Raw genomic sequence first — 69,868 nt, 5'->3', positions numbered from 1 at the left:
GGAGCAGATAAGCTTTCCAATTCCACTCTGCTATGGACAGATACATAGAGGTAGTTGGTCAAAGCAACATGTTCTAACTGTTCTTTTTTGTTGTTTTTAATCCTCACCTGAGGATATTTTTTTCATTGAATTTTAGAGAGAATGGAAGGGGGAGAGAGAGAGAGAGAAAGAGAGAGAGAGAGAGAGAGAGAGAGAGAGAGAGAGAGAGAGAAACATCGGTATGATCGATGTGAGTGGGACACATCGATTGGTTGCCTCCCGCAGTCTCCCCAACCAGGGTCAGGGATCAAACCTGTACCCAGGTATGTGCTCTTAACTGGGAATTGAAGCTGAGACCCTTGGGTGTGTGGGCTGATGCTCTAACCACTGAGCAAGCAGCGCCAGCCAGGGCTGATCTAACTGCTCTTACTATTGAGACAGCTCCGTGAGGTTTCTCTGTACTGACCTGCCTATCTCTGTGTGTGTGACCACCTGGTCTTAGTGGCCACTCCTGCTCTGTGTGTGGCAGGACGGAGCAAAGGTAGCAGGAGCCCAGATTGCCCAAGGTTATGTAATAAATGGTGAGTCAGTGTTTGAACCTACCTGGTACCAAAGTTGGTGTTCTTTGCTATACGGCCCATTCATTTTCAACAGATATTCTTCTGGAATTTACATACTGGAGCATTCAACCCTGGTAGTGTGGCATGTATTTGCTTCACTGCTGATTGCTGCTGAAGCAAGCAAATCGTTCCATTGTACATAAGCAAAAGACGCATTTTTCTAACAGCACTGACACACACTTAAACAGAATGTCTTGTGGTAGTTTGTTCCTCCCGCATCCTTCACCAATTGCATACTACAATGATGTGAAGCCAGAAATAGTTTTCAACCAAACTGTGTTTTCTCACATGAAAATGTGTATCATCTCAATCAATTAAAATGTTTGAGTAGCCGAAGCCGGTTTGGCTCAGTGGATAGAGCGTCGGCCTGCGGACTGAAAGGTCCCAGGTTCGATTCCAGTCAAGGGCATGTACCTGGGTTGCGGGCACATCCCCCGTGGGAGATGTGCAGGAGGCAGCTGATCGATGTTTCTCTCTCATCGATGTTTCTAACTCTATCTCTCTCCCTTCCTCTCTGTAAAAAATCAATAAAATATATTTTTAAAAAAATGTTTGAGTAAAAGAATATCCATTTTGAAGAGTTTTATATCGAAAGCCTTTCTTTGAATGATGAGTATGGTATAGATCACCCACTCCCAACTTCTGGATTGAGCTTCCTTGCCTCCTCTGAAAGCAGGCATCGCCATGTGACTTGCTTTGGCCAAAAGAAAGCAAGTAGGAGTGACATGTGTAACTCCAGGGCAGAATCTTTAAGACACAGTGCCTGTACATGTACACGGTGGAATACTACTCAGTCATAAAAAAGAAGAAAATTTTACCCGTTGCAACAGCAAGGATGGACTGCCTGCCCTGCCAGCAAACCAAAGCTGTGCTCTCCTCTCTCCTCATGGACTGTTTTGAGGGATAAGCAATGCCATCGTGTCTGACACAGAGGCCGCCCATCTGAGCTTGCCCTCCCTTTCCTGTCCCCAGTGTTTCACGTCTACCCGACAGCGTTTCCCAGGTGCTCACAGCGCTTCTCAGATCCGACTGCCTGATGTTGTAGAGGGACGCAGCCGGCACCTCACACACTCAGAGCAACAGTTTGTAAAACCAGACTCTGGCCGAGGTTCCTTCTCTTTCCTTCCTTCCTTCCTCTCCCTCTCACCGCACGCCTTAGTTTTCATTTTCTCTCCAAGACTAAGGCACAAAGCCCAGAACCAGCGCCATGGCGCAGGGAGGGCAGCCTGGAGAGGCCGCAGACCTTCCCCCCAGCGCTGCTGGTTCAGTGTCTCTCGCAGGCCAGGCCCGCTGGCTTCCCCTGCTCAGCACGCAGGGCTCCCCAAGGCTGGCACCGCCCCAGCCTCCAGCTGGGGAACAGGGTCCATGGTGCTCCTAAGCAGGCCACGGGGTTGTTCTAGCAGCAGATTCCTCCCTCTGCAGCGGGATTGGTGCCCGAGCTTTATCATTCTCCCAGAGTGCGGGCAGAATGAGAGAGTGATGCGTAGGGAAGCGCTCTGACATTATCTCAATGCGTACGGAAGCGCTCTAACGTTACCTCAATGCATACAGAAGTGCTCTAACATTACCTCAATGCGTACGGAAGTGCTCTGATGTTACATGGTGGCCCCATTGTCCTGCGTGTCCAGAGGCTGGAAGGAGGGGGCACACCACGGAGCCGGCAGCTACCCAGAGGCCTGCCAGTCAGCTCCAGCAGCCACGCCATCCATCTCCACTCCTACGCCAACCTCCCCTGGGGCTTCTGTCCGGGCCGGTCTGTGCCTTCAGGTGGGCTCACCTTCCGCAGTGCTGGCTGGGCAGCTCCCTGCCCCGAAGCCTCCAGCGCTGTCTCCAGCAGAACGAGCCCCGTGAGCTGCAGAGCGCTGCACCGCCAGACGCGGGAACCTGCCCATCTGGGTACCGTCCTCTCCGCTCTGCCCCCAGGATGGCCTGGGACACCTGCAGCCAGTTCCCTGCCCACCCAGCCGCTCACCTCGGTGCCTGTGCCCACGCAGATCCCCCATCCCCTGCCTCTTCTCTGGCTGATAAAGCCCAGCTGATTCTTAGAAACTCAGCTCAGAGAACCCCTCCCCTTGGAGAAACCTTCTCTGCCCCCGCCATGGAGTCATAACTCTCCTCTTTTCATGCCATGTTCATTCTTTGAAAGGATCTCTGTTACTCCTGCCCAGACAGCCCTGTGGTTAGTGCTTGTGTCTCCCAGCTAGAGCCTGGGTTCTCCAGGGTGTGGACTGTAATGGGTTAATCCCTGAACCTCCAGGGCTGATGGATAGCAGCGCATAGTAGGACCACGATCAAGGCTGGCTGGCTGGTGGCTGAGGGGCACCATTTGGAAAAGCCACCAAAGGAAGGACAGCCAGTGGGGCTGCATCCCCAGCTGGAGAAGAAAGGAGAGCAGACGGCCGCTCCAGAATGTGAGTGACACCACGCTCACAGCTGCCAAGCTCTCCTGCAGGAGCTCCCAAACTTGTCTCTGGGCGGAGGTGTGGGTTTGCACTGAGAGACAAAGGGGCCACACTGGACACTTTGGATGCACGTGCAGAGCCACCTCCCCCATGTCCACTCCCTGCCATTCAGGGCTGGGGTGGCGATGGAATTCTGTCTGTGCAGCGGGGTGGCTCTATGGGGCCTTAAGTGTATCATCCGATATAATAAAAGCCTAATATGCTAAGTGTCGGTCATCCAGTTGGCCGTTCAACCAATCAAAGCATAATATGCTAATGATATGCTAAGGCCACTCAACCACTCACTATGACATGCACTGACCACCCGGGGGCAGACACTCCAACTGGTAGGTTAGCTTGCTGCTGCATTCCAGCTGATCAGGACTGAGCAAGATGGGCCAGACATACCCTGGAGCCCTCCCACAGTCTCTCCCCAGCTGGCCAACCTCTCGTGTCCCTCCCTGGCCCCGACCATGCACCAGTGGGATCCCTTGGCCTGGCCTGCACCCTCTCACAATCCAGGACCCCTCAGGGGGATGTTGGAGAGCTGATTTCGGCCCGATTCCACAAGCCAGGCCGAGGGACCCCCCCCCACTGGTGCATGAATTTGTGCACCGGGCCTCTAGTTAGAGAATACTCTGTCTGCAGACTCAGGGGCCACAAAGGCTCTGTGAGTGGCAGAGGGAGAAGCAGTTTTTATTCATGGCCCTGCAGTTCTCACGTCCTCCCCTTGCCGCAGCCCCAATGGACACACAGGCTCCAGTGGGCTCCCGGAGGATTCCTTGTGGCCAAGCAGCCAGCCATCGGAGGCGGCCTGGTGAAGGGCAGACAGCGTGTTAGCTGGGGGTAGACTCTTTATTCTGTTCACTGTGTAGGCATCAAGCCCAAGAGATGGGCAGGCTCCCTGGAATGAGCCATGCCTTCCTGAGAAGTAGCCTTTTGCTCTCTGTGTTTTTGTGGCTGAGACAGGACACGCCTTTGCTGTGGTCCCAACCAGAACTCAGATATTTGAGACCGGCTGCCAAAGAGCCTTCTTCTCAGCGGGTCATTCGACCGAAATACCGTGGCCACTTGTTCTGGTTACTGTAAACACGTAACAAATTACCCCAAACTCAGAAGCTCCAAAACACTCATTATTTGAATACTCCCAGGTTCTAGGTCCAGAATTTAAGAAAAGACACAAGGCTGCCTGGGCCTCAGCTTAGGCAGATGGAGCTGCAGACCTGGGTGCATGGTCACGCTCACACGGGCCCCTCCGAGTGTCCCGAGTGTCCTCATGGTGTGGTGGCTTCAGCAGTGGACTTCTCACCCGGGAGCTCGGGCCTCGGAATGAGTGTCCTGTGAACGCCACACTGCGTTCCTCTTCATGCCCTCACTTCAGAAGCCTCGCGTCCACTGTCGGCGCCTGCTGGTCATGAGGGTCACAGCCCCCCGCAATCTGAGGGCACCGAACCCCTCCCCACAGGAGGAGGATCCAGGGGCCAGCCCACCGGTTGTGAAAGGGGCTGAACCAGAGCAAGGAGGAGGGCCTTGGAGGCAGAGAGTCATGGTTTCCATTCCAGCTCCACCCCCGGCCAGACCATTCACCCCTCCCCGAGCCTGTGACCTGGAGACGGTGCCTCTTGTAACTGAGCCGTTGTGAGCATTCAGGATGTTATGCCTACAAAGTGCTTATTAACAATGTTCATGCTCAGAAAATAATAGTTCTCTCCAACCCAAATGAAATCAAAGACCTTACCTCATCATAACGTAGGCTGCAGAAATATCTACAGGGTACAATTTTGAAGTCAGATTTTTAAGAAAAGTAGGAAGTATCTTGAAAAAAAAATAAAACACCACACACAAACAGCCAAAAATACTAGGAGGCAAGAAGTGTGCTTTTATGCCTCAACCGGTTTGGCTCAGTGGATAGAGCGTCGGCCTGTGGACTCAAGGGTCCCAGGTTCGATTCCAGTCAAGGGCTTGTACCTTGGTTGCGGGCACATCCCCAGTGGGGAGTGTGCAGGAGGCGGCTGATCGATGTTTCTCTCTCATCGGTGTTTCTAACTCTCTATCCCTCTCCCTTCCTCTCTGTAAAAAATCAATAAAATGAAAATTTATATAAAGAAGTGTGCTTTATATGTGGAAGGTGGAGAGAGAAGAGTAAAGAAAAGCATCATGTGCCAACCAAAGCTCTGGGCACGAGACCCGGAGGAGCCGCCCCCTCCCCGCCCTCCCCCTCCACCCAGGGTGTGGCCCAGCTCGAAAGAGAACCAGGGCTCATCCCACACAGGCAAGAGCCCAACTCTTGGCAGAAATGCCTTTTTAATATTAAAGTTTTCTGAATAGAAAACATAATGTCTAAGCTTAGCACATGTTAAAAGAGGATAAAAGAGGTTCTATATTAGACCTTAAGAGTTTAACTTTAGGATAAAGAAGAATTTGACATTCTCCCACATGCCCCTTCCCCCCCCCCCACCAAAAAAAGCCACCTGTCTGAGACAGCCGGGAGGCCCGCTGCCCTGCAGGAAGCCTGGCTGGCACCCTGACTGCTCTCTCCAATCTTGGTCACTGTGCAGTGGTGCCGTTGGGCCATGAATATCAGCTTGGCACTGAGCATCTTCATGAGCCTGGGAAGGACAGGCACAAGGCGATGGCCGCCGGCAGCAAGGACAACGGTGATGCGTCCAGTGGAACAAGACCCCTCTGCCTCCTGCGGTCAGACAGCAACCTCCTGCTCCGAGGCCTCGCACGACCGTTAGGCAGCCCAGGGACACCCACCAGCTCAGAAGGGCACTGTCACTAAGTACTAATATTTAAATAATTTAAAAGATACAGGGTTTTCCCACTCTTAACCCATCTTCATTACATGTGTTTTTATTCTTTTTTTTTGTGTGTGCTATAACTGGCATATGCCATTGTGAATGTGAGGTGTAGAGTGTGCGATTTAGTACATTTATATATTGCAATATGATTGCCACCATAGTGTTAGCTAACCCCTCTATCACATCATATAGTAATCATTTTGGGGGGGTGGTGCGAACATTTAAGATCTAGTCTCTTAGCAACATTACAAACTTGTGGTTAGAAGATGAGTGAGTTCTGAGCGCTAATGAAAGCACAGCATTGCTACTGGTCACCAATCCTGTGTCAGAAACTTCAAAAAGAGTTACGACAATTTCCCCAGTTACTTCAGTTAGCTTGTTAGGTCATTAGCCAAGGAGCATGAGGTCAATGTGATGGATTCACTCTGCTTTCATAGCCTTTTCTTTTCTTTTCTTTTTTTTTAAATATATTTTATTGATTTTTTACAGAGAAGAAGGAAGAGGGACAGAGAGTTAGAAACATCAATGAGAGAGATCGATCAGCTGCCTCCTGCACGCCCCCTACTGGGGATGTGCCCGCAACCAAGGTACATGCCCTTGACCGGAATCGAACCTGGGACCCTTGAGTCCTCAGGCCGACGCTCTATCCACTGAGCCAAACCGGTTCGGCCATAGCCTTTTCTGAGTGTAAAACAGTTACTGTACCTACTATCGTTGGCCCCTGAGATTTAATCAACAGTTGGTGTTCTCATTGCTAATCCCTCTCCTTTAACTCCTATTCCGTTGACCCTTCCTTACCATCAATTGCTATAGGAGTCAATCAACAACCATTTGCTATTGCAGTGCCTCCTATGACGCCTAAAAAGCCATCACAACAAACTCTAGGGCGGTGGTCGGCAAACTGAGAATTGAAGAGTCCTTAACGGAAGTAAAGGGACTTGAACTTGGACTGTGGTGGTCCAACTGACTAGCTGAGTTAAGTGAGACAAATACCTACCTCTCTGTGTCCACACACTGACACAGCCATTGGTAAAATGAAAGGACTTGATCTTCTGAATGTTAAAATGAAATATATTCTGGAAATCAGGACCCGATTATGATATAATCTATAGATTATTGACTAACGATGGTATATTTTTTAGCTTTTGTTGTTTGCTTCCTTGCTCAGACACTGCCCATAGGGACACATGAAGTATGTATATTTGGAGAGCTTCAGGGGGGAGATGTAGGAGCATGTCCAGAGTGGGACAATCTCAGAACGGCAGACAGTGGGGGCTGTGACGAAGGCCTCAGCAGAGCCAGGAACAGAGCGAGGCACCGTCACTGGGAAGGGAGAGAGGTCAACTTGCTGAAGACCGGCCAGTATCTCCATAGAGCAGTGGTTCTCAACCTTCTGGCCCTTTAAATACAGTTCCTCATGTTGTGACCCAACCATAAAATTATTTTCATTGCTACTTCATAACTGTAATATTGCTACTGTTATGAATCGTCATGTAAATATCTGATATGCAGGATGGTCTTAGGTGACCCCTGTGAAAGGGTCGTTCGACTGCCAAAGGGGTCGCGACTCACAGGTTGAGAACCGCTGCCATAGAGGCTGGTAAACACAACCAACCACCACCAGTGTCCTGAGTCATCATTTCCGTAAAGACCACGAGGCCGATGTAATGACGTTAGAGTAAGGGGAAACTGTTGGCAAGCGTTCATTTTGGACAGGTCTGAGACAGGTCTGTTTACTCCTGTAGCAGATCCCTAACCTACGGTTAGAACCCACAGGGAGTGTTGGAGTTGGCTGCCTTTGGAGCTCTGTGAAATATAACATTAAGTTTCAGGGCAATCCACTGACCCGGACTCAAAGGCTTGCGCTTTCAGATCACGCAGAACACGCGTTTCTACTCTGTGATGAGCTGTCATGCGGAAAGGAGTCCCTGTAACAGAAACCCTCTTCTTCCACCACCGGCATGGAGAAGTCCAAGGCTGTTAGGTCCACGGCCGGGAGTAACATCGTTATGGGAGAGCATCCTCGTGGCTGGCGTGGGGAATCCTGGCGTGGGCATTGCCGTGGAGCTCAGTCACGCAGCAAAGCAGGTCTGTCTCCTGGAAACCGCCATTTCCGAGAGAAGCCCCCGCCTGTTGGGCGGCTGCCCGCCGTGAAGGCCGAGGGCCCTGGCCTCAATGTGTTTAAATTTGTGGGAGCAGAGGATAAATGTAAAGCAAACGCCTCATATTCACGGTGGAAAACTTGCAAACAAACTCTAACACCCTCGTAATGAAGTGAAACATTAGCTAAAATGAAGCGGCAGGTAGAGAATCTGACTTTTCTTGCTGCCACAGTAGCTCCTGGTTCCTGAAACGGACTTCAAACAGTGGTAAAGACGGGAAACTGGGAGTCTGTCCTGGATCAGCCGATTTTGTGGCAGGATTTCGGGACCTTAGAGGAGGATCAATAGAGATGACCCTGGCTGGTCTCCTTAGCGGGAGGACTGGGATGCAGCCAGCAACGGAGGCAGGTGGGAGGGGGACATTCTGCTTTATGCATATTTCATGTCACACAGAGCAATTAAACCAACAACTTCACTTACGACGGATTATCCAGTATTCTTTCTTCCACTGGAAAATTAACAATGCTCTGAGTTCAGAAGAAAATGAATTACCTTTTTAATTCAACCTTATTACCTACACTGAGTGGCCAGATTATTATGATCACCCCATCAGTACAATGAAGTGAATTAGTTATGCAAATAATAATATGATAATCCAATCTAATAATAGAGAAACATGGTAATTAACCATAACTTCACTACACTTCCCATTGGCTAATCAGGGCAATATGCAAATTAACTGCCAGCCAAGATGGCGGTTAACCGCCAACAAAGATGGCGGTTAATTTGCATATGTAGGCACAATGCTGGGAGGCGAAAGGGGAAGGAGGGAAGAAGCCGCGTGCCACTGACTGCAATCGGAAACCCAGGTGGCAGCCAAGAGCCAGAGAACCGAGCTGCCTTTGCTCGGAGAAGCCAGGCCGCCTTTGCTGGCTTCTGTGATAGGAGAACCTGGCCGCCTTTGCTGGCCCTGGGCCAGTAATCTGAGAAGCTGGGTGGGGCAGGGAAGAGGCGGATGTCTGCCTCTTCCCTGCCCCGCCTGGCTTCTCAGATCACTGATCACCAGTGATGGGAGAACACCCAGAGGCAGGGCCAGAGGCCGGGCTGCATAGCTGCCTGGGGACACCATCTGGACCCCAGTGGTGACGCAGCCAGGCCCCAGCAGGAGACCCAGAAGGCTACCCAGGCGCCGGGGCTGCGTTGCCGCTGGGGCACACGATCCGGTGCCTGGGCTGAGGAGACCCAGAAGGAGACCCAGGGGCCTCTCAAGAAGAGAGTCTCCGTGGTCAGAGGGCATGGTGTTGGGACAGGAATAAAGACCTGAGGTGACTCAGATGCCTGGCCGCAGGGTCAGACCAGCCAGCAGGACCTTTTAGTTGGGACTCGGGGTGGGGGTGGGGCGAGGGAGGCGAGCCGGAAATAGAGAACTACAACTCCCAGGAGGCTTAGCGGCCGAGGCCTGGGTGCCTGTCTGTGAAATCGGATGGGCCCTGTTGTTTTGCAAGCCACTTTAAACTAGAGGCTTGCAAGGTTGGAAGTTTTGCGCCGGGAGCCAGGGAGAAATGGAGCTGGAGCAGAGAGAGGGGACCATGGCAGCCGTGGGCTTTGAGGAGTTCTCAGCACCTCCCGCTGGGAGCTGGCACTGCCTCCGCTGTTCCGTGGTCACATCCTGGAGAGAGAGCTTGAGACCGAAGTGGAGTTCGTGTCTGGGGGTCTGGGCAGCTCCAGCCTCCAGGAGCGAGAGGAAGAGGAGGAGGCAGCCCGAGGCCGGCAACGGCGGCGCCAACGGGAACTCAATCACAGGAAGTACCAGGCACTGGGTTGGCGCTGCAGGGAGATCGAGCAGGTGAACGAGCGGGTCCTGAACAGGCTCTATCAGATACAGAGGATAACACGGAGACTCCAGCAGGAGCGGAGGTTCCTCATGAAGGTGCTGGACTCCTACGGCGACGACTATCAGTTCACCATCTTACTGGAGGAGGAGGGCAGCCAGGGCACAGACTCCCCCAGCCCAGGCAACGCTGAGAACGAGCCTCCAGAGAAAGAGGGGCTGTCCCCGCCCAGGAGGATGTCAGCACCCACAGAAGCCAGCAGCCCGGCCCCTGGCAAGGGGCCCAGCAGGCGGAAGAGGCGGTGAGTGCCACCGGAAGGGGGCCGGGAGGGAGTCCCGCTGACTTCGGAGCTGGCCCCCCGTGCAGATAAAGGTGGAGGAAGACTTTGGCTTCAAAGTGGTCGAGGCTCTGGACTCAAGTTGGGTTTCTCGGGGGCCAGACAAGTTGCTGCCCTACCCCACCCTAGCCAGCTCCCCCTTTTACTGACCCCCCAATAAACGGACCCCATGCTCTCCTCAGCAAAAAAAAAGCTTATAGAGGCATGCTTATCGGATCAAATAGTATAAATATAGATGTAACAGGACAATAAAAAGAGAACCTGGCTATGATGATTACCTGAACGCTGTCTCTGTGTCATTCCTTCTTCGCCGACTCCGTCCACACCTTTGGGAACCCCTGGACCTGCTGGGACAAGACCCCAACATTCCTCTTCTTATAAGGACTTCAGTGAACTGGGCTAAGGGTCCCACTGGAACTGCCTCAATTTAATGTAATCCCCTCTTTAAAGATCTTATCTCCATATACAGGTACATTCTGAGGCTCTGGGGATTAGGATTTTAACATACATTTTGTTGATTACCCAAATCAGCCCTCAACAACCAACATGTTTCAGAAAGTAGATTCCTACAGGGTTATTTACCAAGCATTCAGAAGTATTTTTAAAAGAGCTAAGCCCCTCGCCCACTGCGCAGGCCCCTCCTGGTGAAGAGCGAAGGCCTGGGTTCTGGGCGCCGGAGGAAAACTGGTGCCAGCAGCCAGGGGAAGGGGCCCCCAAGGGGCCCCAGATTGCGAGAGGGCACAGGCCAGGCTGAGGGACCCACCCGAGTGCACAAATTTTTGTGCACTGGGCCTCTAGTCCTATCTAATAATAGAGAAACATGGTAATTAACCATAACTTCGCTACTCTTCCCATTGGCTAATCAGCGAGATATGCAAATTAACTGCCAACCAAGATGGTGGCCGGCAGCCAGGCAGCTGAAGCGAACAGGAGGCTTGCTTGCTCCAGTGATGGAGGAAGCCAAGGTTCCCCACCTGCTGCTGCCGGCCTCTGAGCTGCACTCTAAGCAACTATGTTGCAATTATAGAAGCTAAACAAACCCCAGAAATCTGCTTTCAGCCATCAGAGCTGGAGCGAGCAGGACTGCAACAGTGTTACAATCATAGAACCCAAACAAAGCCCAGATACCTGCTTTCAGCAGCTGAGGTCTCAGAGCTGGAGCCGAGCCTCAGAGCTAAAGCCGGCTCTCAGCTCCAGTGACAGCCATAGAAGGTAAATAAATCCCAGAATAAAAAAAAAAGAAAAAAAGGAGAAGTTGGGAGCTTCAGTCACCCGCCAGCCTGAAAATGGCCCTCAGCCCCTCACCCAGACAGGCCAGGCACCCCAGTGGGGACCCCCACCCTGAAGGGGGTGTGACCAGCTGCAAACAGCCATCATTCCCTCATCCAGGCTGGCCAGGCACCCCAGTGGGGACGCCCACCCTGAAGGGGGTGTGACCAGCTGCAAACAGCCATCATTCCCTCATCCAGGCTGGCCAGGCACCCCAGTGGGGACGCCCACCCTGAAGGGGGTGTGACCAGCTGCAAACAGCCATCATCCCCTCATCTAGGCTGGCCAGGCACCCAAGCGGGACCACCACCCTGAAGGAGGTGTGACCAGCTGCAAACAGCCATCATCCCCTCATCCAGGCTGGCCAGGCACCCAAGCGGGACCCCCACCCTGATCCAGGACACCCTTCAGGGTAAACCAGCCGGCCCCCACCCGTGCACCAGGCCTCTATCCTATATAGTAAAAGGGTAATATGAAAACTGACCCTAACAGCAGAAAGACTGGGAATGACTGGTCACTATGACACACACTGACCACCAGGGGGCAGACTCTCAATGCAGGAGCTGTCCTCTGGTGGTCAGGTCGTTCTCACAGCGGGGAGCTCTGCTCAGCCACAAGCCAGGTTGATGGCTGCCAGTACAGCAGTGGTGGTGGTGGCCTCTCCTGCCTCCTCAGCAGTGCTAAGGATGTCCGACTGCAGTTTAGGCCTGCTCCCCGCTGGCAACTGGACATCCCCCGAGGGTTGCCGGGCTGCTAGAGGGTGTCTGATTGCCATCTTAGGCCCAATCCCCCAGGGAGCGGGCCTAAGCCAGCACGTGGTCATCCCCTGAGGGGTCCCAGACTGCGAGAGGGCACAGGCCGGGCTGAGGGACCCCCCCCCCTCCTTCCCGAGTGCACAAATTCTTGTGCACTGGACCTCTAGTAATAATAATAAAACCTTGAGAGTATTTGCTTAGGAAGTTTTCAATATTCAGTATTTTTGGAAGTGTCAATGAAGTACTGATGGGGTGGTCATAATAATCTGGCCACTCAGTGTATGTGTGTCTATATAAACACAATCCATTCCCATCAACCTACTCCACGTTATCATCAGTTTTTAAACGTAGCAACACGGGGAAAACCATTGGTTGAGACGGCATTCAAGTGCCATTCTCATCAATGTTTAGAGGAAGAGATGAACTATTTCTAACTCATTCATTAAGCATCTATATGGTGTTTGTGCTGACAGGCATAATGCTAAGGTTTCTAATAGGACTGTGCAGAGTGGGTACCTGAGCTTCTATGCCTGTTTATTTGCCTCTGAGTAGAAGTTCCTCCAGCTTTCAGATGACACAAAGCTCTGTCCTCAAACCTGTTCCCGGTACATGACGATACCCTGCCAACCATCCAAGTGGGTCACAATGAGTAAACGGATGAGTCTGTCACGCCTGCTGGCCCTCTTTCTCCAAGGCTGGCCGTGGAGGTTCTCTTTGGGCCGTGCACCCCCCACCAGTACTGGCTGCAGGGCGGGGGGGGGGGGGGGGGAGTGGGCAGGGCCCAGAGAGCGATCCTGACCCAGCGAGAGGGGACTGTCAAGCCTCTGAGGACAAGGATTAGGAGTGAGATGGGCTCTAGGACACAGAGGGCACTGTCGGCCTTGCATGTCTGACTGCTGGCTTAGCTACTTTAGATACATTCATCACTGTGGTAACGGAAATAAATGGATGGACATTAAACAGGAAAAGCATGCAATCGCTTCCACTAGTCCTGGACCATCATATTTTAAAATGTTTGAGTCATAACCTACGTTCAATATAACTGAGTACTACTATACTGCTATAGAAAATTGTTATCTGGATACACTTTACAAAGGGATTTCTTTCTTTGAAAATAAGTAGACTTCATACTTGTAGTTGTAATGTGAAAAAGCTCATCATTAAGAGGAACCTGGCCTTAGCAGGTTGGCTCCATGGATAGGGTGTTGGCCCTGGAACTGAAGGATCCCAGCTTTGATTCTGGTCAAGGGCACGTACCTCAGTTGCAGGCTCCATCCCTGGGGAGTGTGCTGGAGGCAACCCATCAATGTGTTGCTCTCACATCGATGTTTCTCTTTGTCTCTCCCCCTCCCTCCCACTCTCTCTAAAAATCAATGGAGCCCAGCCAGCATGGCTCATGGTTGAACCAGGAGGTTACGGTTCAATTCCCAGTCAGGGCACATGCCTGGGTTGTGGGCTCGATCCCCATTAGAGGGTGTGCAGGAGGCAGCCAATAGTGCTTCTCTCTCATCATTGATGTTTCTATATCTCTCTTTCTCTCCCTTCCTCTCTGAAATAAATAAAAATATATATATTTTTTAAATCAATGGAAAATATCCTCGGGTGAGGATTAACCAAAAAAGGAAAAAGAAAAAGAGGAACCCTGGGTCATCTGTAAGAGTGCATTTGCAATGTAGATTATTCCTAAATTGGTTTCACAAAGCTCCTTAGAGGAATTTATAAATAAAATTTTGATTTATTATTGATTTTATTTTCAATGTTACCTTTCCTTCTTCTGAGTAATTCTATCAAAGTTTCATCCAGACTGAAAGCTGAAACTTTTTAACTTAAGTTTTTTAATGTTGCTGTTTACAGCCTAGAAATTAAAAGTCACAAGGAAAAATATTTTAGGCTTTCATTTACTAGAAACTAAACATGCTTTTCCTTGTAGGTTCATTTGAAAACAGCCTTTTTATTTTGAAGAAACAACTAACGAAAAAAGTGCCATGTATTTCCGATGTCTTATAAAGTACTCTAAAATTTCAATATCAGAAATAAGCAATTATATTCAACAAGCAGCTCCTTATATTAAGACCAAGACAGATGGATACCCAGGTACCAAACACCTCCAGCTGGCTGACCCGGTCCTCCGGCCTGACTCCACAGCGGCCTCTCCACACACTGGACAGGTGTGATTTGGGGTGCCAGACGCCCCCAGATGCCTTCTCCTCCTACTGACTATTTGACCCCCAAATTCAGCCTCTGTTATTTAGCTGCGGGGGTTTCTGTCTCCCTAACAATAGAAACCTCTGAGGTCAGAAATGCAAGGCAGACCCTGACCGGGGACACAGGCTCACACACACTGCTCCGACGGCCGGGCAACAGAGGCCCCGAACTCTCGTCACGTGCCTGAACGTGGGAACAAGCCACACCTGAGAGACCCCCAAGAAAACGCTTTTCGTCTCCATTAAACTCCCCCTACGTTCACTTGGTGGAGAAATTAGCAACATCGCCTTCGGAATCCCATGCCTCCCGGGTCGCAGCTCCGAAGGTGCCCATCAACACGTTCACTTGGGTGCCTTTTTTTTTGGGGGGGGGGGGTGACTTTTTCAATGAAAGTTAGAAACCACACACGTGTTGGACTGAGTAGAAAGAAAAGTTTTATTGGAGAAGAGTCTGTGGGTGCGAGGCCTCAAACACCTTGTCTGTCCCGAAGGCACCTGCCGGGCATGGCACCGAGGCCCGAGCCCTGGCACTGCCCTGCGGGCGCTCCCGGCGTCTCACACGCTGCGGTGAGGAGGTGCCCGGTGATGGGAGAGCCTGGGCTGGTGCGGCTCTAACCCCTGTCCTTCTGGATGGACGGCCTTCAGACGCCATGGAGGCCAGGCACACATACACAGCTGCACTCGGTTCTGAGAAAGCCCACAGCGGAGCGGCGGACAGGCGGTCCTCTCCCGGGGCACGAGGAGCCGCCCTCCTCTTTCTTCTCAGACACCCAAGGGGAACAGCACCCAGTGAGCCGGGCAAGCCCTTCCGACGGAAGCTCTCCTACTGGGCGAGCCTTGCTACCAGCTTAGCATTTTGACCTGTGGTTTCCCCTGAGTCTCCAGAGGAGTCTCTTTCAAAAGAATGACACGTACAAGCATGAGGCAACTTGAAACGGGAACTGATCACGCTACACAGTGACCTTCACTGACGGTGCCTTCAGGCCCAGGTGACAGCAGAGCTGTGCGGCCGGCGCAGGCACCTGCCAGGGGGTCAGGACCGGGGGCACATCCTGTGGTGGGAGGCGCACCGCGCGCTGCACTGTCACTCCACCCTGGACCAGCAGCGACCAGCGCTGCCCCAGTGTCGCCATGGCAGCCTCACAGTGTGCAGCAACACCTGGTGACAGGATCACAGGCTCCCAGTTTCCCCACTTTATTGCAGTTCAGGTGGGAGCTGCAGCAGCCTCAGCGCCCCTGCCTCAGCCCCTGCCTCGGCGCCCCCACTCCGGCGCCCCTGCCTCAGCCCCTGCCTCAGCCCCCCTGCCTCAGCACCCCTGCCCCAGCACCCATGCCTCGGTGCCCCTGCCTCAGCCCCTGCCTCGGCGCCCCTGCCTCGGCCCCCCTGCCTCAGCCCCTGCCTCAGCCCCTGCCTCAGCACCCCTGCCTCAGCCCCTGCCTCAGCACCCCTGCCTCGGCACCCCTGCCTCGGCACCCCTGCCCTGGCACCCCTGCCCCGGCACCCCTGCCTCAGCCCCTGCCTCAGCACCCCTGCCTCAGCACCCCTGCCTCAGCCCCTGCCTCAGCACCCCTGCCTCGGCACCCCTGCCTCGGCACCCCTGCCCTGGCACCCCTGCCCCGGCACCCCTGCCTCAGCCCCTGCCTCAGCACCCCTGCCTCAGCCCCTCCCTCAGCACCCCTGCCTCGGTGCCCCACCAGACATAGTTCAAAGCACAGACAGTCCTGGCAACCTCAGAACACCCTTCCCTGGGCGGGTTAGGCGCCGCTTAATCAGCAGACAAAACCAGGCAAAACAGGGCCCCACCGGAACCCGGGAGGCGCTGCTGTTTCAGGGCGTGCCAGCAGGATTTTCCATTCGTACAGTTTTGCTCATTTATTCATTTGTCAGTACAAGTATTTCCTGAGCTCCAGGCACTGCCCAGGGCCCTGGGGACACAGCAGGGCACAGCAAACCAAGTGCCTGCCCCTGAGGAGCCACACACTCCGGGGGCAGACACTCAGCAGACAGATAAACACGATGCCATGCAAGAAACACGAAGAAAGCACGGGGAGAGGAGGTGTTTCATGCACATAAATTCCCAAACCGTTTTTCTGCAAAAATTGGGACATGCCATCTCTACTTTGTTGTAAATTCCATAATTTATTTCAGGAACCTACTAACTGTTGTCTCCACATGCTGGGATTTATAAAAAGAACAGACTGAAAACTAATGGCATTGGAGGTAGTGACTGAGGAAGACTTTAAATAGGGCTGGGAATCGTGCCCATGGTTCCCCCAAATGCCATTGTTCCCTCTGTCCCCACACCTGCAGCACCGCCCTTCCCTCCATGACCAGTCATCACCTGGAGAGCCTCTGAGCCAGTCCCACACAGGAAGTACTTCAAGGCCCACTGTTCTCAGCATCAGGAACTGAGACAGAACCTGACCTGGAGACGTGACCTGGCTCCCTCCTCAAACAGACCAATCCCTTACTGACAACAGAAAGAACCTTCCTAACCCTAAGGCATCCTACCTCTACCCAACCTCTGCCTTTGTGGGCCGACCCCATGCTCATCCACTTACTGCCACACGTCTGCACCCGGCCTCGCAAACGTGAGAAGGTGGACTAGACACGTGGCCCTGAATTCCCAGGCGAACAGGGGAGGGCAAGAGCCGAACTAAGGAGCCAGGGCCTGGCCCCCTCGCCCCTCAATGGGTCTGGCCTCTTCAGGGAAGCCGGGCTCTGCTGACCTATCTCTCCACCCGCACTTGCCCCCCACTTCTCAGTCCTTATACACTTACCCCTGGCCCCCATTTATGGTCCTGGACCATTTCGGTGGCCTTCAAAACGTCCTTTCTGGTTACTTTGGGTGTTTGCTTTCTAGCAAAGTTTTATTCTGTTCATTCCTTCAAAACACAGACAAGTCCTTTGCTCAAAACTTCATAAAATACAGCTTTCTGAGTCTAAACATTAAAATAAGCATATAAATAACATAAACCAGAACATGATTATTTAAACATATCTGAAAAAATTACCTCTGTAGGTGTGCTGAATATGACTTGTCCGATTCAACTTTTTGGATAAAAGCATTTCCTTTTCCCCCAGAACGGGGATGTCTGTGAATCGTGAAACTGGAGAATCTGTTCCAAATTGGAAAGAGAGTTGGAAAGACAAAACAGGGAGGCAGCAGGTGGGAGGCAAAGGCGATGTTGTAGGAATCTTTCCAGAAACTTGTTTTCACTGTAAATTGAGCGCACCACTGCCACCTGCTGGCAGAATTCTGACCCACACAGGCAGGTTTACAAGGTCACCAACTGTAGCTGCATCTGCAAAATTCAGATTATGAAGTGAACCCTGTTCATACCATTTAACTAGAACTTTTAGGACAAATCTAAGGCGGGTGAGTAACAACAAACCACAAGGACAGAAACCGGACGAGACAGAGCCACTGGGACCTTCCTGCGATGACAGAATGTCATCCACGCACTCTCCAGGTGTGAACTCTGCCTCTGCGTGTCTCGCCCAGTGCCCGGGGCAAAGGCGGGCCTCAGAGCAGACCGCGGTGACCAGGTGGCCTCGGGCTAGAGCAATACAGGCTCCGCACAGATCCACGGGCTATTCAATGAACCCTCACTCCAGACAGATGATCACATGGACTTCATAAACTCCTATTTCCAAGGAGAGCCTATAACTTTCCCAGGGAGGACCCAGGACGAGAAGGGACAGGCGGGAAGTCCCTATTCGTACTACGAACAAACAGTAACTAGTACTAAAACTGTAGCAACAGACTGATTGGTCCCTCTAACACCTCGCTGTGCTGCACCCCCCTTCTCCTGGGGGTGCTCGGAGATGACCTGAGGCCCAGGTGATGACATGAAGGGCGAGTGACGCCAGGCTGGTGACATCAGGCTGCTGCTGACCTGACCGCTGGGGACAAGCACTTTCCGGCTTCTCCTGGGCGCATGGGAACTGCCAGCCTGGCTGCTCCAGCGCTTTGGGGGCCTTGTGACGTCACGTGACGTCGGGGTGACGTGAGCACAGCCCTGCGAGGCCAAGAGGCTCCTAAGTGCCCGCGGGCGGGGCGTCTGGAGCAGGAACACGGCCGAGGGAGAAGCCAGGTCCCGCGGGGCCCTGAGTGGGACTTCCCGCCTGTCCCTTCTCGTCCTGGGTCCTCCCTGTGGTCTCCGGGCTGCGGCCAGGGTCACTGAAACCGCGGACGCGCGACCCGGAGAAGCCACCTGGACACGCAGGCGCCCGGGGCAGGTCTCCATAGTGAGAGCATCCAGCACAGACGGGCTTCGGGAGGAGCAGAGATGAGGGGAAGGCGGGCCCCCTGGGCGAGCCCCTTAGGGACGCATTTCTGCAGTGTCGGCCACGGTGACTGGGGCGCACTGCTCCCCGCCGCAGGAGGCGGGGGTTTATACCGAGACAGGAATACTGGGGCGCACTGCTCCCCGCCGCAGGAGGCGGGGGTTTATACCGGGACAGGAATACTGGGGCGCACTGCTCCCCGCCGCAGGAGGCGGGGGTTTATACCGAGACAGGAATACTGGGGCGCACTGCTCCCCGCCGCAGGAGGCGGGGGTTTATACCGGGACAGGAATACTGGGGCGCACTGCTCCCCGCCGCAGGAGGCGGGGGTTTATGCCGGGACAGGAATATTCCTTCCCGCTGCCGACGATGTTTCATTCCCCCTCAGCGAGATGAACCCGATCGTGGTCCTTGTCCTTTCCTCTCTCCTGCGGAGGTGAGTCCTGTATAAACGTGTGAACCGGAATCCCATGAGCGCGCCAAAGGCAGCCGGCGGTGTGACTGCGGCACATTATGCGGAGTAGCCCCAGGGGGGCTGACAAAGACGTGATGAAGAGAAACAGACTTCACCAGCAGAGTCTTCCCGCCCCTCCCGGCTACCTACGCAGGGAGGGCTTCAATCTCCGGGCGAACATTACAGATCATTAGCTCCTGGGCCTTTTCAAAAAGAAGCTAAAAATAAATTTGAGCTTCAACCCACTGAATGTAATTTCTGCCAGTGAAATCTCGGTTTTCGTCATTTTAGAAAAGCTGGCATGAAAAGATGATCAGAAAATGCTACAGTGTGTTTAAAGCAAGCACGTCAAACTCTCGGCCCACGGGCCGCAGGCCTGGTTTATTTGGCCCGTGTTAGCCTTTGAGTTTGACATGCTTGGTTTAAAGCATTGAATTCTTTCAACATTTACGGTTGTGGGCGTTCTCCAGACACTGTCCTCGGCCCTGGGCACAAGTACGTAAGGCGTGGCCTCTGCTCGCAAGGAGCTTACAATTTAGGGCAGATGAGCTTGTGGTTCTATTTCTATAATAATCTTTCAGAATCATTATACATAAGAGTATCCTAGTCCTTGTTGGGAGATTAATAGGGTTTAAAGAGGTGTGTCTGGGTGTCAAGGGTAACCTGACTTTTGATCCCAATGCTGGTCAGTCTGCCCCCACGATTCGACTTCATCCGATAACTCAGCTCTTTGCTGAAATGTCTGTGCCGGTTTTGCAGCCAGAGCCCAGTGCTTTGTTGACCATAGCTCTCCTCCGTCCAACATCCGGGAGCCTGCGATCTTCCGTCAGTTATTGTTTTTAGAGCTGCTATTTTTTCACTGCCCCGCCCCCATCCTGAACAAATAAGTTGAGGGACGCTCCTATAGGGCGGGGCCCTGGCTATGTCAGATCCCCAACTCCCCAAACTCTCAGTGCTCTTCCAGTCTTAAAGTGAGTCTGTAGCATGCGTTGACGATGCACATGGTGTTCTAGAACAGAAAGATTAGTCTGTAGTTATAAACAGCAGTGATTGCGTAGGCCTCAAAGGGTGGTGGGGGGTGGGAGAGGGTTCACTGGGAAGGGTTGATGGAAATACTTTAAATCTTGACTAGGGTAGTGGCAACATAGATCTGCAGGAGGCAGCGAGGCCTGAGCAGAGTAGGAACAATAGGACACATGCAGAAGGTCGCTAGGGGGGAAAGGCCCAAGTGCCCAGCAACCGGCAAAATGACAAGCCCTCGCAGGACCACTGCACTCGGAATTAACCCCTGGCGCCGACACCCAGGCCTCAGCTGTGTTCCAGCTCTGAGCCCAGAGAAGCAGCAAAATCAGATGGAGCACGACACCATGGCGACATCAGGACCAGCATCGACTAATGACCCCCTGCCCTGGTGCTGACCAATCAGTGGAGACCATGAGGGGGCACACCTGGAAAGCGAGTGAATATTCTACTGAGATCCCCCCTGAGACCTCCAGATAGAAGTTCTTACGACAGGGACGCCTGGGGTTGTCTCCCTCTCTCTCCCTCTCCTGTCTCTCTCTCCCTCCCTCTCCAGTGTATTCTCTCTCTCTCTCTCTCTCCCTCTCTCTCTCTCTTTCTCTCTCTCTCCATGCCAGCACCTTTCCTCCCTCTTTCCTCTCTCTCCTAAGCTCTAAGGGCCCTTCTTTTGTCTCTGTAACTCGTTTCCTGGGCCCATTTCTTCTCTGGTCCCCTCTTTTAGCTGACTTTCTAGATAAAATTTCTCTTATAGTTTGAGTCTGGGCTCTGAATGTTTTCTCAGCCAAATCTCAAGTATCAAGGTTGCTGAACCGAGGCCTAACACCTGGTGCCGTTTCGCCACCTTATCAAACTATATATTGACTGGCTGGGGAGGCTCAGTGGTTGAGCGTCGACCTATGAACCAGGAGGTCACTGTTTGATGTTTTTATCTCTCCCTCTCCGAAATAAAAAAAAAGAAAATGTACATTTAAAATAGGTGTATTCGTTTTTAAAATAAACTATACCGTAATAAACTTAATTTAAATAAAGAGAGAGCAGAGTCAGGGTTAAAACCCTTTCCTCAGAGGAGCTCCGGAGCCCCTGGCACACTGTCTCCCCCTGGCTGTGACACCCTAAAGCAGCCGAGTAACCATGTGTAGTCACAAGGAAGATAGAATGAGTCTTAATCTTCTTGGCATCACCAGCACCTAGCCCAATCCCCTAATAGAATTAAGACATTTAATAAATAAGTAATAAGCACACTTAATAGAGAATAACTTACAATACTGGTTCCTCCCCATGTAAGTGTGAAAATGCCATTTCACAATTTAAAAAGTCAACACCCTCAGATGAAACTAATGATACCACCAGTAACTATGGATTGAAAAAAGATGGTTCCAAAAACCATGATTCAACAACGATTTCAGCGAATTCCATCTCACTGAGCACAGCGTCACCAAGGCTCTGGCACCCCAGCTCCTGCTTGCAGGCTCGTGCTGGGTGCCATGTGAAGGTGTGGACTTCCTGGGACAGCTTCTGGCCCCGCTGAGTGTGAACCACTCCTCTGTGCCCACCTCTGGGTGTCTCCCCTAAACTGTAACTCCCACCTCAAAATCGCTCCTGTTCAGAGCATGTAAAGGGTTTGTTTCCATGGGGAAAGGTATTGGTATAAAGCAGCTTGGAATAAAGCTCCAAAGCAAGTCCCGCCTCCGCCACAGACAGTCTCTGTCCCTTGGCTCAGCTACAGAAACACAACAAGCCTCGGTGTCTTCATCGGTAAAAACAGAAAAGTGCTATCTCACAACCCGACGTAAGTCAAAATGCCTAGAACCCTACCTACCTGGCCTGGGATAAGTGCCCCATAAAATGCAGAGAGGGGCGAAATCCTTTCGACTGATTGGCTGTATTTTTGTCCCTTATCAACTATAATAACAGACATCCCCACATTTTATCCAGCATCTCCCTCCTGGAATAGCACGCTATCCTCTACAAATGGTAAAATTTCAAGATATTTAACGGTAGGCCAGCCTTCACCCCGGCCACCATCCCACGCGGGCCTTCACCTCTGGTCCCTACCGATTCCACATCAGCTCCACACTCCCCCCTTATTCCGGCTTCAGTTCCAGGACACCTCAATTTTAAAATGACTTTTTATGTGGAAAGTTTACAAAAGCTTTGTGAAAAATAAGATTAAATACATCCCCCGATTCATCCAAATTCTATTTTGCTACATTAAAACATCTGAAAATGGAGAAGAACGTCTTGTCTTTTTAGGTGTGAAACTTAAAATGTGCATCAGACCATGTTAGTATTTTGTGGCATCCCAGTGCTGACGAAAGAGCGGGACCTCCTGCCACCGAGAGTTCTTATTCAATAGCCAGCAAGGACGATGACAGGTGGAGGGACCCCCGGGGACGTTCTAACTGCTACATGAATAAACCTACAACTTGAACTCCTGAGTTTGACACTTCGAATGTGAACTGTCTGACAAATTCAAGTTGACTGCAATGGCTACCAGACAAATACTAGTACATACAACAAGAAACTATCGAAGTCCTTCTCCATTTCCATACTACAACAATTATGATCGGTGAATATTATTTTTTAAAATATTTTTATTGATTTTCAGAGAGAGAGAGGAAGGGGCGGGGGAGAGTTACATGTGAGAGTGAATGGGCTGCCTCCTGCATGCCCCTACTGGGGAATCGAGCCCCACAACCCCGGGCATGGGCCCTGACGGGGAATCGAACCAGCAACCTTTGGGTGCACAGGATGACTCCTAACCAACTGAGCCACACCGGCCAGGGCTACGGGAGGATCCTTTGAAATTAAAACTGTAAAGAAATGTAAGTGTGTGATTATGAAAAAGGACAGGATGGTGGCCACCTTGAAGTGAGAGAAGTTATGGTGGGAGGGGAGTACGTGGAGGGCTTCTGGGAGGGAGCAATGCTCCTTTTCTCGACCTGCATGGTGGCGACACAAGATTTCATTTCACAGCAGTTTGTTAAACTCTGTATCTGGTTTTGTACATTTGTGTATCTGTAATATATCACACAATTTAAAATTTTTTTAAAAAAATGCTTCAGAACGGCCCTAACTGGTTTAGCTCAGAGGATAGAACATCAGCCCTTGGATTCGGTGAATGTATTCTTGTTAATGACCCCAGAATTCTATTAGATGAACTATCCTATATAATAAAAGCCCAGCGACCCAAGCAGGGAACAACCAGTTGACCAGTTGCTATGATGCATACTGACCACCAGGGGGCAGATGCTCGATGCAGGAGCTGCCCCCTGGTGATCAGTGTGCTCCCACAGTGGGAGTGCCGCTCGGCTAACAGGGATGAGCCCTGCACCAGTGCATGAATCCCGTGCACCAGGCCTGTAATTTTTATATAAAAGACATTCCTTCTTAGAATTTCCTTCTTTATAATCCTCTAAGTCCACGTTTCTGCCCTTGGGGATTTGGTAATGGATGTTCCAGGTCTATGTGGCTCCCCCCCCTTTTTTTTCTTTTTTTTAAATTTAGGAGATTACTCTATTTCCTTTCTAGCCTGATTTGTTTTATTCTACAGTTATTTGCTATTAATATTTAAACATATTCTTAACAGGCTATCCCTAATGAGTAATACTTTTTACGAAACACATTATCCCTTAGCTATTTACTGATAAATTGCCTAAATTATCCTGAATGATGTGAAAAATCTGAGCCTTTAGCCATCTAGTAAATAGCAACATTTCTCCCTTATTTTAAGTAATGTCCTTAGTTCTCAGCCCCCTTTCTACCCATACTCCAAAGGACGCTGTATGTTACCTCTCTTGATATTTACCGTAGTAGAAATTAAAATGGAGGCACTGAAAAATATGTACTTGTTTATTGATGAAGAACAATAATAAGCCCCATGCCTATCAACTGAATATGCTTTATGAAAAATAATTACCTTTTCCAGAACAAAGACATTTTAGTGAAGAGAGTGGCATTGTTTCTTTCATTCTGCAAATCCCTTCAGTGTCTGGCTTGACAGAAGACTGCTGGATTCTAGCATCCGCTTCTCCACCAGCCTGTTCCAATATGCCATTTCCTGGCCATTATGGATAGAACCAGCTTGGGAGAGATGTTCATTCAGGAGGCGAGCAGAGGGTGAACCAATGGGAGGCCTGTCGTGTGTAGGTTCCAAAGTCACACAAGCCAGTGCATCGGCTCTAAGGCCTAGAGAGGCAAGACCCACACCAGCCACCCAGCTGGCGTGAGCGAGGCGCAGAAAAAGCTTCATTCCTGGGCGCCCGTCCTGGAACTTGGAAAGGTTGAGTTTGCAGATATAAAGCTTTAATGAGCCCCAGCAGAATCTACCCCACTTATAACTGTTTCATTTATTAACCCAGTCATCCCAATGGATATACTATGGATCACAGCTGTGTGATATCATCACTTAGCTATTTTTATTAGTTAACAATAAGCGTCTTTAAATTTTCATCAGATCGTAAATGTCCTGACATTTCCATCAATTATAAACGCAATTATCACACCAAATGGCCTCTTTCTAAGGCTTCTCTGGAAACATCCTTTGAGTCCTCTGACATTACTTTCTCCCTTTGGGTCCACTAGCCTTTGATCTCATGTGTAAATCTCCGGGCTTTGAAGGACAGGCTGAGATATACTCATTAACTCCTCCCCTCATTTCTACCTGTTGAACTTAACACTCAAGGTCTTGCTGAGCCCACCTGTTCCAGGAAGCCTCCCAGCCCCCAGCTCTGCCCGAGCCACTCAGGGAAGCAGGTGCCAGGGAGTTACAGAAAGATTTCTGTTTCTTGGTTGGATTGGTTTGGTTCACGTCCCAGGAACGGAGGCTTTTCCTCCTTCAGAAGAGGATGCCTTTTCCCTTGGTGGCTCTGCAATTGAGTAGGCAATTATTTTTAAAGACAAGTTCACACATTTTCCATAATGGATACGTGTCAAAAAAAAGTAGCAAAATTCCAGCATCTACACTAATAAAAGAGAAACATCGTAATTAGCGTACGACCGCTACCCTTCCCATTGGCTAATCAGCATATCCTTATGCAAATTAACTGTCAGCCAAGATGGCAGCCGGCAGCCATGCACTGAAGCGAGCAGGGAGGCTTGCTTACTCCAGTGACTGCGGACTCCAATGTTCCCCACCTAACTTGCCGGCCTCTCAGCTGCAACTCTAAGCAACTATGTACTATGTTGCAAATAAGAAGCTAAACAAAACCCCAGAAACCAGCCGGACTGAAAGCCAGCCGGACTGCAACATTGTATCGATGTTTTCAGCAGTGAGGCCTCAGAGCTAAAGCTGGCCCAGAATAAAAAAAAAAAAAGAAAACAAGGAGCGGTTGGGAGCTTCAGTCACTCGCCAGCCGGAAAACAGCCCTCAGCCCTTCACCCAGACTGGCTAGGCACCCCAGTGGGGACCCCCACCCTGATCCAGGACACCCTTCAGGGCAAACCAGCCAGCCCCTACCCATGCACCAGGCCTCTATTCTATATAGTAAAAGGGTAATATGCCTCCCGGCACCAGGATCAGCGGAGCAGCAAGGCTCCCGGCACCAGGATCAACGTGACAGGGGGCAGCACCCAAACCCCCTGATCAGCCCTGCTCTGTGCCTGATAGGGGGGAGCTCCCCAATCCCCTGATTGCCCTGCGGCTCTGTGTTTGACAGGGTGCAGCACACCAACCCCCTGATCGGCCCTGCTCTGTGTGTGACAGGGTAGAGCCATAACCTCCCCATTGGCCCTGCCCTGAGTGTGACAGGGTGCAGCGCCCCAACCCCCTGATCCGCCCTGCTCTGTGTGTGACAGGGTACAGAGCCCCAACCCCCCTGAGGGGCCCTGCTCTGTGAGTGACAGGGGGCAGCGCCCCAACCCCCTGATCGGCCCTGCTCTGTGCATCACAGGGGGTGGCGCCGCAACCTCCCCATTGACTCTGCCTTGAGTGTGACAGGGGGCGGTGCCCCAACCCCCCAATCGGCCCTACCCTGAGCGTGACTGAGGGTGGCATCACAACCTCCTGATCCGCCCTGCTCTGTGCATGACGGGGCGGCGCCCCAACTCCCCAATCGGCCCTGCTCTGAGCCTGACCAGGGGCTGCACTTAGGGATTGGGCCTGCCCTCTGCAACCTGGGAGCAGGCCTAAGCCAGCAGGTTGTTATCTCCCGAGGGGTCCCAGACTGCGAGAGGGCACAGGCCGGGCTGGGGAACCCCCCTCCCTATCCCCCCGAGTGCACAAATTTTTGTGCACCGGGCCTCTAGTCTATAATAATAAAAGGATAATATGCTAATTAGACCGGATGTCATCCCGGACGTCCATCTGGACGAAGCTGGCGGCCAGAGGAAAGCCCAGGTCCCCAGTGCCAGAGGGAAGCTGGTGCCGGCAGCTGGGGGAAGGAAGGCCTACTCTTGCACAAATTTCGTGCACTGGGCCTCTAGTCTCTCTATATAAAAGCCTAAGTGACCAGTCGCTATGATGTGCACTGACCACCAGGGGGCAGATGCTCAAAGCAGGAGCTGTACCCTGGTGGTCAGTGCGCTCCCAAGGCAGGAGTGCCACTCAGCTGACAGACAGGCGCCAGACGCAGCTAAGGAGGTGTGAGCCTCTCCCAGAGCAGGAGCGGTGCCCTGCCTGGGCTCGGGCTCCTCCCTGGCTCCTCCCTGGCCACCTGCCACTTTGCGCACTACTTCATGCTGCGTGGGATCGACACAGACAGCGGGCTGGAGCCAAACTAGCTGGCGGGTAAGCCTGGGCTGCGGTGGTGTGGAGGTCCACTGATCCCCGCAGGCCAGGCCGAGGGACCCCATCGGTGCATGAATCCGTGCACTGGGCCTCTAGCAGATATATAAAATAGTTACTAAAATAAAAGTGCTGTAAGTTGAATACAGCTTCCCATTGAGGTTGTCTATTGTTAGGTATTTTTCACGCTCACTGTGTCTGGGTCCTCCCTATTGTCCCTTTTCACTTCTCCACCAAACATCCGCTGTGGGATGCACTTGGTACACCACTGACTTGTTTGTTTCTGTTAAATCCTCAACTGAGGATATGTTGGTTTTTTATTGATTTTTAGAGACAGGAGGGGGAAAGAGAGAAAGAGAAAGAAAAAAAGAGAAACATTGATTTATCGCCTCCCATACACACCACAATTGGGGATTGAACCCAAAATCCAGGTATGTGCCCTGAACTTAAATTTAACCTGCAAAGTTCTGGTGCATGGGAAGATGCTCCAACCAACTGAGCATCATTCACAATTTTCTGAAAGCTTTGCTTTCAAATAAACTGCCTTTCTGTTTATCTACTCTCATCTCCTAACTTGTCACACAGGCTATTCTGATTTGGGGGGTTGAAAAATAAAGTTGCACCATTTTAAAATGTAAAGTGTTGAAAGAAAAGGCATCCCTGTGGCAGAGAGAAACGCCCAGGCTTCCCTTTTCAATGTGTGGAGATGTCACTGGAATGTGGCTGCCCAGGCGCCCTACCTGTCCCAGCCCCTCCTCATATCAATGTTGCCATGTAACTAATCCTCACCAATGGCATGTAAGCAAAAGAGATGTGTGGCCCTTTAGGGCCAAGAAAAGGGTGCGCCTTCTCTCTTTTGTTCTCTCTCCTTCACTTTGGTGAATGAAGACAACTGCAGAGTCACAAGATGGAAGGAACCTGGGTCCCTCAAACACAGTGGGAGGAGAGTCACCTGTGGACCAGGAACACCCACAAAGGACTGTTACATGAACAAAAAAATGTTGATTGTTTGGGCCTTTATACATTTGGGGGGTTGTGTGTTCCAGTAGCTAGTCTATACTCAGTATTAAAATTCTCTTTCTCTTTTCCTAGCGAGACCCCTAAGTGTTCCTTAACCTTCTGAGGTGCGCTAACCACACCCCTCCTCTCCAAGGACCCTGGGAGCCCCGCCAAGAACTGTGCAGAACAGCGTGGCTCTCCCATTCCACCAATGTCTGCCGGGTATGTCTGGAGGCTTTACTGGCAAATACCTAAAGTTAAGGCCATGTCTTCATCTTCTTCTGAGGTGCCAGCCCCCCCAGGGAAGAGCAAGATACAGTCAGCAGTGACACCGCCTCCCACCACTTGTTTTCCTCTCCCCACTCCCAATCTAGAATTTCCTTGTCCACACGTCTGAGGATTCCCAGCATGAAATAGCAAGTCTCCTTTCCCTGCCTCAGAGCATCCCTATGGGGCCAATGTTGAGAGCACCAAGTCCAAGGTTGCTGTTGTCACTGTGTCCATCAGCCATCGCCACAAAAAGGCCACATAACCAGCCACCCCGGCACTCAATAGCTTATGTTCACAGGATGGCCACATAGCACAGGTCTCATCCTGGAGCCCAGGCTGGAAGGCATGAGTGCCTGGGCATGTTTGGTCACGGCAGAGGACAAAAGCTCCCAGAGGTGCAAGTGGAGACCTGTGACACCTTTCACGGCCTGTGCTCAGGATTTACACGTAGTCACTCCCACCCTCATTCCACTGGCCACGGCATGTCACATGGCCGGGCCAAGTGAAGGGTCGCTGAAGCACATCTGCACACAGGAGACTTCCGCGGGATGTGTTGTTCAGCAGCGGGGAGTGCTCCACGGGGACGCAAAGGGTCAGGACCGGTCACTCAATCTACCACATTCCCCAAGGGGTGGAGCATGGGGCCGGGGGCTCTGCGGAAGCAGCGTGGCTTCTCTGAATCCCCATGGCTGGGTACTGCGATAACTCAAGAGGAGGGAAGATGGAGTCGGACCCTTAGCACCATAAAGAACTGTCACGTTGATTCCTTCCTTGGTCTCATGTTTATTAACCACCCACCAACAGAATTCCATCCTACAGGATTGCCACAGCCATGCGCAGCCTCAAGGACTAGCTTCAGTCACTCCCCATTCAGACCAAGGCCAAGTGTTGTCTTACTGAGAATGGAATCTCTAAATGACAGGGTGGAGGCGGAGTCCAGACATCATCTGGTTAGCTGGAGAGCCAGGAGGAGGCCAGCGACCTGACTTACACGTGGATGCCCGCAGAGTCTTGTCCCGACTCCAGCACTCTGTCCCTATGAGTAAGTCTTGTGGGCAGCTATGGACTAGTACAAAGTGGGCCCAAGACCACAACTGAGACCATGGGGCTCAAAGTCAAGAATTCAGGTGGGTCTCCACTGATCGGCCTCTTCCCAGAGAAAATCTAATCAAAGTTCCATAAGAACATTAGGGCTCTCAGAGACTAAAACCGTAGCCTACCATTGCTCTTTGGTTATCTCGTTATGTCTTAATACTTTTTGGCGAGTTGCCCACAATGCCCCAGTACCCATCTCCTGACACCCTCCCTCTCTTTCCTCTCAATCAGCCATCTCCTCAGAAGAGTTAAGATGGGAATTGAAGGTTCCCCATGTCCCACATGGTTCAGGGTTCAGGATCTGGAGAAGGATCCGCACGCACATGAAAGAAACGAGACAAGAAATAATAATTTGGAAATATTGGGGCCAGGCAGAAAGCCCAATGCAAGAGAAAGGACTTCCACTGGTGCCCAGGCCTCGCCAGCCTTTTATTCAACTTTGGATACACATCTAGCTCTTAGGCAGGTAATTGCGGTAACAGACAGACTATCTTAAAGGTCAGTAAATATTAGGATTTCCTCTGAGACTATTTGGTCAGGAAATAGCTTGAGCCCCCATTGTCTGGACTAGACAATCGGTGCACAACTCTGGCCCTTGCCATGGGTTCAAGGTTCACCAGCGTTCCGGGACCCTTGTTTGCACTTCTCTGCTAGTGAAGGCAATGGCAGCTTCCTGCAGGGAATGTCAATCAATGTGAGCTAAGGTGTCACTCTTGCTTTGAACACGCTATCTTTACACTCAAAAAAGACCTGTTCATAAAAACAAAAATTCTAACACCTCTTCCCTCCCACATTTGAATAATGTTCCCCATCCATCCATTAGACCAGCGGTTCTCAACCTGTGGGTCGCGACCCCTTTGGCGGTCGAACGACCCTTTCACAGGGGTCGCCTAAGACCATCCTGCATATCAACTATTTACATTACGATTCATAACAGTAGCAACATTACAGTTATGAAGTAGCAACGAAAATAATTTTATGGTTGGGACACAACATGAGGAACTGTATTTAAAGGGCCAGAAGGTTGAGAACCACTGCATTAGACCTTCTCTGGTATTGGGTGGTCCACCATAATTATACTCCAAAGATGTATCTGCTACCCTGTATTTTGTGTATTAAGAGCTGCACAGTGGCCCCTCCCTTACAGAGAGAAGTAAAATTCACATATAAATACAGTCAAAATGGCCAGCAAAGCTTGGAGAGAGAGATCATGGGGACAGACTGGAAAGGTGGACAAATCTCTCTCCTTGACCAAATTGAAGTTCTCCGGCTCTCTGTCCCGGCAGGCCTCTGTGTTGGCACACACACGTCTCTTGTCCTTGACCTCCCAGCCTGGTTTTAGCATGCATCCTGCCGTTTTAGAAAACCCCCTCCCCAGCCACCTCCCTGGATATCTGTCAGGTCAATCTAGTCTGCCACCTGCAAGAATCCTGTTAAATCGGTTTAGCAAGAATCCCTCAACCCTCTGCCGCCTGCTGGGAAATTCTTACCCCTGACCCCGCACTCTCTTCAGCTGTAACCCCCAACTTGTCTTTGCTGGATCGAGTTGTGTGGCTGTCTCACCCGTTTGCGATAGCCTTGACACCTATCTCCATAATCCCAAATAAAGACTGCCTTTCCATTTTAATTGTGCCAGAATCATTTTTTCTCGAACGCATTCCCAACACCCAAACCCAGAATCTTGTTCTAGAACAAGAAGGGCTTCTGGCTTATCCACGCTTGTTGTATTGTCCATAGAGCTGCCAGCAAACAGCTCCTTTGAACATTTTGGGGAGGATCCTTCCAGACACTTCGTCCAGGAGATTCCAGGCTTGGGATTAAACAGGAAGTTCCTTCTCCATGTATATGAACAACTTCTGCACATGTCTACTAGAATACAGCAGGATCGACCCCAAAGACCGCACACACATACACACACACACACACACACACGCACACACACACGCCCCCTGCAGCTTAGCCGGTCTGCTCTGCACAACTCCTTCCTTGGAGCAGAAGAGTGTGCCCGGTGCAAACCACTGGTGAGTGCCCCGGAGCACAGGGGCGCGTGCACCGGCTGTTCCTGACGCCTCCACCGGAGGTCGCGCGCAGCGCACAGGAGGCCGAGTGCATTGGGGCGGGAGGGGCGCGCGGGGCGCCGGAAGCCACAGGAGGAGGGTGGGCGCGGGCGCGTCCCCGGGCGCCCGGCCGCTGACATCAGCGCGCTCCGCCCCCCGCCTCCCAACACCCTCAGCTCGCGCCGGACCCTCCCTCTCCCACCACGTGTCCCCGCGCTCCCTCCCGAGGGGCCGCGCGTTCGGGCCCGGAGAGACGGCCGGGATGGCGCAGTGACAGCCGGGCCCGAGCTCTCGGCGTCCCCTGCGCCCTGGCGGTCGGCCCGGCGGTGAGTGCGCGCGGCGGCGGGGAGCGCGCGGGCGGGGCGGGGGCCGGGGCGGGATCCTCCCGGGCCGGGGGCCGGGGCGCGGGGCGGGGGCCGGGCTGCAGCTGCACCGGCGCCGCCTTTGTTGCGGGCTGGCGGGAGGCGATCGGCGCCGGCGCTCGGCAGGTGCGCGGGGCCAGACCAGGCCGGGCCTCCCGGGGCGCGGAGACGGGAACTGGGACAAGATGGCTGGAGAGACCCGAGCGGCCCCGGCGCAGGCGGCGCCCAGGCCGCGGGCACCCCGCCTCCCACCCCCGACCCGCTGCCCAGGAGCCGGCGGGGAGGCCGCAGCCAAGTTGGGGGCCCCGCTCCAGGATCTGAAGCCTGTTCCCCGTACCCCAGACCCTTCTCAGCTGCATTCGCCCGACCTTTAAGGAAATATGGAAGAAGCCGACTCTGAACTCGGGAGCGATGTTTTCCCCGGCCACCCGGAAGGTTGCGACCCCCAAGATGCGCCCTCGCTGCCCACCTGGGACTGCCCGCCCCAGAGGGCAGGAGCGCGGCCGTTTGTACCGCCTCCGAGCTCCCCTAAGAGGGCACTTGTGCCTGCGACAGCGAGGCAGCTCCGCGGGGCTGGGCCCAGGGCCGGGCCCCAGCAGATTGTGCACCTTGCTGGCTCCCCGGCGTCGCCCCTCAGTGTCACGGCTCCAGAGAGTGCTTTCTGAGCCTGCTCGGGGCAGAACCTCTGAATCTGGAAAATCCAGATGATGGCGATTCTGAGCCAAACAACCTCCTGCTGCCCGACTGGCCTGTAGGAACCGCCAGTGGAGCAAGTGTCCTGTCGCCTTCAGAACCCCCTCTGATAGGAAGCGACACCCCTGGGCTGAGTCCACGTTTGGGTGGGGCCCTGAGCTCTGCTCTCTTCCCCGAATGGAATGAATGTTTACCCATCCGCGGGCTCTGCCCTTGGGTCCCCACAGAACCAGGCTGGTCTCCAAAGAGAGCTTTTTAATTGTTTATTGATGGAGTTTAGAGCGGGAGTGGAAGGGAGAGAGAAAGAGAAACATCGATTTGTTGTTCCACTTACGCATTAATTGGTTGATTCTTGTATGTGTCCTGACCTGGGATTGAACCTGCAACCTTGGCGAATGGGAAGGTGCTCTAACCAACTGAGCTACCCAGCCAGGGCCCACAGAGCTTTTTAAATGTTTGAAGGCAGCCACCTATGATCTCTGCTTGCAGCCCCTCCTTCCAGCCTCCTGGTGCCCCCTCCTCCCCAGGCCTGACTGTTCCCTTCCTTCCAGGCCAGCAGAGCTTGGGGCTAAGAGGTTGTGTAGGCGGAGCTGCCCCCCCACCCTCAGCCCCCATTCAGGCCATGCCTGGTTTTTCTGAATGAGTCTTGCTTGCAGACATGGAGTCCACAGCCATCCCTCTGAATCTGACCCTGAAAGTGGAGGAAAGCGAAGAACAGATTCAGAGCCCAGAGCTGGAGGATGGCTCCACCGACATGCAGAAGGTCCGCATCTGCTCCGAGGGCGCGTGGGTAAGTCAGGGATCGGGGGCCACACGGCTGTGCGAAGCCTCCTCCTGGAGCGGACAGAGGAAGGAAAAACAGCCCCGCCCAGCCCAGGTGTTCCCATTCCCGAGAAAACAGTGCTGTGGCTTTAAAAGCTGCGGTGGAAACGGAGCGGGTTACCTGCGCAGGCCCTTCTGTCCAGGAGGCCAAGGCCCAGGCTCTCCGCACCCCTGGGTCCCCGCACCCTGCTCAGTGCCAGCACGTTGTGGACACCCTGTTTGCTGACCTGTGTTACAGGAAAGAATGCTCTGACAGTCGCTACCATGGAAGGAAGGGTCATCCTGGGCTACTGAGAAAGGGGTCACAGTGTAGTCATAGAAGTGGACACGACCTGGCTCACACCAAATACAGTAAAGAGGAGTGGAGATTACAGCGTGGAGGGTCCGTGGATGAAAAGCATTTAGGACCAGGGCTTCTAGCTGAAGGCAGGTCAGGGTGATCGGATATCAGAGTGTGGGGGTTTTTCTAAACTGAGCTGGGCAGGCTGGGCAGGAGGGGCCTCACAGGGAAGGAGAGAGGCGGTGTCCCCTGCGGCTGGTTGAAGGGAACCACTTTCAGCGAGACTTGGGGTCACGGAGCTGACGGGAAAACTGCACCCCCAGCTGGCCTGGATGCAGGGGCCGGGGCTCGGCAGCTGGGGATGGGGTGCATATCCAAACAGAACAGTGGAGAGAACTTGGTAAACTTGTAAAAATGTCAGTGTAAGAAGAGGAGTTATATTAGGAACAATTATTCACAGGACTTACTGGACTTCCTGGCAGTTGCGTGTGGATGGTAAACATTTTAAATGAGCAACAAGCTGACATTCCTGTTCTCTGCTTCGTTTGCCTTGCTGTCAACATTATCAATATCATCACATCCTTTGTTTCCAGTGAGATCTGTAGTCAGAGACTCATGGTGCTGCCTGTCACCCGGCGCCCCGCCCACCTGAGGGAACTGGGTGCAGGGAGGTTGTCCTTTGCCCCAAGGATACACATAGACACTGTTCTTAAAACGCCTCCTGAGCTAGACCCTTACAAGTGATGCATTTTGCATATCTCAACTATATAAAGTAAAGACACAACGTACCGCCAGGCTCTGGTCTAGCTGTGAGGTCGCGGTGCCCCTGTCTCTTCTGGGTTCTCTGCCCACCTGTTCTCCTCCCGGCCTGACCCTGCAGCTGAGACCAAGCGCAAGGCCTCCAGGCCGTGGGAGCCCTGGGCTTTGAGGCTAAGTGAGCCCACCCGCAGCCAGGGGGTGGAGGGCCTTGGAGACAGGTGCAGTGGAAGTGGGTGTCTGAGTGTCGGACAGTGAGACATGTCCAAGGTGAAGGCCACGCTCCCCTGGGAAAGGAGGACGTCAGTCGGGAGCACAGGTGCTATTGACACAGGCCTCCAGGCTCACGGAGTCGCTGGTCTCGCAAGGCAGACAAGGAAGCAAACGACAGTACAGCATTCGGGGTGCAGCAGTGGAGGTCAGCTCCTGGGGGCCTCACACTCGGACTGGACAACTTAAGAGGCTTCCTGCAGAAGGCAGCCTGGGCCTGGGCCCGGGCTTGCTCAGTGGGCTCCCCTCCTGGGGAATTTGGCTAAGTCTGGAGACGTCTTTGGGCATCATGACTCGGGGAGGGAGTGCGAGGTCTTGCTGGCATCTTCTGGGCAGAGGCTGGCACGCTGCTGAACGTCTTCAGGGCACAGCACGGCCCCCGACGGAGAATGGTCTGGGCAGCACTGTCAGCCCTGCCGAGGTTGGAAACCCTGCCCGAGGGCATTCAACCCAGGGAGGGAGAGAATCCCTTTCTCTGGGGAGAGTGAGGGTGATCAGTGGAAACCTTGCAGACATAGCACCGTGCTGGATGCTGGAATAATGCTCCGTAGGAGAACTGGGTGGAAATGCAGCGTCGAGGAGAGAAAAGGAGACGGACTGTGAACCCAGCCTTCGTCACCAGTGGATCCCTCCAAGGGGAGCGAGGGGCTTGTGTTCCCGGCGCGGAGGCCGGATCAGAAGCTGGGGCAGGAGAGCTGTGGGCAGAGCTGGGAGCAGGTCCCGGAGCCAGAACCGAGCACGTGGGGATGAGGAGTGGGAAGTGGGCCAGGCCCGGGCCAGGAGGACGTAGTGTGCTGGCGGAGTTGGAGCCCTCTCCTTGGTGGCGCTGGGGGACAAGGCTTGGAGCATCTTTCCTGGGGAAGCCGGAGGCCCCTTCAGCCACGGGGCGCGGCCTGAGCGCGGAGAAAGCACAGGCTTTGGGTCAGACTTCCCTCCGTGACTCCGGGCGTGTTACTTAACAGCCCTGTTCCTCCCCCGTGAAAGCAGGATGCTGACCCCCATATCTGTGTGTCATGTGAGGGATTCAGTGAGATAATGTACAAAAGCAGGACTGCCCTCTGCTCCGAGATCCCCGCCGCCTTCCCTGGGACTGAGCAGTGTGTGTGGGCACAGCAGGCACTGACCCTGGAGATAAGCCCCGGGAGGACAGCCTGCGGGGCAGCAGGGAGGGTCTGAGTGGAGGGAGGAGGGCAGGGCTGAGCGCCCCTCCCTGGAGACCAGGAGGGGCATCGGGGTGACCTCGGGCTGCTGACCCCTGAGTCTTGCCTGGCCACCCTGTTTACTTCTGTTGTGCTGGGCCAGAGAGAAGGGCTCTGTGGAGGAGGGAGGCGCCCGCCAGGGCCTGGTGCAGCCCTGCCCGGTGCCCCGTGGCGGCTGTGAGGGACGTCTGAGCCTCGGGCTGTGCCTCTGCAGCATAATGTGGGCTTGTTGGAAGCTGCTCTGTGGCTCGGACATAAGAACCAAGAGATGAGCCCGCGCCAGCCCCCAGCCGCCCCCTCCCAGCTCAGGCGCCGGATGTTTGCACTGGGTCCAGGGCGTGCGGCCTTCTACGAATCGATTGCGCCTGGGAGGTGACAGGACAGGCAGCCCTGCATCCGTTTATCAGCAAAGGGAAGGGACTATAAATAGGGGTGGCCAGGACCTGGCATTTCCTCGGGGACAGGCCACAGAGCCTGGTGGGAAGCTGGGAAGTGGGAGGTGAGGGGAGGGTGGGCAGCTGGGACCAGCGCTGGGTCCTCCTGGTTTTCACACGTGGGGTTTTGTCCGCTCACTCCGAAGTCTAGGTCCGGTTTTGTGTCAGGTAAAATCATTTGCAGCTATTCCAAGTGGAGCAAGAGAAGGGAAATCTGGAGAGTATTTGCTTAAACCTTTTGTTCAGAAGGATGTTTAAGTGATCAGGGGAACAAAGCGGGAGGCGCCAGCCTCTGCCCTCCGAGGGCTTGTGTTCTAGTGGGAGAAGCAGACGCGGGAGCCAGGGGCGCGGTGTGATAAGTGCCACTGCGGATGGGGCCCAGGGCAGGGCAGGGATGTGGAGGTGGGCACCCAGCCAGGTCCCAGGAACGGGACGTCTAAGCTGAGTCCTGGATGGAGGGTGGGTATTGGCCAGGCCAGGAATGGGGGACCTGGGAGGCCGAGGGAGAACCCTGTGTGGGGGGTTGGCAGGGCGGAGATGAGTTGCTGGGGGACAGCTGAGCACGGAGGCAGGGGAGGGGGAGGCCTGGGCACTGAGGGGCCACTCGGCCAGAGCCTGGAAGTCAGACTGCTCAGTCCCATTTACTGGCCGTGTGGCTTTGGACCGAAATGAGTCCTCTCTGAACCCGCTTCCTCCTTGCTTATTTGAAGTGGTGGTGGTGGTGGTGGGGGCAGTGAGTTAGTCCCAGGCTTTCCCTGGGAGTGCTCCCTGCATGTCGAGAGCGTGTTCCAGCTTTGGGAACAGCTTTGAAAGCAGTAGTCAGGGTAGCCAGCCTGAAGGAGGCGGTCCAGTGACTCCTTACCACTGAATGTGGTGACCTTGGGGTAGGGTTCTGAGGGACCGAAAGGAAAAGGCAGAGTAAAAATGAAAGCAAATGGCTGCATAAGCGAGCGGGGTGGGTGTGGGTGGCTTGGCCGCCTTAGCTGCCCGGCGTCCCCTCCCGGCAGGGGACGTCAGGGGGCAGCCCTCATCCTTAGGGCTCCGAGCGGGGTCCCGTTTGCTGTGGTGTCTCATTACCACCCAGGCTGTCATTGGCCCTCTCTCCTGCCCGTGCGCCCGGGAAAGGCCGCCCTTCTGTCACTGGCTGCTTTGGGTTCAGAGTCCAGCACTAGGGCCAGTGGGAAATGGAGACCAGTGTCCGGAAACCACTGCGTCCAGATAGCAGTGACCCATCAAACTCACCCAGACCAGCCCCCGCTGAGGGTCTGTGACCAAGGGGAGGGGGTGCGTGGGGCGGGGGCGACGCTCTCAGGGTGTCCCTGGTGTGCGGAGCGTCTCCCACCGGGGGTTGGGGACTGGGGGCTTCTCCGGGAGTTCTGCTCTCCTTGTCTGCGAGCCGACAGGAATGGTAACGACTCGGGGTGCGGGGACCTGTGCTCGGGTCCTATTTTGCCTCTAGCGGCCTGTGTGCGGGCAGACAGCTGGTTCCCTGGGGAGGCCCCTCCCGGAGGATGGCCTGTGAGTGACCTGCGTGCCTGCTAGCCGCTGAGAGAGGCCTCCTCTGCCCCAGGTGCCGGCCCTGTTTGATGAGGTGGCCATCTACTTTTCCGACGAGGAGTGGGAAGTTCTGACGGAGTCCCAGAAGGCCCTGTACCGGGAGGTCATGAGGATGAACTACGAGACGGTGCTGTCGCTGGGTAACACCACGTGTCCCTTTGCCTCCCGAAGCTCTGAGCCCAGAGAGCGTTTTCACGTCTCCTGGGTGGTGGGACCAGCACCCCCACTCTGAACTTAGCCTGTCCCCTCAACACCTGTGCCTTTAATTTCCCGTGTTCGATTCAGGCAGGGATGTAAATATTGTGTCATTCTACCCAGTAACTTGTGCTGGTCTCAGAACCTCATCCAACCCAGGCATTCGCGTCAGAAAAACAGAACCTCAGAGGTGTCGCAGGGTCTGGGCCTGAGCACCACCTGCTCCTCGGCTCGCGGTCACTGCTGCAGCCTCAGAAGCTGGGGACATGCCCCACAGCATCCCGGCTCCCTCCCAGCGCTGACGGAACCAGGCTGCAGCCACTGGAGGGACGCCGGGCTTGCTGGGCCAGGCCTCGTTAGCAGAGACCCAGGAATTCCCTTGGACAGGCCCATTCCCATCCCCTTTCTCTCCCCGTGTCCCGAGCCCTTTTCCCTGTTTCTCATAAATGTCCATAAGTGAGGAGGGGGTGGGGTGAGTGTGATAAAGGGCTGATGTGGACGGTGCTCCGAGCCTCGGTTACTTCCTCTGGACAGAGTTCCCGTTCCCGAAGCCAGACATGATCTCTCGGCTGGATGGGGAGGAGGAGCCTCAGAATGCGGACCGATGGCCGCTCCCAGGAGGAAGCATGGCAGGTACCGTGATCCAGCCGACCCACACCCATCCCGCGGGAGCATGGGAAGCGGGGTCTTCAGTGTCCGTGTTTGTTCTATGGCAGCGGTTCTCAACCTGTGGGTCACGACCCCTTTGGGGGTCGAACGACCCTTTCACAGGGGTCGCCTAAATACATCCTGCATATCAGATATTTACATTACGATTCATAACAGTAGCAACATTACAGTTATGAAGTAGCAACGAAAATAATTTTATGGTTGGGGTCACCACAACATGAGGAACTGTATTAAAGGGTTGCGGCATTAGGAAGGTTGAGAACCACTGTTCGAAAGGGTGCGTGAGAGTGAGGCAGGGGTGCAAGGCAGAGAGATGATGGGCTTTGGAGTTTGAAAATCTCCCTTCCAGTGCTGTGTGGCCTTAGGCAACTTCATCGCACTCTGAGCCTCCATGCTCCTCTGTGCTGTGGTAAGAGTCTCAGTGCGCCACCGTGTGGGCAGATGAAGCAAACTGAAGTTTGAGTGGCATTGAGACCAGTGCACATCCAGGTGCCTCTAGCCACCTCAGGGTGCCCTGTACCCCTCTGGCGATGGGGGAAGACATGTGCCAGGCACGCGCCCAGAGTTACTTGCCCTGGCTCCTTGTCCACTTCACCCTGATGGACAAGCAGCACCGGGCGTAGCACACGCTTGAGCAAACAGGTCTAAGAAGCACACGGTCTTTCATCAAGAAACATGGCAGCAGGGTAGTGCTGGCTGAATTCGGCTCCCAGCAGCCAGGTAGTTTTACTTGCCTTCTCTCCGTAAGTCGGAGTTAAAAGGCCATATTTCATTGATTCTAAGACATCTCCCCCCGCCACTTGAACGTCTCTGAAATTGAGAGTGCCTCTTAAAGTGATGATGCCTCTTGCAACTGATGACATCTTAGTTTGGGTGAGATATGGCAGTTTCCCCAAATCGTATTCAGTTTTCTGAGGCCCTCCACATATAAACACACAGGGAACCGGTTCCAGCTGGTGCGCGAGAACCACTCGCTGCCTGAGAAGCCCAGCCCAGCCCTGCTGAGTGTGGCTCCTGCCGCAGAGCCTCTTGGATCGAGGTGTGGCTCAGCCATGGAAGGCCACACCCTTCGGTGGTCTGGCAGTGCGGGCTGTATTGACTTCACACCCAAATGGGAGTCATTTTGACCCAAACGTGGCCCCAGATTACGACTCGGGCTCGGTACCTGTGCTCAGCTCAGCCCTGCCTCTCTAGCTCAGCTCCCTTGACACGCTTGGCTTCCACTCTTGTCATTTCCACCAACAAAATCAGGAACCGGTGGACATCACTGTGCTCACTGCTCTTACCTTCGCCCCTTCCTGTTTGTCTCCAGAAAATGAAGACGCTGACGTCAAGCCCCCAGACTGGGCCGGCCCGATGCACACGGTGTCCCCGTTCCCCCCGCCACAGCCCCTGGACGGCTTTGGCCTCCGCCTGCCTCGGGACTTCCCCGAGCTGCCCGAGTGGAGCGAGGGGTACCCCTTTTACATGGCCATGGGCTTCCCGGGGTACGACCTCTCGGCTGACGACCTGGCCGCCAAGTTCCAGTTCAGCCGGGGCATGCGCCGCAGTTACGACGCCGGGTTCAAGTTGATGGTGGTGGAGTTCGCCGAGAGCACCAACAACTGCCAGGCGGCCAAGCAGTTTGGCGTGCTGGAAAAGAACGTGCGAGACTGGCGCAAGGTCAAGCCGCAGCTGCAGAACGCCCACGCCATGCGGCGGGCGTTCCGAGGCCCCAAGAACGGGCGCTTTGCCCTGGTGGACCAGCGTGTGGCCGAGTATGTCCGGTACATGCAGGCCAAAGGGGACCCGATCACCCGGGAGGCCATGCAACTGAAAGCTCTCGAGATCGCCCAGGAGATGAACATTCCAGAGAAAGGGTTCAAGGCCAGCTTGGGCTGGTGTCGCAGGATGATGCGCAGGTACGACCTGTCCCTGAGGCACAAGGTGCCCGTGCCCCAGCAGCTGCCCGAAGACCTGACGGAGAAGCTCGTCACCTACCAGCGCAGTGTCCTGGCGCTGCGCCGGGCGCACGACTACCAGGTGGCTCAGATGGGAAATGCAGACGAGACGCCCATCTGTCTGGAGGTGCCCTCCAGGGTGACCGTGGACAACCAGGGCGAAAAGCCCGTCTTGGTGAAGACGCCAGGCAGGGAGAAGCTGAAGATCACGGCGATGCTGGGGGTCCTGGCCGATGGCAGGAAGCTGCCTCCCTACATCATCCTGCGGGGCACGTACATCCCCCCCGGGAAGTTCCCCAGCGGGATGGAGATCCGCTGCCACCGCTACGGCTGGATGACGGAGGACTTGATGCAGGACTGGCTGGAGGTGGTGTGGCGGCGGCGGACGGGCGCCGTGTCCAAGCAGCGAGGGATGCTGATCCTGAACGGCTTCCGGGGCCACGCCACTGACTCGGTGAAGAGCTGCATGGAGCGCATGAACACCGACATGGTCATCATCCCGGGCGGCCTGACCTCGCAGCTGCAGGTGCTGGACGTGGTGGTCTACAAGCCGCTCAACGACAGCGTGCGGGCCCAGTACTCCAACTGGCTTCTGGCGGGGAACCTGGCGCTGAGCCCCACCGGGAACGCCAAGAAGCCGCCCCTCGGCCTCTTCCTGGAGTGGGTCATGGTCGCATGGAACAGCATCTCCAGCGAAGCCATCGTGCAAGGGTTCCGCAAGTGCCACATCTCCAGCAGCCTGGAGGACGAAGACGATGTCCTGTGGGAGATCGAGGGCGAGCTGCCAGGCGGAGGGGAGCTGCCCGCCGAAAGCAGGACAGAGAGCAACTGACCGCACGGCTCAGGTAACCCAGTGACCTGTTTGTGTCCACAGGTAGCCTGTCTTGCCGTACTTTCCCCCTTTTCAAGACCCCTAGAGCCCACATGCAGTACTGGGGTGCAGGCCACCAGCGTCATCTCCTTCGTGTGAAACTCCTGTCGCTGGGCTTCCTGTGTCCTTAGTTCTGTGGCTGGACCCGAGCCCTTGCATGTAATCATGTACCGAGGGCTGGTCAGCTGCGGACAGCACCTCAGCTCTGATGCTGGCTGTGGGGCTGAGCAGCATGGTCTGACCGCAGGTTAAGGAAGTTTTGTCTGAAAAGCCCACTTCTTGTTTCCTTGCTGGCCAGGAGGTCCAGGACGTGGGACAGCACCGAGTTGCCTTCAGCCCCGTCCTCAGCCTCGGGTCTGTCCCGGGGCGTCTGTGGGGCCCCTGGGAGGTGGGAGTAGTCACCTGTGCTTGCTTCTCACAAGTTTGCCAACATCTTCATCTTCATAACGACTTTCACGTGGGGGGTGTTGGGCAGTTAATTTCTCATAGTTCTCAGCTGTCTGAAGGAAGATACTTTTAAATGGAATCTTTACATCAGGAAATGGTAATAACAAGCAGGTGCATATCTGGGACGACGGGCGGAGGGTGGGGAACAGGCCTGCGGATCAGGCGAGTCTAGGAGAAAGGGCTCAGATGGAAGGGGGTCTGGCAGAGAGCACCAGCCCCCACCTGGAGAGAAGCGCGGACAGGAGGGGACACAGAAGGACAAGGGTTTGCTTTACCCTCTCGTTCTTGTTTCTCTGTTAGTTACTCGTCCCTCCAAACACAATGCGTATTGAATATGAAGCGGCCTTTACTGGACGGGGGACCTGGAACGGTCCTGACTAAACTTCCTTTTAAAGTGTGACGAGGTGTTTCCGTGCTGTCTGCTTCCTCCTCCACGTGAAATGCTAACAGAAGGCTCTGTGCCCTGCGAGCTGCCAGGAGACCCGTGTCCTCCCTGCCCCTGCGTCCAGTGGCGCTCTTTTGCAGGGCCCGCTGCCAGTGTGGGCTCCCTAGAACTCCAGTGCAGCCCACTTCTTACCACGACATTCGAAATCGCCAAAGCTGCCTTTTTCTCATGTCCCCCTCCCACCCCTGGCTCAGCCTCCCTTTCCGCTAACCATTCACTGCCATTGCATATCGCACTGACTTACAGCGAGTGTTTATCCCTTTCTCACTTTACCTTGTTTCTGCTCCTTGTTAGGTAACATTTCTGTGCATTTTTTATGTTCTAAGCTCATTGCCACCCAAAGCACTGGGTCCGAGTTGCCAGAAGAGGGGAGGGAACAGAGCGATGCTTATGCCTGAGGAACGTGGGTGCTGACGCGTCGCCCACCGGCCCGCTCACCTGGATGCGGGTGCTCCGTGCAGCGGCTCTTTACTGAGTTGCCGCAGCAGTGGACGGGGATCCGGGAGATGTGTGGGCATTCCACGGCCCCTCCTCATCTATTAGCAATCTGACTAATGGAATAATTACGCTTGTTGAAAGTTACACGCTATCCAAAGTCCCCAGTTAATTCACACTTAGGTCCTCTCTTTTCCAGCAAATGGGACTGTGCTTGAAGCGGCTGGGGAGAAACCCAGGAGAGCTGGAGTGTGGACACAGGGACTGCGCCAGGCCGCAGGGCTGGGAAGGCCGGTCTGGACAGCGCCCGGGCATCCCGCCCGGACACAGCCCGCACCCGCGGGGTCACAGAAGTCTGGGACCCTTCGTTTCCTCAGAGACGTGATTAGGAAACAAACTGCTTCTCCCGTTTCTTGTAGAGGTGGCCCCACTGTCCACCAGAAGGAACCCGTGGGAAATGAAAAGGCATCGCCTGGAGGAGACAGCTGTGCAGCGCCCACGGGGCTCGCCGTCGGCCACTCCACCGCGTCCTTTCTGGGGAGAAAAACCTCAAGTCGTTGTTTCTTCTGCCTTTAAAAATGCTTCCCGCGGAGCCTGCCGCCAGCAGGTCAGGACTGCGGAGAAGGCTGTGTAGAAACATGTCGTTTTTGTACTTAACACATTTCCTCTTTTAGGAAAAGGAGATACTAATAACAACATTCAGACACACTGGCCTGGTGCCAGCCGGTGGCTTTTCTATAGACAAACTCTGTTAGTGGGGAAGATCCAGGTTAAAGCAAACGATGCTGTTTTATTCATCTTCCCAGCCAGGTGGGCAGCTAGCTTGGGGGTTCATTATGGTTCTGTTTAACACAGGGCAGTGTTCAGGCCACAGGTCCCCTTTCTCAGGCCGCCGGCACAAGCGAGCAGAAGTTGCCTGCTGTGCTCATGGTACAAGGCTCACGGACTCCTGGCGTTTGACTTGTTCATCTTAATATTTTTATCACGAGGGTGGTGAGAGGGTGCGGGCCTTCAGCCACAGCTGTTTGAGGCGAACCCTTCCCCCTGCAGGAGTCTCAGTCTTTACACTATAGTAGTTTGCATTCCCACCTAAGTCGAGTGTTACGGAAACATTCCTTCAGTGCTATCTGTGCTACAGGAAACAGGCCAGCACCTCGCAGACAAAGCCCATGCTAGAAATGTCATTCCACGTCAGGCCTGCGACAGGCCTCCACGTCTCCCTCCTGTACACCCTCTCATTCCTACTCAACACTGTTCTTGGCATCTTGAGCCACCTACTTCTACTCAGGTACTCATTTTCCTGTAGATGAAACACCTTTTCCCCCTTTTTTAAAACCAGTGTTCCTCCCAAAGGGGAAATCTCACTTAATTTCTGGTATCAGAATAACTTTCAATATTTGAATTGCCCCATTGGCAAACTGTGCCGAATTCTTCGTCATCTCAAATGGCGTCTACACCCAGCTACTTGCATTCCAGAACTTTCCGTCCCCTCCAATTCCACTTAATTTATCCTCCACCTCCCTGGTTCCCGGCACTTCCCTCGCTGCTGTTTCACTTGCGTGGGGCACGCTTATGAGACCTGATTTGGGGATCCGGCATCGGAGCCACAGTTCTCTGGCCGAGATGCGTGGAAAATGCATTCAACTCCTGATTCATTCCGCCAATACCGCCGTCTCTACCCCATGGGCGATGCCTTTCGGCTGCTGCTCTGGGAAGCTCCTGGAGTGACGGCTCTGCTTCCACTGACAGCCTCTGCCTAACGGAGCCCAGGACAGCTGCGCTGCAGGGTGACCGTGACCCTGAGGGACGACAGCACATGTTGAGACATAGATGTACTTACTCCTCAGTAGGTAGAAAATGGCCCACAATAAACTTTGATAGTAAAGACCGTAGGCTGTGGTGGTGTCTTTATTCCTCACCTGCTAGTATTGTGAAAAGCCACATTGCAAACAATGACTCATCCTTTCTCACCCCTTGTACCAATAAATGTTACACCCTTGGATCGAAAGGGTCTGTTCGTGGGATGGCAGTACCAGGAATGGTGTCTTTACAGAGGGAAGCAAATGTGTGGTGTTAGACTGGGGCGTGGCTGGCATAAACAGCTTCCCCTCAAGCAGTCCTGGCTTGGGTGCTGTGAGGGATGGTACGTTACCAGAATCAGGAAGGCAGTCGTTAGGGGTGTGGGTTTTAAATATATTTTATTGATTTTTTTTACAGAGAAGAAGGGAGAGGGATAGGGAGTTAGAAACATCGATGAGAAAGAAACATCGATCAGCTGCTTCCTGCACACCCCCTACTGGGGATGTACACACAAGCAAGGTACATACCCTTGACCAGAATCGAACCTGGGACCCTTCAGTCTGCAGGCCAACGCTCTATCCACTGAGCCAAACTGGTCAGGGTGGGTTGTTGGTTTTAATGAGTGAAAATGTGCCAGCACGCTGACCCACAGAAACTGTGCCTTTTAGAAAGGAAAGCATGGCAAACCCTCCATGTGCCCTTTCATGAGCGTGTTAGGTAAAATCACTCCTGACAATCTACCCTACCTTCCTGCCCTCAGCGAGTGGGCCCAGAACAGGAGGCACAGGGAGTCCTCTGGTCCACAGAGCAGGTGCCTGTAGGGACTTAGATCCAAGAGCAGAGATGAAACCTGCCCTCTCGGTGGGCCGCAGACCTGGCCTGGCTGCCTCTGCACCCACAGAACCCACAAAATTAGACACATACGTAGCGTTGAGGCCCAGGTGGGTGTAGTCCAAAACGTTTGGTTAGACACTGGTTCCAGTTCCTCCAAACCCATGACTCCAGTATTAGCTCATCCGTAAGTCCAAAGGGCCTTTCTGACTTAGGTCAGCAACTGAAACTCAGCTGTTGACTTTCCTTTCAGTCTTGTTTAATCTACACACCACAGAAGAAGAGATGGCATGCCTTAATCTTTCCCTCTAGAACATTCTTCTGAAACGTCTTGCTAAGGTCTCACCATAGGGCTTTTCATGTTTCTGCAGAAGGCAGGGTCCCTTATCTGTTTAATAAACACACAGTTTTCTCCCAAAAGGTTTATTTGTCACATTTAAGGTACAAAATCCAGCACACAGAGCCAGCTTCCCATTTGTACATATTTATACATGTTACTAAACCACAGAACTCATTCTAATGCAGCCGACGCTGAACAACACAGGTTTGAACTGTGGGGCCACATATACGTGAATTTTCTTCAATGAACACCTGGACTAAAGGTGGGAGTCTACATTGCTCTACACCATGTGGTATCGGGGACCTGAGCATCTGAGGATTCTGGCATCAGGGGGGGGATCCGGGAACCAACCCCCCACGGATACTGAGGGGTAGCTTAGTTTTGGGAAGTCACAAGTTTAAGTGCATATCTGATGCCTTGGGGTTGGCGCCCCTAACACCCACACTGTTCAGGAGTCAACTGCATATCCACCAGCACTTTCTCTTGAGTAAAAAGCAATATCTCTCTAAAAAAAAAAAAAAAAAAAACAAAACCCTGGGTGTCAGTAACACTGCCAAGTGTAAATTACTTTCACTTTATCATTTGAAAGGATAGACACAGGAATTGGGGAATTACAATTACAATGCAACATGTTCACATAAACTGTAAACATCCTATGGGAACGATGAATAGGTGAGCCTGCCGGTCAGCATCCGGGAATATGAACTAAATTGAAGGGAACTTGAGTCACGAGGAGACATTTCATGAGGTGAACGAATTCATTCTAAGAGTCTGCTGTGGCGTCTCCGTCCAGTAGCACAGGCCGCCTGAGCCATACTGTCTCAGAGCGGTAATGATTTGTAGGTGCTGCCAGATAACATCTGCTGACAATCAGACTGGTCACTGAGGGAGGCGTCTGACTGTTAACACTGTAGGTTACTGCAACCGAATTCCAAGAGCGCGCTTCTCCCAGGAGGCAGGCGGAAACTTGGGCCTGCCGGACACTGAGCAGACGATGCCACTGAACACTCGGGTGTCCTGCAGGTCACGGGGGCAAAGTTCTAACAGCGTCCTTGTTCTAGGAGGTCACCTACCTGACACGCAGACCAGAGGACCCGGCACCTCAGGGCCTGGCCATTCCCACGCAGGCAACTTTCAGCGCCCACCCTACGGGGACACGTCCACACACAGATATGGGTCCCTCGCGAAGTCAGATTTCTACTAATGGCTCCACAGTAGCAACACAAAATGTACTCAATGTCACATTTCCATAGGAAAGGTTATATTTACACCGTCCACTCCAGTCTTGAAGCGTGGACCCAAGACATTCAATGCTCAGTAATCAGAATGTTTGCGGCGTGACTCGGCAGAGCAGGGGACTCAGTAGAGCAGAAGCCCCTCCTTGGCGGCCAGGCGCTGCCTGTGCACCTGGTCCTGCCGCAGCTCCTCGTGGGTGGGATGCCAGAGCTTCGTGATGACCCTCTCGATGTTGAGCGCGTACACAGTGTGGGAGGGAATGACCTCCCTGTGCACCTGGATCGAACATGACAGGCCTGTTACACTCAGGACATTTCTAACATGTAAAAGGTTTAGATCCACAAAACACTCACACAAAAGACACACAACTGACAAACTTTAAGCCAGAACCTAATGAATCCCAAGCCAACTAACAAGAAAACAGGAAATAACAAGGTTCTGAAATAGAAATAAGGGAACAAGGTTTTTCCCCCTCTTCTTTCTCTCATTGGGGAGATGTGGGGGATGAGAGAGAAATTAGGAAGGACTTGGGCCCAGGATTTAAAAATGAGGGGGGATGAATGGCTTTAACAGAAAACAGCCCAAACTGAAAAACGAAAGGCCGGGAAGTACGCAAGCTCCTGAATGCCACCCATAAACCCAGGAAAACCTTCAGGAGCCAGGAGTTACCTGCAGAGCTTCAAAAAGGTCATGCATGTTCACGGGAGGCAGGGGTGCGGGGAGGGTGTCCCCGGAGCACGCCAGCAGGAGTGCGGCTTGCTGCTCCGCATCGTCGGGGTGCAGGTGGGCAGTTGAGTTCTGGCCGACACAGGGGGCAGGAAGGGCTGGAGGGCTGAAAACAGAGGATGTTAGAAACACCCAGCAACTCCGAGGAGACACCCAACGGCGAGACTAGGAACAGGCTGCAGGGATGCACCTCATTAAAAAGATCTAAAAGGAAGTAGGAACCCAGCTATTTTTTAGTGAGTGCATAGAGGAAGAGTAGAATTTTCATTTTTAAAGGCAGCCCATCTGGCACGCAGGAAACAAAATGTAGAGCAACTGCTGACCCCCTCCCTCCACACGTTAAAATATTTACTACAAAGCCAAGACTCTTCCCTGCCCTTAAAGAGCTTCGAGTTGAAAAACACAATAGACCTTCATTCAAGGAAGAGGAAACAAAACACTGACATAGAGGAAGGTGGATGTGCTGGAACCAACAGGATCAGGGAGAACCCGCCAGAAGACATGGCCAGCACAAGGGCAGCCACAGGCCAAATGCAGGCCCTGGGGAAACTAACCCATCTGGCCCGTCCCCAGGGCGCAGGTGCAATAGGTGAGAAGGCGGGCATAGTTTCAGCACCAGGACACAGCGCAGACCCTCTGCGGCAGAACACACAGGCGTGAAGCCACACCGAGGAGGTGACGCGGAGGACAGCGTGGGCCCCAGAGGCAGCCATGTTCCGGAAACAACCCACCCGAGGAGCCCGAGCCCTGGGTGACTGCGCAGGGGAGGCGGCTCAGACGCCTGGCAGGTCAGGGACGCTGTCCCCAGAATTCACCACCGCAGGAGCCCCCTTTTTGGGTTTGTTTTTCTCTAGAATGACTTACAAATGAGAATAAGTAATCCCAAACACAGGCCTGCAGGAGACTGAGAACTGCTCGTCACCTACACAGTGCGCCCGGGGTGAGGAGCTGCGGCCCAGGTCCTCGGAGGCAGGAACGGCGCTGGCAGAGCCCCTCCCCGTGGCGCCAACACTGTCTCTCCTCCCACCTCCCTCCCTGTCACCCTTCACCTGCATCGCTCCCGCCTCCCCCATCATTTTCTCCGGAACATCTCCCAGTCGCCATGACCAGATGCACCAAGCCCAGCACTTGCAGAAATGCAGTCACTTCAGTTCCCACAAGGAAACAGAGTGTTTTTCTTTCCCAAAGGCTTAACATTTGGACAGAACTTTGTGGGAAGTGGCAGATGAACGACACAATGAGTAAAACCGTTCCGCTCTCAGGGTCCCGCAGACTTACGGCCGCACCAACCCATTCTCTGACAGCGGTCGGTACACAGAGCAGTGTCACCGCCGGGAACGGAGGCTGGGACGTCACGGCCACGCGTACCTTTCTATCAAGCTGTTGTACACCATGATGCTGTTCTTCAGGTACGGCTGTGGGGTCACGTTACTACCAAACGCGTATTTAAAGTGACCGTCTCGCAACCGATATGCTTTCCTTCTTGACACAACCGAAGCCAGTATGTCCTTAAGATGATTCTGTAAAAACAAGAAGAAAAACAGCATGAAGTCCCGTTTAAGAGCAAATCCTCAGACTTCCCCTGAGCTGCTCACGCCCACAGGACTCAGCCGATGGGAGGGGAGCGGCTCCCGTGCCGGGCCACACGAGGTTCACCGAGGAGCCAGACCGGAGGGGCCAGGAGGAGGGGGTGGGCTGCTTTACTGTGTTCTACTTCAGGAGGGCTTGTTCTACATGGAATTTACTTTAAAAGGTTTCGTATCTCTAAATCTGAAAAATGATTTCCAGCCTGGTGGGCATGGCTCAGTGGTTGAGCATCGACCTATAAACAAGGAGAGGTCATGGTTCAATTCCTGGTCAGGGCTTGTGCCTGGGTTGCAGGCTCGCTCCCCAGTAGGGGGCGTGCAGGAGGCAACCAATCAGTGATTCTCTCTCATCACTGAAGTTTCTCTTTCTCTCTCTCTCTCTCTCTCTCTCTCCCTCTCCCTTCTTCTCTGAAAACAGTAAAAAAAATTTAAAAGATGCTTTTCAGATAGCTTTAAATAAAAGCACAAAAGTGAGTAATTTTCTTTTAAAGAGGCACCCACCTTGAAACTTGCTTTAAAAAGTCTCAAGCTCCGGGGTTTCTGGGTTCCAATGCCCAACCCACTGAGCCCCCTCCCTGAAGAGAACCGTGGCTCTCTCAGAAGCCATGTAAACACAGGTACACAGGACATAGAAAAATCGGGGTTTCATCCCTTCACCTCATGATAGCGAGGTATAGAAGAGGGCTGGTGATGTGACAGCTCGTCCCAGCCTGCCTTGTTATCGGGATCAGGGATGGCATTTCAGTGACACCAGTGAGATCCTCTCCCATCAGGAGTTCATGGCAGTTTATAATTTCCACACACGGAGCTCATTTTAACGTTTGTAACTTACATCTCTGAGGTCCGGGTGAGGAAAAGGACACCCAGAGAAGTGCAAGGTGACCCAGCGTCCCTGGAGCACTCCAGGCCCCAGGGACACCCTCCGGTAACAACGTGAAAAACGGAGTGCGTGACGGAGCGTCTGCGACAGGAACCCACTGTGCAGACGCCACGTCGAGCTCTCCTAATGCCAGACACAGCGACACCCCGTGAGTTAGTCCCTAGGACTCTCGATCTCATTTGCCCCCTTAAAAACTGTTCCTGTGCTGACAGATGACACATGGGCTCGAACACCAGTCGCCTCCAGGAAGCTCACATGTAAAGCAAAGGCACCTGCCTGGAGTGCGATGCGTTTCTCCCTCAGAGGAAAACCACGTGAATGATGACAATTCTGAGATCAGAGTGACATGTACGGTCTTTTCTTGCAGCAGCAACTTCCAACAACACACACAAGCTCATCACACACAACCCTGTTTCTGCCACCAGCAAACCCACCTCCACGGCGTAGACCACAGCCGACACGGCCTCCTCGGTGACGTTGTCCAAGCCGTGCTCATACGCCGTCACGATCATCCGCCCCTCCAGCTGGCCCCGCGTGGGCAGCATCATTGTGTGGGAGCACAGTTTCAAGTCATCGTCATCTTGGGGATCCTTTGCCACAAACTGCTGGGCTCCCGAGAGGGGGTTCTGAGGCTGGAATCTGTGCTGAGTAAGAAAACCTTTCAAGGTTATTCATTACAGTGGCGAGTAACGAGACGCAAACAAGAGTAACAACGTCCTGGACTGCACAGCCCACAGAGCCACGCCACCAGGACCACGCCAGCGGGGTGAAAAACAAGAAAGCAACGCCTCATGCACAAATAGTCACAGACTCACGCATGTTTCATGGAAATAACGGAGGCGTGGCTTGAGGGGAGCACGCTAGCATGCATAGCCGATTTTTCTAATAATTAGCATCTCTGTAACCACAGAGCACACGGCTCTGTGCTAGAGTAACAATCAGGGAGAAGGTTTAAAACAGGGGTCCTCAAACTACGGCCCGCGGGACACATGCAAATACAAATGTATTTGTTCCCGTTTTGTTTTTTTACTTCAAAATAAGATATGTGCAGTGTGCATAGGAATTTGTTCATAGTTTGTTTTTTTTTAACTATAGTCCGGCCCTCCAACGGTCTGAGGGACAGTGAACTGGCCCCCTGTTTAAAAAGTTTGAGGATCCCTGGTTTAAAACTATATTCAAAACAAGTGAGAGTGTGTGAAGTGTACATTAGCAGCCAGGTTCTGAAAGTATCAGGACATAATCAACCCTTCAGTTAAGCCTGGAAAGTCTTACTACCCAACAGGACAGACCTAACAGCAAATGCTCCAAGATAATGCTGTGTAGTGTAGTGTGACTTAGTTACTACTGCCTTCCACTTCCAATTCTCAACAACACATCGCCAGCCTCATTATTTAAAATCGTTTTTCGGCTCAGAAAGCCTCGGCCTCCTCTGGGAGAGCTGCCAGCCCATTGATACTCTCCGTCACCATCCAGAGACGGGCCCTGGCCGCTTGTGGTTAAGCACAACATACAACACTTTGTAGCTAACGTGTTTGAAGTTTGTATTAGAAAAGCAACACTTGTTTTTTCCCATTTTCCAGGGGAGAAGCGGCACTGTACACCAGCATGTGTGTGAGCAGGAGGCCTCCCTGGGTCCGGATGCCTCCAGGTGGAATGTTGCTGAGCTGAAACAGCAGAGGCAGGATCGGTGTTTGTGGTGTTGATCCAGAGCCATGGCTTCCCCGTCAACACCGAGAGCAGGGAGACTCTAAGGAAACTGTTCCCTCAGGAAAAAGCCGGTTACTCTAAATGTGTACAAATCCTATAGCCAAATGCCCCTGCGCCTTCTCTGCTGGCCCACAGGACAGGCCTGGGCTGCTGGGCACTGCCAGGCTCCGGCCCTGCGGCCTGAGGCCTCCTGGACCGTGGGACACTAGTCCCTCCAGAGAAACATTTCAGAGAAAGAACACAGGCATAGCTTCCAAATCACTGAAAAATCACAGATACTATTGAGAACATTAATGTTTATGCAGAACAAACCAGAATTAGAAAAATTCAGGCACCAACTTCACAAACAGGAACACCTTTCCCCCACAGCACGCCCCCTATTTCCCAACTCAATTACCAGTAACTTCATATTCATTTAAAAACTTAAACCAGTGATTACCCAGACCTACTGGCGAACAACCTACATCAAATTTCTGGCGCACAGAAGACATCTTCTTCCTTCCCTTCGGCTTCCCGGGCTTGGCTGCGGAGCCGCCTGTCCAGGGCAAGGAGCCGGCACCCTCTAGGAGACAGGAAGCAAGGACCGTGAGAGAAAACCATGAGTCGGAAACTGCTAAGTGTTTTCATTTGGGGCTAAAAACAAGTATGGAATGCTCAAATAATGTAAATCAATAAAAAACAAATTCACATCTTTTTCTGGTTCGCTAAACAAAATAATAAATTCCTTCCACTTCCTTTTCTAGCCGTAACCAAAATTACTCTCAGAACGACAGCTTGGTTTTCCATACCATAGCTGCTGTCTCTGCAGCCATGTCACAGAGGGAGGACTGTCAGCTACTGCTCCCTGCAGCCGTGTCACAGAGGGAGGACCGTCAGCTGCTGTCCCTGCAGCCGTGTCACAGAGGGAGGACCGTCAGCTACTGTCCTGCAGCCGTGTCACAGAGGGAGGACCGTCAGCTACTGTCCTGCAGCCGTGTCACAGAGGGAGGACCGTCAGCTACTGTCCTGCAGCCGTGTCACAGAGGGAGGACCGTCAGCTACTGTCCTGCAGCCGTGTCACAGAGGGAGGACTGTCAGCTACTATCCCTGCAGCCATGTCACAGCTACTATCCCTGCAGCCATGTCACAGAGGGAGGACCGTCAGCTACTGTCCTGCAGCCGTGTCACAGAGGGAGGACTGTCAGCTACTATCCCTGCAGCCATGTCACAGCTACTATCCCTGCAGCCATGTCACAGAGGGAGGACCGTCAGCTGCTGTCCCTGCAGCCGTGTCACAGAGGGAGGACCGTCAGCTACTGCTCCCTGCAGCCGGGTCACAGAGGGAGGACCGTCAGCTACTGCTCCCTGCAGCCGGGTCACAGAGGGAGGACCGTCAGCTACTATCCCTGCAGCCATGTCACAGAGGGAGGACTGTCAGCTGCTGTCCCTGCAGCCGGGTCACAGAGGGAGGACCGTCAGCTACTGTCCTGCAGCCGTGTCACAGAGGGAGGACTGTCAGCTACTATCCCTGCAGCCATGTCACAGCTACTATCCCTGCAGCCATGTCACAGAGGGAGGACCGTCAGCTGCTGTCCCTGCAGCCGTGTCACAGAGGGAGGACCGTCAGCTACTGCTCCCTGCAGCCGGGTCACAGAGGGAGGACCGTCAGCTACTGCTCCCTGCAGCCGGGTCACAGAGGGAGGACCGTCAGCTACTATCCCTGCAGCCATGTCACAGAGGGAGGACTGTCAGCTGCTGTCCCTGCAGCCGGGTCACAGAGGGAGGACCGTCAGCTACTATCCCTGCAGCCATGTCACAGAGGGAGGACTGTCAGCTACTGCTCCCTGCAGCCGTGTCACAGAGGGAGGACTGTCAGCTGCTGTCCCTGCAGCCGGGTCACAGAGGGAGGACCGTCAGCTACTGTCCTGCAGCCGTGTCACAGAGGGAGGACTGTCAGCTACTATCCCTGCAGCCATGTCACAGAGGGAGGACCGTCAGCTACTATCCCTGCAGCCATGTCACAGAGGGAGGACCGTCAGCTGCTGTCCCTGCAGCCATGTCACAGAGGGAGGACCGTCAGCTACTGCTCCCTGCAGCCGGGTCACAGAGGGAGGACTGTCAGCTACTGCTCCCTGCAGCCGGGTCACAGAGGGAGGACCGTCAGCTACTGCTCCCTGCAGCCATGTCACAGAGGGAGGACTGTCAGCTGCTGTCCCTGCAGCCGGGTCACAGAGGGAGGACCGTCAGCTACTGTCCTGCAGCTGTGTCACAGAGGGAGGACCGTCAGCTACTATCCCTGCAGCCATGTCACAGAGGGAGGACCGTCAGCTACTATCCCTGCAGCCATGTCACAGAGGGAGGACCGTCAGCTGCTGTCCCTGCAGCCGTGTCACAGAGGGAGGACCGTCAGCTACTGCTCCCTGCAGCCGGGTCACAGAGGGAGGACCGTCAGCTACTGCTCCCTGCAGCCGTGTCACAGAGGGAGGACCGCCAGCTGCTGTCCCTGCAGCCGGGTCACAGAGGGAGGACCGTCAGCTGCTGTCCCTGCAGCCGGGTCACAGAGAGAGGACCGTCAGCTGCTGTCCCTGCAGCCGTGTCACAGAGGGAGGACCGTCAGCTGCTGTCCCTGTAGCCGGGTCACAGAGGGAGGACCGTCAGCTACTGCTCCCTGCAGCCGTGTCACAGAGGGAGGACTGTCAGCTACTGTCCTTCAGCCGTGTCACAGAGGGAGGACCGTCAGCTACTGTCCTGCAGCCGTGTCACAGAGGGAGGACCGTCAGCTACTGCTCCCTGCAGCCGTGTCACAGAGGGAGGACCGTCAGCTATTGTTCCTGCAGCCGTGTCACAGAGGGAGGACCGTCAGCTATTGTTCCTGCAGCCGTGTCACAGAGGGAGGACCGTCAGCTACTGTCCTTCAGCCATGTCACAGAGGGAGGACCGTCAGCTACTGCTCCCTGCAGCCGGGTCACAGAGGGAGGACCGTCAGCTACTGCTCCCTGCAGCACACCACAGAAGCAGAGCAGGGTTTTCTAGCTCAGGATGGGGAACCGAGCACATGTGCTTACCTGCTCTCCTTCAGGACCCACTAAAAATGGCAACAGAGGAAAATAAAGGGCCCTCCCACACAGCAAGGAAGAGGACAATGAGTAGGGGACCAGATGAGATCTCGACAAATGTCCACGATGGGCTGAACGGTGCTGGCTTACAGAGCAGACACGAGTTGGCCATGACCCAGCTAGCAAACCAACACCATAGACCTCCTCACAGGCAGGCAGTGAGGCGGGAGTCAACCTGCCCCGGAGAAACCCGAAAGGACCTGGATTTGGAGGAGGTGAGTGCAGCGGGCACCAGGAGGGACCGACCCGTAATATCATCAGTGGGAGGTCTACAGGCCAAAGTCATCCACACAAACCCCTCCCCCCAGACGGACTCAGTACAGAGCAGAAATGCAGGTGCCCTGTTCAGACAGCTACCTTTGCCCAGTGCGGGGCCGTCTGAGTTCTGGGGCAGTCCACCTGCTGTGAGGCCAGCCCTGCTCACTGCCATCCACGTGGTACTTAACACAGGTGGGGAGAGCACGGAGAGCTCAAGTTAAAGGGACAGCATCTCTAGGGTTTACTAAGGTAGCTGGCTTCCAAGGAAGAAGCCCATCCTATAAAATAAAGCGGTAATAAGCAAATTGACCATCACGCCCTCGTGTCACAAGATGGCCGCCCCCACATCGTCACAAGATGACCTGCAGGGGAGGGCAGTTGGGAGTGATCGGGCTGGCAGGGGAGCGGTTAGGGAGCGATCAGGCTGTCAGGCAGGCGAGTCACAGAGGGAGGCTTGTCTCTGCAGGGTTTTCTGTTAGGAGCTAGCAGTCCTGGATTGTGAAAGGGATGTCCAACTGCTGGCAGTCGGACATCCCCCGAGGGGTCCCAGATTGGAGAGGGTGCAGGCTGGGCTGAGGGACAGTCCTCACCCACCCCCCACCCCCAGTGCACGAATTTCGTGTACCGGGCCTCTATTTCTTAAATATGAAACCCCAGGTGTGTGATAATAATCTACCTGAAGCACTTTAAGAAAGACCGAGTTAAGCAAACGAAAAATAGAGGTTCGAGAGGTAAAGAATCCAGGCTACACAGAGGACTCAAGTCACACCTAGCTGGTATCCTCAGAGAATTCTGAGAAGTCACATATCCGTAACACAAAAGAAGATTCTATGGAAATGTTGAATTAAAGGATGCATGAGACAGAAAGGCTGAAAGAAGAGCTGAGGAAATCTCACAAAACACAGAGCAGTAAGATGATGAAACACTCGTCTAAGGTCAGTGTATGTAGAGAGAGAATAAGCATACTGTATAAGGAGCTACTAGGGCCCCAGAACAGAACACAAGCGTAGCTGTCTTTCAGAACAGGATGAGGATGGGAAGAAGCTTTTCATTGTAAGACCTTCTGCACTATTCTCTTTAACCGTCTTGTTTGGTGTTAATGAAAAAAAGTCAAAGTAATACAAGCTCATTGTAATTCACCTGCAAGGGCTGCTGGTACAGACCCACATTTCTATATCCTACTTGTAACAGAAACCTTCTCTTTGTTGCTAGCCAATATTAAATAATTTCATTTCAAGAAAATATATTTGGGGTGTTAATGGAGAAATAATCTGTCAGATTCCAAATGTTTCTTTACTTATCTAAAAATAACCAATAAGAAACATTCAAGAATATCAAAGGTTTTATTTAATTCAGGTCAACCAGCTATACTTATTAATAACTCTCCATATTTGTTAAGCATTTTTGTGTGTGTATTAATCCTCACCTGAGGATATTTTTCCATTGATTTTTAGGGAGAGTGGAAGAGAGAGGGAAAGACAGAGAGAAACATCGATGTGAGAGAAACACATCGATTGGTTGTCTCCTGCACGAGCCCCAACCAGGGCCCAGGCCTATAACCAAAGTACATGCCCCTGACCAGAATTGAACCCGGGACCCTTTGGTCCACAGGCCGACACTCTATCCATTGTGCCAAACTGGCTAAGGCACAAGCATTTTGTATTTTTAAAAGCACCTTTTTACTTGTTATTTTGTCTGCTTATTTATTTATTATCCCGTAGGTTCGACATCACTGTCTCTATTTTACAAATTAAAGCTAAGACCGTCCAATAATTAGCTCCTTTCTCTAAGCCAGCAGTTCTCAACTTGTGGGTCGCAACCCCTTTGGCAGTCGAACGACCCTTTCACAGGGGTCGCCTAAGACCATCCTGCATATCAGATATTTACATTGCGATTCATAACAGAAGCAACATTAGTTATGAAGTAGCAACGAAAATAATTTTATGGTTGGGTCACAACATGAGGAACTGTATTTAAAGGACCAGAAGGTTGAGACTCGCTGCTCTAAGCTAAACCTGTACCCAGGTCTCCACTCAACCAGGGTTTTCATTTCAGATCCCTTATCTCTTGGGTGTGTGGCATCTCACAGTACGCTCAAAATTAAGATCTGCCTCAAAAGCAAGATCTGATCCTCACGGTGTTGGTTCTCTGATCAAGTTAGGTTTTCACAACAAAGTGATCACCTCTATGATCCACCCAGCCAAAGTCCACTCTAAGATGAACACCTGTGAGCCTCGCTGTGAGGGCAGGTGAGGGTTAGGGACGCACCCAATGGGGACTTCTTGGAGGAGGAACTGGGCTCCAGGCGACCTTTCCTGAATTCTTTATCACACAATAGGGGCTGGCACGGGGATGGATGATACAAAACACTGGCCATTTCTAGATAAATATGGGCTTTTACATGATCAGCATCTCCACAGCCCTTTCTAAAAAAAATTCAACTTACTCGACAGCAGGAGGTACCTAAGAATGCACTTTTTAACAAGAGCCCAGGCTAAGTTTTATCATGGGGCAAATTTTGCATGTATTCAATTATCTGTTTTGGACGAATTGATTAAAACAAGATGGCTGAAAGAGGTGGCTTGTACCACTTAAGCTCCAAGCAATTAGGGACACAGGGGTGGGTGTTTCTATCAACACCTGTTTAGTACAACCTCCCACCAGGCTGCTGTCCAAGACCTTTGTTTTCCACCAATAATCTGCCAAACACACATGTGGAAGCTCTAACCTACCTTCCAGGTGCCAGTATCTCACCAGTGGAAGCCCAGGTTCCCCACAAGTTATAATCCCCACTCCCTCCATCTATGCAAACCCCCGCTGCTGTCCTCCCTGCACTGGCCTCCACTTCTTCATCCTGGCCGCCCAACCCTTCCCCACTTCGCAGAACTTCAGTGTCTGAAGTCCAGTGGGGTGGGGAGTCATGACCAAAGGTGCCATGAGTCCAGGGAGAGCCCTGCTTTAACATGGCCATAAAGGAATCTGCACCAGCACACCACCCTTTTCTCAGCCCTTCAAAGAACATTTCGCTTGCAAACACAGGTGTCTGTTTCCGGAAGCTGAAGCCAGTGTCTCGGGCGTACTGCCGCTCCCTTACCTGGGGTAGACACCAAAATCTGGCACCGCGTGAGAATGGCCAGGAGGAACTCGTTGTGAGAGTGCACTGTAAAAGGGAGGAGTGCAGGGTCAAATACACGATAGTTAAAAGGAAACCACTATTTCAGCGTAGCTTTTAAGGATTTGGGGTATCCCCTGTTCTGCCATTCTTTACACTTAATTTTAAATATCACATTATTAAAATGGCCTTATATGCCACTAAAATCAAACTTTTATTTTTTTTAAGTGAAAAGACTAATTTATTGCACAGCTGGGAAGCCCCCCAGGTGGGTAGTTATTTTACCATTATCCTGTGTGAGAAGTCTATGAGCTTCCAGGTCAAACTCCTCTTTGCTGATCTTCTGCTTGAACCACAGCTTCAGGTTGGCCCAGTATCTGCAGGGGCAGAGACAGTATGAAGAATCACAGGTTTTGTTTCTTCCCCGCGTCCACTTAACCTCGTCCACCCTGAGGACAGGGTCTACTCCCCAGTGCAGCGGTTCTCAACCTGTGGGTCGAGACCCCTTTGGGGGTCGAATGACCCTTTCACAGACCATCGGAAAACATATATATAATTACATATTGTTTTTGTGATTAATCACTGTGCTTTAATTATGTTCAACTTATAACAATGAAAATACATCCTGCATATCAGATATTTACATTACGATTCATAACAGTAGCAAAATTACAGTTATGAAGTAGCAACGAAAATAATTTTATGGTTGGGGGTCACCACAACATGAGGAACTGTATTAAAGGGTCGCGACATTAGGAAGGTTGAGAACCACTACCCTGGTATGAGGGTGAGTGCCCTGCTCTCCACCCCAGAATGTGACTATTTGGAGACAAGGCCTTTCGAGAGGGGCGCAGTTCCCATGGGGGTGTCAGGGTGGACCCTGCCCCACCGTGACTGGTGTCCTTATGAGACAGGTCAGAGAGAGACATGAGACAATGGCCATCACCGAGCCCAGGGGAGAGGCCTCAGAAGAAACCGGCCCTGCTGACCCTTGATGTCGGACTTCCAGCCTCCAGACGGTGGGAAATACATGCCCATTTAGGTCCCCCAGTCCGTGGCATTGTTATGGCCACCCCCGCGGACTAGGGCACCTGGCAATCAGCATACCAACAGGTGGGAAAGGGAGGAAAGTCCTCCGTGAAAGGCGCTGACAGGTAGTCACAGAATTGGACTCATGAGCCAAGTGGCCAAAAGCACAGCTGTCCCTTTCCGTCCTCACTGTCCCCTTCTAAGAGGCCACTACTCTTCAGAAGCCTGCACTTAACATGCGCATTTAAAGTGTGACTGGCTCCAGCTAATACTGCCGTGCTGCAGATTTGAGAGCTGCTAAGAGAGACCTTAAAACAGGGGTCCTCAAACTTTTTAAACAGGGGGCCAGTTCACTGTCCCTCAGACCGCTGGAGGGCCGGACTACAGTTTAAAAAAAAAACTATGAACAAATTCCTATGCACACTGCACATATCTTATTTTGAAGTAAAAAAACAAAACGGGAACAAATACAATATTTGTATTTACATGTGGCCCGCGGGCCGTAGTTTGAGGACCCCTGCCTTAAAAGGTCTTATCACAAGAAAAAAAAATTTTATTTTTGTTAATCTTCACCTGAATGAATTTTTTCCCATTGATTTTTAGAGAGAGTGGGAGGGAGAGAGGAGAGGAGGAAGAGGAGGAGGACAGAGGGAGAGAGAGAAAAACATGGATGTGAAAGAGACACATCAATTGGTTGCCTCCCACACCCTCCCTAATCGGGACTGGGGGTCAAACCTGCAACCCAGGTATGTGCCCTTGACTGGGGCTCGAACCCGTGACCCTTTGGTGTGTGAGCTGCCGCTCTAACCACTTAGTACACCAGCCAGAGCAACATATTTAGTGTATGGTAACAACGGTAATAGACTTACTGTGGTGGTCATTTTGCAATATTTGCAAATACCAAATTATTATGTTGTATATCCAAAACTAATACAATATTACCTGTCAATTATAATTCAATTTCAAAATAGATTTATATTTTAAAATGTGTGTGTTTTATGGGCTGGGGAGTGGTCATTAATACTGTTTCTGGCTGACCTCTTTCCCTTCAAATAGAGTCCAGTTTCAATCTAACTGGCTGAAGTAAATGGTTTCTAAAACAGCTCACCACCAAGAAAACACCCATGGATGTCAGAAACTTAGTGGTTTTTAAAGTGAAAAGCAACCGCTAATCATAAAAATAACTAGTTGACTGGTAGAAAAAAGAAAGATTCAACCCTTTCTAACACCGCTTGAAACGAGTAAAATACATGAGTTTTCACATCCACACCCCTTGTTCCAGTGCTTAAGGAAGCTGCTCCCTGTTCATGAAGCAGGATTAATAAATTAGTACATGTCTCATAATCACTTTCAGTTCACACTTGTTTACTTTCTAATGCTCATCTGAGTTCCTAACAGGAAAAGAAAAAAAGCAGAGATTTCTCAACCAGATGGTTTAATGCCCTCACTGCCTTACTATGCCCCAATCTCCTGTTCACCGATTAGCTTCTCGGCACCTCAGCATGATCTCTGCACGTACCCAACCACGATCTCTACACGGACCTGGCCATGATTGCTCATGTACCTGGCCATGATCTCCGGATGGACCTGGCCATGATCTCTGCATAGACCTGGCCATGATCTCTGTATAGACCTGGCCGTGATCTCTGTATGTACCTGGCCATGATCTCTGTATGTACCTGGCCATGATCTCTGTATGTGCCTGGCCATGATCTCTGCACAGATCTGACCATGATCTCTGCACAGACCTGGCCATGATCTCTGCATAGACCTGGCCATGATCTCTGCACAGATCTGACCATGATCTCTGTATGTACGTGGCCATGATCTCTGTATGTACCTGACCATGATCTCTGTATGTGCCTGGCCATGATCTCTGTATGTGCCTGGCCATGATCTCTGTATGTGCCTGGCCATGATCTCTGCATAGACCTGGCCATGATCTCTGTATGTACCTGGCCATGATCTCTGTATGTACCTGGCCATGATCTCTGTATGTGCCTGGCCATGATCTCTGCACAGATCTGACCATGATCTCTGCACAGACCTGGCCATGATCTCTGCACAGACCTGACCATGATCTCTGTATGTACGTGGCCATGATCTCTGTATGTACCTGGCCATGATCTCTGTATGTACCTGGCCATGATCTCTGTATGTGCCTGGCCATGATCTCTGCACAGATCTGACCATGATCTCTGCACAGACCTGGCCATGATCTCTGCACAGACCTGACCATGATCTCTGTATGTACGTGGCCATGATCTCTGTATGTACCTGGCCACGATCTCTGCATGGAACTGGCCATGGCTGGATGAAGTTGCAGCCAAAGCTCTGGATTCATGTGAAAAAAAATTTTTCCAGGAGAAAACCCACAGCCTTAATGGAATCTTAAAGTTGCCTAAGATCCATTTCACTCAACAGCCAAACATGTTCAGTTCCAGAGCTTACCACCGCGTTTCACACGCTCAGTACTGATAACTTCCCAACAGGGGACATTTAGAGGCCTTCTTTGTTTTTTAAAGGACAGGAACAATTAGGAAGTGGAATAGAGCTCCTTTCCCATCCTCTTCTATCCAACAGGAGGTCAGTCACACAACAAACCTGCCTCCCTAGTTTACAGGAAGGATGCAAACACACAAGTCTGGAGTGTGGGAGCTGGTTCAGAGTCGAGACGAGGCTCTGCAGGGAAGCTGTTCCACCACGGTGCTGCCTACCTATGGGCAAACTTGTGCCCAAACAGCAGCCCTGGTATCAACGGCTGGAAGTCTGACCTAGCCTGGTCCCTTACTGTACACCCACAGCCAAACGGCTGTTTCCTCAACACCAAAACCAAGCCCATCCGCCTCTGTGAAGCCGAGGCGTGTACGTGGGTCAGACTAGGAGGCACTGAGACACCTGGAGAAAATCAGTAACACATGACCAAGTCAACCAAAGCATTCAGCACCTGTTTGCGCACGACCCTCCATTGGGGACTAGACACAGCATCTCAGAGGCTGCTCCTATGATGCTATCGGCCTGGGCCGGGGCTGAATGATGGAAATTGCACTTGCCCATTCAGCGTCCGACCCAACAGGGTCCTCCGTCCCCTGCTGTAACCTGGGGAAGGTGTGGCTGGGCGCCTGGGCCCTTTGCAACCAACCCGTCAGGTATCAGGGCCAGGGTCCCAATCCTGCTGTGACTTACTCTCCAGTTGCAGTTACTAAGCTCCCCGAATCTCCATCTGCTCACCTATCACACGGGAGTGACTGCACCTGGCTCACATCCCTGTGAGGTGGGAGGAGGCAGTGCCTGAGGCTTAGAGCGCTTGAAAGGTGCTCTCTAAGTGCCCGCTACGATTCTACCGGAGGGGCCGAAACTGCCGTCCTGGGAGCCCACAGCCCACCCGGGCTCAGAACCTCCGCCTCCAGGAAGCCCTCCCGGGGCTCCCCGCACCGGGCCGCACCCGCGCAGGAGGCCGGGGCGTGAAGCGCGCTTCTCCCGCTCCACCCAGGGCCGGCCCGGCGCCCAGGGAGGCGGGTAGGCGGCCTGCAGCGCGAGAGGCCCAGCGGCCCGCCCGGCGCAGGGCCCCGCCGCCCGCGACGCCGGCTGCCCAGGCCCGGGCGGCGGGGCCGTCTCCGGGCGATGCGGCGGTTGGGCCGGAACCCCGCGCGGAGGCCGCAGGCCGCGCCGCTTACTGTTTCACGTTGTCGCCCAGCGCCTCGCTCAGGTTCTTCTTGGCCGCCTCCAGCTCGCTCACAAAGGTCGCCATTGCTCCCAGCTCCCGGCCCGACCGCAGAGCCGGCCGCCGCGCCGCGCAACCGAAGAACCAACGCGGCGGAGGCCTCGCGCCGGAGGCCCAGCCCGCCCCGCCCCCCGACGCTCGGAAGACGTCGGTTTGGTTGTCGGCTCCTCCCGCCTGTCTGAAGGGAAAGGGCGGAGCCAATCCGCGGTCCGCTCAGCCCTCCTGCCCGCCCCTCGGGTCACATGACCTCTCCGCGCGGCGCGGCTGCAGCGCCACCTGCTGGGCTGGCGCGTCCCGCGCGTTCAGTGGGCCACCTGGGCCAAGGCCTTTCGCCTGGGTATCTTACTCCCCTACCCCCAGGTCAAACAGTAACTGCAGCATCAAATTTCTTTTCTTCCTGTTTTTTCTTCATTTTCGCCGAACACTAATCATCTGATATGCCTTTTAGTTGAACTGTCTTGTTAAGTTTACGCCCTCTGCAGCTGTGTCCCAGAGCAGGGCCTGCAGTAACCAACTTTGCTGAGCGAATGAAGTGATGGTGAAAAATGGAGAAGATACACCGAGGATAAGAGGGAAAGAGAGAAAAAGTGTTTTACCAAACTCTTCAACTGAGATTTCTCCCCCACGCCCATAATTTTAAATTCTAAATTTTAGAATCATACTCTATCTTCAGTTTTGAGTGTTGGTGGGTTTTTAACATAATATAATAACATAAGTATTTTCCTGTGGTATTACATTGCCCCTTTAATCCTAATTCTAACGCCAGGATACAATGTACACAGTAACCGGATTCCTGCTTGCTAGATTGCTTGCTTTCATTCTGTGTTAGAAGCAACAGTAATGAACTTTATGCATAAAGCTTGGCCTCATTTAGGATTATAAATACAATCCTGTACAAATACTATACAAAGGAAAGCCATCCCAAATGTTTATTTTCACATGGCTATTTTACTTATATATCCCCTAAAAGCTTACTCCCCACCCCCAACACACACAGATTGATGAATTCTTCCCAATTCTGTATTTATGAAGCACTGGTGTTTTGGGCAGTAGGATTGGCTGTGAGATACCTCAGTTGGGTGGTTGTTATTATGATGGTGATTATTTCTCCCTGGTAGGATATTTAGGTACTTTAGACCTGGTTATAAACCACCACCTAACAGCAGAAATGTGTTGGTTGACTTACTCCACTCATTAGCATCAGCTGATTAGCCTTCTTCCCTGAACCCTGACAGCAAACATGTGAGCTGGTTCCTTGTCAGACTCAGCGCTCTGCTTTCCTGAAAGGTTTCTTACGGTCCAGCTTTCAAACACTGATACTTCTGGTTGCCCTGTTGAACTATCATTATGATGTTCACTGTGATTTGTAATACTTGTTATGTGGTACATTTGTTACATATATGTGGTTATACTAATGTTACATAGTGTCTCACACTCAAAGTATATGTGTCTGCTAGAATTAAATATTTCAGACAATACTATGTAATGTTCTCTCTCATCTATATCTGTATTGATGTACAGGTTTTACTATAGTTAAAGGGTTTAGACCAGAATGTACCAGGAAATAGTAAGACTTATGGTTGAGATCACATGGATTTATTTTATGACCGCCAGAGGAGGGAAATTGGTTCTTAATATTTTTTGTGCCTTATTTATGGGACCTTGTTGGCAGTTTGGTGAAGCTTTGCAGCCCTTCTCAGAATAATGTTTCTAAATGTATGAACTACATAGGATTACATTGAAAAGTCTGATTGAAACAGCTCTATCCGTGGGCCCAGCTTAAACCCTCTGTGGGCCCAGCTTAAACCCTCTGAAGCTTTATAAGTGCAGCTGACCCTAGAAAGCACAGGTTTGAACTGCATGTTCATGTCTATACAGATTCTTTTCAATAAATACAGCTGTCCCTTCATATCCACGGGTTTCACATCTGCAGATTCAACTGGTCACGGATGGAAAACAGTATTTTCACATTCCCAACTGCCAATTCCCGAGTGCTGTTTCAATCTGCAGTTGGTCGAATCTGGGTATTTTAAACACAGATTTTTTACTGCATGAGGAGGAAGTGTCCCTAACCCCATGGTGTCAAGAGTCGGCTGTATTTATTTTGCTCAGGATGCTATAACAAAGTTCCACAGTCTAGATGGCTTAAACAACATAAATTTATTTGCTCACAATTCTGGAGGCTGGAAGTCTGAGATTAAGGTGGCAGCAGATTTGGCTTCTGAAGGCCTCTCTTTCTGGATCATAGACAATCACATCTCTATCCTCACCTGGTCTTTCCTCAGTGCGGGGGTGGGGGGGATGGGGGGTGGGGGAGGAGAGGGTGCTCTCTAATGTCTCTGCTTGGAAGGACACTAATCCTGTAGGATCAGGGCCCCACCCTTAAGACTTCATTTAACCTTGATTACTTCCTCAGAAGCCCCATCTCCAAATATGTTAAATACAGCCACAGTGGGGGGTTAATAATATAAGAATTGGGGGGAGGGGTGTGTGCAAACCTTCAGTCCATAACAGTCCACAGGAGTTACCTATATTCCTTTTTCTTAGAAGCTCTTGGTGGTTGAAGTTCTAGGACCCTGAGAAATGGAAGGCACATAGGGATTCTGGTGAATGAAAGATACCTAAGTAACCCAAGAACACTGACAAGTGAGCAGGGTCTTTACCATGTTACGATACCCTCCTGGTTGTAATTAATGTGATCAGAACATTGTTCCTGGATCTGAGTCTTCCCATTGAGGAACAAACGTTTACCGGAGGAACTGTAACAGAGATGGACGATATCAGAAGCTATCAACTGTACGTACTTGTACTTATACAATGTAAATAACTCCACAAATATTAACTTATCTAGTTCTTTAAATATATTTTTAAAATTTTCCTATAGCAATTTCCTTTTCCTTTCCCCAGTTGGAGGAGTAGGTATAAGTATTGTTGCAACTGCGAGATTTAGAGTTAGAACAATCAACAGACTAGAGGTGCTGTAGGGGTTCCTGTTCAGCTATGAGGGACAAATATGGGGCAGAGCTGGACCACTAATTAGCTTGAGGACAGGAAGAGGCAGCCATGGTGGGCACGGCCCCGTAGCCATCCCCCCTCCCCCAGGCGTTTTAGTGCCTTGAAGGGGATCAAAGCTCCTCACGTTCTCAGAACGTTGCCTCGTCTTACTCTGGACCCTGACGGTGAAGCCCCCTTGGTTCTGTGAGTAGTAAGAGCCCTAGACAGTCTGTGATGAGACAGAGCAGATGGCTCAAGGAGCGCCCATTAAGGATGACGTTAGCCCTGGGCATCATGCCAGGGGTTTTATGGGGCCATCCTTTCAATTTCTCAAGACACAAGCTATTACACTGCACACGCTGGAAAGACTTCTTTCAAACCCCTGGAAGCAGCGAGCCGAACAGGAAGTTGGAAAGCTTAGTTGAAGCCTTTGGCCCCTGCTCAGAATGCGAAGAATGTCTCCAAGGTGCTGAAAACTATGTCCATGGTCGGCAAACCGCAGCTCGCGAGCCACATGCGGCTCTTTGGCCCCTTCAGTGTGGCCCTTCCACAAAATACCATGTGCGGGCGCATATGTACAGTGCAATTGAAACTTTGTGGCCCAAGCCAGGAATCGGTATTTTGTGGAAGAGCCAGTATTTTGTGGAAAAGCCACACTGAAGGGGCCAAAGAGCCGCAAGTGGCTCTCAAGCCGAAGTTTGCCGACCACTGAACTATGTCTGTGTGGTGATGGCAGTCCAGCACAGGGGAGACCTTTGGCACTTGGGCAGGTAGAGCTCAGAATGCGAAAGCACTGTCACTGAGGTTGCAGTTGACACAGGAGACCCTGTTGGGTGGAGATGAGGCTACACTGGTCACCCCCTGGAAGGAGGGAAAGCCACAAGTGAATTTGAGGAGATTCCGCAGGGGTCCTTGTTTGAAATCCAGGAGGTGATTCGCTGCCTGGGTAATGGCTGCAGTTGTGCGGAACAGTGCCTCCCGGCCACCTGCGGGAGCCTGCGGCCACTCTGCCCTGCCAGACAGAGCCAGGGACTGGAGCCAGGACTTCCTCCCAGCCAAGGCGCTGTCTTGCATGTCTTTTGTTTGCTTCATGCCTCATTGTTGTTGTTTTTTTAAATTGTGTTGCTGTTGTAAAGACATCTTTTTGGTCTGTTCCTTCCCCCCCTGTTATGTTACCTAACTTGTTTTGTTGGTGCACTGAAGGGGTACCGAGCAAAAGAGCAGAGTGCCAAAGGGCAAGTCACCTAATCGCACTGCCTCGGTGTCACATCTGCCGGGTGGGGCTAATACCAGTTCTCACTGTTGTCGTAGGAGTTGAATTGTAACAAGGAAGAGTAATGAGCGCCCTTGGCCCAGTGCGGCACTTAGCACTGTGGTCGCCCCAGATGGCTGCTTAGCGCTTGAGATACAGCTCGTGAGACTCAGGAACCGAATCTGTAATACAATTTAGACTTGAAAACCCACCTGTGGTAGTGGCCAGTGGCATCAGATTGAACATCTCAAGGTCAGATCCTCCGTGACAGGCCGGGGCACCTTTGCCGTGGCCCTGACTTTCACGCACTCCTCACATTTCACCAGTAAGTACGACGTGGCGGACACTCGGAAAGATACCCTGTACCCGTTTTGCTGACTGTTGGTAAATGTTTCCCTCCACGTCCCACGTGGATCAGGGTTCAGGACCTGGAAGCGGAGCCGCACACAAATGAAAGAGAAAATTCACGAGATAATTTGGAAATATTGGGGGACTAGGCGAGTAAGTCCAACTCAGGAGGAAGGACTTCCACTGGTGCTCAGGCCTCACCAAGCTTTTATTGATCTGGGATACCCCCATAGCATAGCCCTTAGGCAGGCGACCCCTGGCAACAGGCAGACTACCAGGGGTGGGCAAACTTTTTGACTCGAGGGCCACAATGGGTTCTTAAACTGGACCGGAGGACCGGAACAAAAGCATGGATGGAGTGTTTGTGTGAACTAATATAAATTCAAAGTAAACATCATTACATAAAAGGGTACGGTCTTTTTTTTTTTTTTAGTTTTATTCATTTCAAAGGGGCCGGATATGGCCCGGGGGCCGTAGTTTGCCCACGGTTGGACTAGCCCATCAGCAAGGATTTACATAATAATAAATGGGGAAGTTGCTTCAGCTACCACTGTCTGGACAAACAGAGGTGGTGCCTAGCTCTGACCTTTGCTAGGGCTTCAAAGGCACCCAGCCTTGGCGAGGGGCGGGGTTCTCTGTCTACGTATCAGCTAGTGAAGACAAACGGTTTCCCACAGCTGACAGTTTCACCATGAATTATCATCAGATGTGCAGATGCGTTTCTGCATCTATCAGAGGATGGTCTGGTTTTCTCCTTCACTTCTTCCATGTGTTGAACAACAACGATAGATATTTTTCTGATGTTAAACATTCTTGTATTTCTGGGATCAATCCTCCTCGATTCAGATACACTTCAAATCCTCCTCGTTTTAAATACACTGCTGTATTTGATTTGATAATATCGTGTTTAGGGTTTTTGCATCTATGGTCATTAATAATATTAATCCAAAACTTTTGAGTATGTCCTTGTCCGGGTAGAAACATGGCATCATGAAGGAGTTGGGGAGCTCCCCCCTTTTCTATCCCCTGAAACAATGTGGAAAAGGGAGAAAGAGGCTTCTTTGTCCTTTGAAAGTTCGACAGACTCTCCACGAATCCCTGTGCGCTGGCTCTGGTGGAGAGCACAGGCTTTTAAAATTTCCGATTCAGTTCCTTGGTTATTTGATGTCTTATTTTTCTTGTTATTTTGTTCATTGATGTGTTTTTCTGTGTATGTTTCCATCTCCTCGAAGTTTTAAAGCTCAGTGTTGCCGCTGGTGTTGCTGGTCAGGACGGGTCTGGGTGGATGGTACCCCTGGATTAACAGCACCTCGCTTCTTCGCATGTCTGTGGACACAGCACACGCAATTTCTTGCCGCCTCAAAGAATGGCCCCCACTGTGGGCCTAATTTGCAGCGATTTAATTCAAACGAAAACCTGGACGGTCACGTGGCCTAGGAAAACTGGGCTGCGGGTTCTGTAATTTTGGGCCCCCACCTTCCTGCCACTTCTTTCTAGAGAGGCAGTTCTTGGATTGCACACCAGTGTGGGTGCCCGGCCTCCTCCTTCGGGCAGCTTAGCTGTCTCTGGACCCCTAAACTGTAGCCGCCGGGGCGCTCCAGGGCAGCCCCATGTCATTTCTGCGGGAGACAGCGGACCCCCCTCTCCCCCCACCCCTCCCCGGGGAGGCGGCGACCTGGTGCAGGAGCCCCAGACCTGGCTGCGCGCTGCTTTGGTGGAATCTCACAGCGGCGGCGACCCACGTGCGCCCTGGGCTCCCTCAAGTCCGCGGGAGGGCTCGGTGCCAGCGCCCGCCTCCCTGGGCGGCTCTGGGGAGATCAGGGTCCCTGGGTGGCAAAAGCCGTCTACCCGGAAACGGGCGGGTAGACGGCTTTGGGGAGGAATCTCTCTGCGGGGCAGGCGCACAGCACCTGAGCAGCTGTCTCTGGGGAGCAAAGGGAGGATGCAGAGGTCCCGCAGCACCTGCAGGGAGAGGGCGCGGGGAGCGCTGCTCCGCCTCGACCGCTGCTGTTTGCTCGACCGCCACCAGGGGGCGATGCGCCCTCGTCCTGCGTCCAGGAAGCCAGGGTCAGGGGTGCGGGGGTGACCCGCGCATTCCTCCTGTGGATTAGAAGGGGCCAGAGAATCCTGGCCGGACGCACACTGCTAGGCGGTCCAATGGTGAGAGCTCTCAGGTCCTCCGGGAATGTCGGAGGACAGTCACTCCAGGGGACATGAGGCCACCCTGGCAGCGGTGGGCTCAAAGTCATTGCCAGGCTCCAGACAGGGTTGTCACCTGCAGGAGGAAAGCGATGAATTGCCATTATGGGGAACAGCCTAGGA

General features: G+C 52.7%; 2 protein-coding genes and 1 pseudogene across 5 annotated transcripts; 2 read left to right on the top strand and 1 right to left on the bottom strand.

Annotated features, from left to right (window-relative positions):
* Positions 1–9,508: 9,508 nt before the first annotated feature.
* Positions 9,509–10,264, top strand: LOC138996199 (TCF3 fusion partner pseudogene; annotated as a pseudogene).
* Positions 10,265–31,424: 21,160 nt separating this feature from the next.
* Positions 31,425–44,513, top strand: POGK (pogo transposable element derived with KRAB domain). Of its 3 annotated transcripts, none has more exons than XM_070396077.1 (6): positions 31,425–31,579; positions 32,965–33,098; positions 37,640–37,766; positions 38,356–38,454; positions 39,803–41,275; positions 42,828–44,513. In XM_070396077.1, exons 2-5 carry the CDS (start codon positions 32,967–32,969, stop codon positions 41,260–41,262), a joined length of 1,818 nt encoding a protein of 605 aa, XP_070252178.1. In that variant the 5' UTR covers positions 31,425–31,579; positions 32,965–32,966; the 3' UTR covers positions 41,263–41,275; positions 42,828–44,513. The 3 variants fall into 3 exon arrangements, with proteins under 3 accessions (XP_070252178.1, XP_070252177.1, XP_070252176.1); XM_070396076.1 differs by lacking the exon at positions 31,425–31,579 and adding an exon at positions 31,735–32,050 and having other exon boundaries at positions 43,048–44,513; XM_070396075.1 differs by lacking the exon at positions 31,425–31,579 and adding an exon at positions 31,737–32,050.
* A 1,153-nt stretch (positions 44,514–45,666) lies between these two features.
* TADA1 (transcriptional adaptor 1) lies at positions 45,667–63,090 on the bottom strand. 2 transcript variants are annotated; one of them, XM_070396400.1, is made up of 8 exons: positions 62,906–63,090; positions 58,485–58,576; positions 58,182–58,247; positions 52,199–52,296; positions 50,462–50,671; positions 48,930–49,081; positions 47,505–47,667; positions 45,667–47,111 (listed from the first exon to the last, which is right to left on the bottom strand). In XM_070396400.1, the coding sequence occupies exons 1-8, from the start codon at positions 62,977–62,979 to the stop codon at positions 46,959–46,961; spliced, it is 1,008 nt and encodes a 335-aa protein (XP_070252501.1). In that variant the 5' UTR covers positions 62,980–63,090; the 3' UTR covers positions 45,667–46,958. The 2 variants fall into 2 exon arrangements, with proteins under 2 accessions (XP_070252501.1, XP_070252502.1); XM_070396401.1 differs by lacking the exon at positions 62,906–63,090 and having other exon boundaries at positions 50,462–50,666; positions 58,485–58,573.
* Positions 63,091–69,868: the final 6,778 nt, after the last annotated feature.

The sequence above is a fragment of the Myotis yumanensis genome, unplaced genomic scaffold, assembly GCF_028538775.1.
Source record: "Myotis yumanensis isolate MYYU_CA2020_CCGP unplaced genomic scaffold, mMyoYum1.0.hap1 SCAF_17, whole genome shotgun sequence".
In the NCBI taxonomy this organism is placed as follows: domain Eukaryota; kingdom Metazoa; phylum Chordata; class Mammalia; order Chiroptera; family Vespertilionidae; genus Myotis; species Myotis yumanensis.
The sequence above is the reverse complement of the archived record's forward strand: the minus strand, read 5'-3'. Positions and strand labels throughout refer to the sequence as shown.

What these genes read in the sequence shown, in the direction of transcription:
- TADA1 (XM_070396400.1), bottom strand. Translation starts at nt 62,979, where the DNA reads ATGGCGACCTTTGTGAGCGAGCTGGAGGCGGCCAAGAAGAACCTGAGC. An exon ending in ACTTCTCACACAGGATAATG is followed by an intron (nt 58,248 to 58,484) that starts GTAAAATAACTA and finishes TCCCTTTTACAG; the next exon opens with TGCACTCTCACAACGAGTTC. An exon ending in GATTTTGGTGTCTACCCCAG is followed by an intron (nt 52,297 to 58,181) that starts GTAAGGGAGCGG and finishes CCTGTCTCCTAG; the next exon opens with AGGGTGCCGGCTCCTTGCCC.
- POGK (XM_070396076.1), top strand. Translation starts at nt 31,996, where the DNA reads ATGGAAGAAGCCGACTCTGAACTCGGGAGCGATGTTTTCCCCGGCCAC. An exon ending in CGAGACGGTGCTGTCGCTGG is followed by an intron (nt 37,767 to 38,355) that starts GTAACACCACGT and finishes TCCTCTGGACAG; the next exon opens with AGTTCCCGTTCCCGAAGCCA. An exon ending in CCCAGGAGGAAGCATGGCAG is followed by an intron (nt 38,455 to 39,802) that starts GTACCGTGATCC and finishes GTTTGTCTCCAG; the next exon opens with AAAATGAAGACGCTGACGTC.